At 39.1% G+C, this 72,089-nt stretch overlaps 1 protein-coding gene across 1 annotated transcript; it reads left to right on the top strand.

The window, feature by feature from the left end:
- The first annotated feature begins 13,257 nt into the window (after window positions 1-13,257).
- Window positions 13,258-50,307, top strand: HPGD (15-hydroxyprostaglandin dehydrogenase). The gene is made up of 7 exons (XM_027548970.1): window positions 13,258-13,567; window positions 13,837-13,960; window positions 16,517-16,623; window positions 28,473-28,569; window positions 43,163-43,239; window positions 46,394-46,557; window positions 48,547-50,307. Exons 1-7 carry the CDS (start codon window positions 13,475-13,477, stop codon window positions 48,683-48,685), a joined length of 801 nt encoding a protein of 266 aa, XP_027404771.1. The 5' UTR covers window positions 13,258-13,474; the 3' UTR covers window positions 48,686-50,307.
- Window positions 50,308-72,089: the final 21,782 nt, after the last annotated feature.

Here is a 72,089-nt window from a genome sequence, read left to right as displayed (position 1 = left end):
TTATTTTCAGGTTCAAAAACAGTATTTATGTGAATAGTTTCTTATTTCTGTTGTTGAGTAGTATTCTCCTGTTTGGATATACTACTACTTGTTCATCTACTTAGCTGTTGATGGACATTGGGTCTCCTTCCAGTTTGGGGCTATTACAGAGAAAGCTGCAGATTTTAAATGTATAATTTGATGTTTTGATACATGCTTAAATCTTTGACACCAAAAGTCTCTTTTGAGCCTTTTTAAATCCATCCTTTGTGACTTGTAAGATTGTTGGTGCAGGGACGCTCAGAGTGGATATTCACTTGCAGTGGATATTGATATGTCCATACAAACGGTGAGGACCCTATTATGAAGCCCTAGTCCTTCCCTGACTGTCATCTTACAGCCATTCTTGCATCATCAGTCTCTACCACCTTACAGGGTTATTTTACCTATAAGTCCAGACATCCTGTCACTTAATGCATAACCTCTTCAGAGTGTATTTTTAAAATGTAATTTCATAACCTGAGTAGCTATCACACAAAATACAAATATTTAAACTATGACCAAAAATGGATAATGTGAAGGAGTTTACAATTCACCAAAAATTAAATTTGACCAATAAACATACAAAAAATACCCAACTACACTAGCAATCAAGATATACACATTCAAATACAACCAACAACCAGCTATATAAATTTTTTTGCTCAAATTTAGCAAAGATTTAAAAGTGTGACAGCATTAGCTAGTAGGAAAATGGTCACTTTTATACCAGTTGGTGGGAGTATACATTGGTATCACATTTTTGGAAATTTAATCTGGTATATCCTAACTCAGAACTTTTACTTTTTGGAATTTAAATTAAGGAAATAATTAGAAAGGGTTTTTTTTAAGTAAAAATGCAAATAATTGAAATATCCAATAATAAGATATTTCCTTTCATGGAGTAATGTGTGTCATTAAAATAATGCTGTTAAATAAAAAGATGGGTACATATATACAATGAAATATTACTCAGCCATTTAAAAGAACGAGATAATGCCATTTGCAGCAAAACGGATGGATCTAGAGACTGTCATACTGGGTGAAGTAAGTCACAATGAAGGAGAAATAGTGTATGACACCCCTTGTAGGCAAAATCTAAAAAGAAATGATACAAATGAACTTATTTACAAAACGGAAACAGACTCTGAGTCTGCCACTGGACCACCAGGGAAGTCTCAAGACTGATTCTGATTCTAGCATTTCTTTCTTTGTCCAATGTGAACACAAGACGCCTAACTTATTACAAAATCTCAGTATACAAATCAGTTCTTCCTTTTAGATTAGAATGCAACATTGTTGCACTTTTCCTTTTTTTGCTTCATCTCTCTTGAGATTGAGAATGAGTAAAACCAAATATATTTCACATGCCTTGCTCTTTCAGTTGAAAAGAGACACAATCCACTACCCCATCATCCTGTCTTCCTGTCTTCCTTCTGGGCGAGTGTTGCCCACCTGCTCTACTCAGGGCTCCCAGGGAGTAAGTTATTTAAAGTCATGACTCATTTACTCATTTTTTCAAATCCTCACCACTAGGCAGCAGAGTCTGACTATAAATGGGAACAGTAGCTTTAGGTGAAATTGAATTGAATATTCTTGTTCCTTCTTTCTTGGACCAATTATTTCTTCTTTACCTTCTTGGAATTTAAATTATGTACATGCTGTCTACTCCCCTGTCCCTGTTCTTAGAGATCTAATACAAGGAAGCTTTTAGCCTGCCGTATTCCAGTCTTGACTGTCATCTCACTAGTTCCCAGTAATAAGGGAGATCTAGTTCACCTCTTTCTGGTTCATTTAAATGTCATTTTATTCATTACTCCAAATCACTCACATTTTCTTATTGTTTTCATTTAAGAGTTACCAGGACCATCCATGTTGCTGCAAATGGCATTATTTCATTCTTTTTAATGGCTGAGTAATATTCCAGTGTATATATGTACCACATCTTCTTTATCCATTCATCTGTTGATGGACATTTATGTTACTTCCATGTCTTGGCTATTGTAAACAGTGCTGCAGTGAGAAGTGGGGTGCATTTATCCTTTGGAACATGTGTTTCTTCAGATATATACCCCAGGAGTGGGATTTCTAGATCATATGGTAGCTTTATTTTTAGTTTTTTAAGAAACCTCCATACGGTTCTCCATAGCAGTTGAACAAATTTACATTTGTACCAACAGCGTAGGAGGGTTCCCATCTCTCCACACCCTCTCTAGCATTTGTTATTTGTGAATTTTTTTTTTTTTTTTTTGGTGATAGCCAGTCTGGATGGAAGTGGGGTTTGAGGGAGAATGGATCCATATATATGTATGGCTGGACTTTCCAGGCAGCACTAGTGGTAAAGAACCCGCCTGCCAATGCAATAGACATAAGAGATGCGGGTTCAAATCCCTGGGTTGGGAAGATTCCCTAGAGAAGGGTATAGCAACCCACTCCAGTATTCTTGTCTGGAGAATCCCATGGACAGAAGAACCTGGTGGTTACAGTCCACAGGGTTTCAAAGAGTCCAACACTGCTGAAGCAACTCAGGATGCACACAGAGCACATACGTATGGCTGAGTCCCCTTGTTGTTCACCTGAAATTACCGCAACATTGTTAATCAGCTATACCCCAAAACAAAATAAAAAGTTTAAAGTTTGGGAAAAAATTTTTTAAATAAATTTATCATTCTGTGAAAAAAAAAAAAGTTACTGGGAAACCCAGCCAAAGCATTTGGATTTTAATTTTATCTAATTACATCCCCCTTCTTTTGAAATTTTTTCCTTCCATCCATCTTTTCTCTCTCCTTTCCTCCCTTCCTTCCTTCTTTCCTTCCTTCTGTCTTCTTTCAGCTTCTGCCTCTGTCCTCTCTCTCACTTTCTAAGCCAGACTATTGACCTTAATTCCACAAGATACCCAGGTTACTTGCATAGTTACAGTTAAAACCCATAGTGCCTGTCAAAAGGAATTTTTCCATTATTAGCTTCCATTGTTATTTAGACAGCATAATATAAGGTCTCACCTTATCGGTTCCAAAATTTGACAGCAATTAAGAAAACTAAATTCCAAAGCAGAGGGAAAGCAAGCTAGCATATTTTCCCAAAGGTTAAAGTCTTGAAAAGACAACCTCAGTATCAGTTTTCAATTAAAGAGCCTGATTGTTTGAGTTATTTAGGTGTGTCCAGATATATTTTAAAACAAAATTAAACAAACTACAACATTTTAAGGGGTGTCTGGAAAAATACACTTGCCTAACTTCTCCAATTATTTATGGCCTTTTGTGAGTCAAAGAGCAAATGAGAATGTAGAAGGCTTCTTTGGTCAGATAGAGCTCCAGATTCCACTGTGTTCCCAGATCAATAAGAGAATGTTCCTGAAATGTAACCAACAAATTATACAGCACATAACTAGCCTTTATCTTTAGATCATCTTGAGGAAGTCAGTTCATAAATATTAATGGCTCCGGATCAAAGACTTTATTATGTTTTGTTTTTTTTTTCCAAAATAAAAGTTAACCTAGTTGTCCCTATTTGAAATAGATGTCTGATCGTAGGCCTCTGGTATGGAAATGGCTTGTCCTGATTCCATATCCTAATATATATTATGTGTTAGTGGTATTAGATCCAAGATAACTGAGACATACACTTCGAATTTTGTAGTACTTCCAAATGCTATATCTAGTTCAACCTATTTTTTTCATTCAAATGACTCTGTGTTGCTGTCATGTGTCACTGATCTTCACCAATATTTTAAGAGCAGAGAGCATGTGGTAGGTGGGATAGACATATGTGAACCCCTGAAACTTGTCTGCCCCACTCTCCACGATGGCTTCTCCCATCTTCCACCTTAGCCAGGACTCATGGGACAGTGAGGGACCTGTCCCGAACCTGCACATGCAAAGCCTCCAAACCAAGGAAGAAGTCCACTTGGTACCCTGTTCCCTGTCCTGCCTCCATTCTTTGTTCCCTATTTTCAAGGAATTCTAAGCCTGAATTGGAGTACAGGGCAAAGGCGAGGAAAGAGGCAGAGAAAGAGAGAAGGAAGAAGATGGGGGGATTAGGGAGGAACTCTCCCATCTCCCCAAGCCCTAATCTTCAGGACCAGAAAACTGAGGATTCACTTTGCAAATACCCACAAAGCCTACAGAGGGGCAAATTCTCCAGGCTTCCAAGTCATAGATTCTAGAAGTTTCTGAATTTGGTTTTCTGTTGTATATTCTAACTCTCAGAACCAAAAATAGCTTCACTGAGGAACATTTTTCAACCTTCATTTATAAAGGCCATTAAATCGATTGCCTTAACGCCCTGACCCCAAATTTACAAAACATGGGAAATCACGCATTTTAAAAGTCCCTTGCAAGTCTAGGCACTAGATATCTCTGAAAGTTGTCCTCTACCATTACTAGAAGGCTGACCATCGAAGAATTGATGCTTTTGAACTGTGGTGTCAGAGAAAACTCTTGAGAGTCCCTTGGACTGCAGGGAGATCAAACTAGTCAATCCTAAAGGAAGTCAGTCATGAATATTCATTGGAAGGACTGGTGCTGAAGCTAAAGCTCCAATACTGTGGCCACCTGATGCAAAGAACTGACTCATCGGAAAAGACCCACATGCTGGGAAGTCCTGAAGGCAGGAGGGGAAGGGGACAACAGAGGATGAGATGGTTGTATGGCATCACAGACTCGATGGACTTGAGTTTGAGCAAGCTCTGGGAGATGGTGAAGGACAGGGAAGCCTGACATGTTGCAGTCTATGGGGTCACAAAGAGTAGGACATGACTGAACGACTGAACAATAACACAAAAACCATTACTAGGTGCTAAAGAGCAGGGCCCTTTTTGACAACCAAAAAAAAAAAAAAAAATCTCAGATCACCAATGGAACATGAGCAACATATACACTTCTGAACTCTTAAATCTTTCCTCCAAAGAAGACTTTGCTTGTGTATTTGAGCATAGTGAGGCACAGGCCAGTTTTGCTAGAACCTTTCACAGTCTCCCTGTCTGGTAAGTCCTCCTACTGGAGAACCTAAAGAGTGGGGAAGTGTTTTCTCCACGATGCATGGGAGGGTCTAAAAATTGCATAGAAAACCCTCAGTGCAGGAAACTTGCCTCTCATTTTCCCCATCATACTATGGCACTAGAAAAGGCTAATCTGATTACCCTTCTGTGACTAGAATGGTTAAATTTCCAAATAAAAACATACAAACCACTAGGTATAAAATAAGCTACAGGGTATGTTGTACAATGCAGGGAGTATACAGCCAATATTTTATAACTAATAAATGGAGAACAATCCTGAAAGCTGTGAATCACTATATTGAACACCGTGGCTTACATAATATTATACAGCAAATACGCTTCAGTAAAAATAAATAAGAAATTTTAAGGAAAGGGCTAGTCTTAAATAATTTTCTAGGACACTACCTAAAAATTCAAAAAGAATAAATAATATTCCAAAGATAAAGCAGCTCAGCCAAGTACCAAGAAAATTTCCTTCCCCAAGATTAAAAACCAGATGTATAAGCCCTAACATCCAGCATTATACATACACAACATATTTTTTGTCATTTATCAAGAGTGCTACAAACTCAAAAACAGGAAACAATTCAATGGAAATGTGACTAGGTGGCTGTCCCAGGAGGTTTCACTGACACGCATCCTCCTGATTCTATCTTGCCAGGTGGATTCTTGTGGTCAGTGTCATGAAGGAATCTTCTCTTCTCTTGCTGTCTCCACCAGAACTGTTCCTCCCAAACCCCTAGACTCTGTCAGTGTAAAACAAGATAAATACAGTTGATCTTATTCCCTTGCCCTCAACTTCAACTCATTCTCCAAATGGAATCAAGATAAACTTTTTAAAAAATGCTTAATGAATCTTTCATTTGGACTATACTCCATTACATAAAATCATAAAGCAATGAAAAAGTATTTCAAATTGTTGTTACTATATATATATATTCTCTTTAGTAGACAGCATGGTAAAAAAGGAAATAGCAATTACCCCAAATCTCACCACTAAAAAACTGTCACCATTAAAGCATTGATAGATTTTCTAACAGTTCCATTTTCACAAGCAATATACATAATTTTTAATCAAGATTTGGGTGTTGGCTGTATTTAGAGTTTAGCACTCCATTCCATTAGGATTCCAGCTTACTGCTATATCAGAAGATTCTCTAATTTTTCAGCATTTGTTGTCTAATAATCTTTATTCATCATAGCATTAACTGAAAAGTGGAGACGAATTTAGCTTTCAACAGCTGAGGAATTGTTGGTACATCATTGTAGTACATCCCCTCCATCAAACATTTAATCAACATTAAAAATAATTTTCCTAAAGATAAACTTTTAAACACTTAAATCTGAGAGCAATCTCTGGTTTTTAAGGCCATTCAGTGACTTGTCAATGTCCGAGAGTGAAATCTGATGTTCATTTTATTACTTAAAAGGTTCCTGGGATCTGGCCTTACCTTCTGCCATTACTTCAACCCCCACCATCATCACCAAGTGAGGAATTTCCTTTTCTGCTCCCTATACCTCCATCACAGATCACCACCAAGTGAGCATTTAGCAGCTGTGACCTTGACCATTTAACTCTCCTTCTCCCATTTCCTTTGCCTTCCAGGTCTAAACGCCCACAGAAAAATGTGATGCCTTGTCAATTACAAGTCACAAGACTAACTCAGCCTCAAATGCCATGTAGATTACAAGGTTTCCCAGTTTGGTAGAGTCAATAAATGGAATTCCATTTTCAAACTGGAAAACCTGTTATGGGATGAACTCTCTCCTCCCACCAACCATAAATTCATCTGTTGGAACCCTAAACCCTAGGACCTCAAAATGTGATTGTATTTAGAGATAGGGTTTTTTAAAGGAGGGATTAAGTTAAAGTAAAGGCCATAATTATGGGGCCCTAATCTAATTATTATCTGTATAAGAACCAGAGATTGGGACACACAGGGTAACATCAGGTAACGCACAGAGAAAGACGATGTCAGGACACAGGGAGAAGGTGGCCGTTTGCAGGCCCAGGAGAGAGGCCTCAGAAGAAATCACTCCTGCAAAGGTTCGTCTAGTCAAGGCTATGGTTTTTCCTGTGGTCATGTATGGATGTGAGAGTTGGACTGTGAAGAAGGCTGAGTGCCGAAGAATTGATGCTTTTGAACTGTGGTGTTGGAAAAGACTCTTGAGAGTCCCTTGGACTGCAAGGAGATCCAGCCAGTCCATTCTGAAGGAGATCAGCCCTGGGATTTCTTTGGAAGGAATGATGCTAAAGCTGAAACTCCAGTACTTTGGCCACCTCATGCCAAAGAGTTGACTCATTGGAAAAGACTCTGATGCTGGGAGGGATTGGGGGCAGGAGGAGAAGGGGACGACAGAGGATGAGATGGCTGGATGGCATCACTGACTCGTTGGACGTGAGTCTGAGTGAACTCTGGGAGTTGGTGATGGACAGGGAGGCCTGGAGTGCTGCGATTCATGGGGTCGCAAAGAGTCGGACACGACTGAGCGACTGAACTGAACTGAACTGAACACCTTAATTGATCTTGGACTTCCAGCTTCCAGAGCTGTGAGAAATAAATATCTGTTGTTGAAGCCACAGAGTCTATGGTGTTTTATTACGGCAATCCGAGCAGACTGGTACACTATGAAAAGTTAGAAATATTTAACTTGCATTCTGGAGCTGAAAATCTACCCATATAATCATTATTTTTCCATTTTCAACTGTCTTTACCTCTAAATCTAGAAATAAATATGAACATCAAGGAAGAACCTAATAACAAGGATTCATTCATTGGTCAAAGTATACAGGGCAGGCCCTGTAATGGGTGCTTCATGAATGCCAATTTATTCTCCACATAACAGCCCAGGACACTTAGGACCACACAGATTGAGTAATCAGCCCAAGATCATACCATCAGCACAAAGATAGAGATGACATTTGAAAGTGCATCTCTGTGAGAGCTGAGTTTGGTAGAAGGAGCAAAGGCTTGAACCCAGAAGTGTTGCTAAATCTCCAAGTCTGATCTTAAGTCAGATTATTTGTCTTCCATGAGCTCAGTTTCTTCATCTGTAAAATGAGGATAGTGTGATATTTACTTTGCAAGATTGGAAAAAGGATTAAATGAGATAATATGCAGAAGAATAAGAATGCAGTAGATATTCAAAAGTGGTCAACCCCTCTACTGTAGCTTGTCTCAGAGACAAAGCCAAGAAAAGAATCCTTGATGCCAATATCAGCAGAAATTGGCTTGTTTCAGTAAGGCCCTTCAGTTTCAATAAAGAATAAGCCTATTTCTCTATTGATTTATATGTGATCATTTATAAATTAAATAGGCTTTTAAGTGACTGATCTGCCTCTGTCTAAGCTGGGGCCTGTGACTAGGTGCTTTTGGGATGTCTGTGCTCACCTCTAGAACAGGACAAAGGAAAATCAAGTGGAGACTGGCCCATCTCGACAAGTCAGAGCTGAGCAAACAAAGTCTCATGCCGTGTGAAAATATAAAGTGAACAAGGAACTCTGATTTGAACTAAAGTCTATTTGTGTTTCTTAAAGAAATCACTATTCAATCATGGTGACAAGTACTGCTCAGTTACAATACTTTCAAAAAAATAAAAAGTTTAATTGAAAAAAAAAAAAAGAAGAAGAAGCACCACTCAGGAGTCAGCCACACTTAGAGTCAAAGTCACCTCCTTCAATTTTCGAGATAAGTGACCTTGGCCAAATTCCCTAACCTCCCCAAACTGGTTTTCCTCATCTGTAAAATAACACAATAATAACTGCCTCATGGTTTGGTTGTAAATAATAAATGCAATTATATACGTACAGTGCTTCATGATAATAGCATTTACATAACACTTGCTATGTGTCAGTCACTGGCTTAAGCACTTGACTTATATATATTCAATTTGGTATAGTCTTCATAACAAGTTTTTGAAATAGGTACTATCATCAGCTTCATTTTACTGAGGAGGAAGCTGAGATTCAGAAAAGTTAAGTCACTTTCCCAGAGTCACACAGGAGTAGTTGGTGGAGCTGGATTCCAAAGGCTGTACATTTAGCCTTTATGGAATGCCTGCCTCTGAGTAAATACCTAATACTTCAGTTCAGTTCAGTCGCTCAGTCATGTCCAACTCTTTGTGACCCCATGGACTGCAGCATGCCAGGCCTCCCTGTCCATCACCAACTCCCAGAGTTTACTCAAATTCATGTGCATTGAATCGGTGATGCCATCCAACCATCTCAGCCTCTGTCGTCCCCTTCTCCTCCCGCCTTCAGTCTTTCCCAGCATCAGGGTCTTTTCCAATAAGTCAGTTCTTTGCATCAGGTGGCCAAAGTATTGGAGTTTCAGCTTCAGCATCAGTCCTTCCAATGAATATTCAGGACTGATTTCCTTTAGGATGGAGTTCTTGGATCTCCTTGCAGCCCAAGGGACTCTGAAGCGTCTTCTCCAACACCACAGTTCAAAAGCATCAATTCTTCGGCGCTCAGTTTTTTTTATAGTCCAACTCTCACATCCATACATGACTACTGGAAAAAACCATAGCTTTGACTAGATGGACCTTTGTTGGCAAAGTAATGTCTCTGTTTTTTAAGATGCTCTCTATGTTGGTCATAACCTAATACTTACAATTGCATTAAAGAAAAAATAATCCTCTTAATTTGACTCTTAATTTTTGTTTTTTATTTTAAGAGGACTTTGTACAACGAACTAAAGCATAACCTATCAATAGGAATGCTTTCAAAAATCATATGAATATGGTTTGTTTCAGATTTAGCCTAATTTTAACTAAGAATTATGTTTTTAATTACATAAATTACATTGATGATAGAATCACAGTAAGTTAATGTAAATGAAATTAAATAATGTTAGGAGCACAGAAGATGAGAAATGTTTATCAAAAAGTCATAGAGGAATGGAGGATTTGTTTACTGAATAAAGAGTACCTTTTTTGATTTTCAAATATACATAATATCCTATAGATAGTTTTAAGTGAAAATGTACCTTTCATATAAAATATAATAAGATTTCAAAACATTCTTCTCCAAAGATATAACACCCATGCATTTTTTTTTCCAATCTTATGTTTAAGTTGTGTAAAAAAGTAATCACAGTATATAGGAATTTTCACCATCTAATTCAAATTTTCTGTCTTTTCTCGAACACAGATCTCACATTTATCTCACATATCACACTTATTATTTTTCTTCATACAATCTTGGTGGTAAAGATGGTAAAGAGTCTGCCTGCAGTGCAAGAGATCTGGATTCGATCCCTGAGTATGGAAGATTCCCTTTGAGAAGGGAAAGGGAATGGCTATCTACTCCAATATACTTGCATGGAGAACTCCATGGACAGAGGAACCTGGCAGGCTTCAGTCCATGGGGTCCAAAGAGTCAGACATGACTAAGTGACTAACACTAAACTACTAACATTTACTCAGTACTCACTTTGGGTGGTCCTGCCCTGAATGCTCAGGACACAGCTGTCCTTGAAGACACTCAGAGACAGGAAGGTAATTATAATAATGTGAGCGGTGTTTCCACTGTAGTTCTTCAGCTCAGTAGGAAGACGAGTGAAGAAGGTAGGAAAGGACTATGCTTGGGTGAGCAGATACTGTACTGGTATGCCAAAGGCCTGAGCCTGGCCAGTGAGGTCAGTTTTTTAATGGATGCAGCTTCCCAGGCTGCAAAGAGGAGCTACAAGAAAGATAAGGGGTGTGGAATGCCTCCCATGCCATGCCAAGGATTGAGATATTTTAAGGGTTTTAAACATAAGAATGTCTAAACATAATCAGATTTGTGTTTTAGGATTTTTATTGGAAGGAGTGTGGAAACTAAATTGTTTTTTTTTTTTTTAATTGGAGGATAATTGCTTTACAGTGTTGTGTTAGTTTCTTCTGTACAACAATGTGAATCAGCTATATGTATACATATATCTCCTCCCTTTGAACCTCCCTCCCACCCTACTCGCCATCCCACCTCTCTAGGTCACTACAGAGCACTGAGTTGAGCTCCCTGTGCTATACAGCAGGTTCCCACTAGCTATCTGTTTCACACATGGTAGCATATATATGTCAATGCTATCTGGAGGCAAAGAAATAATTCAGGAGTCTAACTGCTATTTGTGTCAGAAGAGAAAGTATAAAGGGTCTGAACAAAGACAGTCACCATGGAAACCAAGGGGAAGGAAAGCCGTGGGGGTTACTAACTGTGCTCGAATTCACAGTCTTTCCTTTCTACTAATAAAACTGTTTCTCACATTTTTCTCCATCTCATATGAGCTAAAATTGTTATCAATTTATGCCTGACCTAATTTCATTGTCCCTAAAGTCTGATAGGAACTGCTACTTACCAATAAGGGCTCTGAAACACAGAGTTGAAGCAACTAGCTCAAGGTCACACAATTAGGCAGGAGCAGAGAGACAAGACCCAAACCAGCTTTGTCTGAATCTCCAGCTGATGTACCCACCCACCCATGCACCCACCCACCCCCTTTCTGCTTCTATTCTCCTGTTTTTCACTCTCACTGACTGGCTTTTAACCTGAATCCATCCCTGTCCTTTCTTAAAAGAATAACTCATCTGCTTACTAGTCTTTCCAACACCGTGCAATCTATTGCTTTCCATGTCATGTTGGTCTTAAACCTCTGCAATGTTCACCTTGTCATCATTTTTGTCCTTAAATTTCAGCATTTGGTTTCTGTGCCATCTAAATATACTGACGCTGGGACTTCCCTGGGGGTCCAGTGGTTAAGACTTTGTGTTCCCACTGCAGGGGCATGGGTTTGATCCGTGGTTGAGGAACTAAGATCCCACAAGCCACAGGATGTGGCCAAAATATAAGTAAACATAAACATTGATTTAAAAAATCCATGATGAACAAAAATCAAATTTAAAAGGCAAATATACTGACACCAATTATTATCTGGAAAATTTTAAAGTATTTCTTCATCCTTCTTTCCCTGTGCTTATCAGAGTACTTTGCGTTAGTAATAACTCCTTTATTCCCTGAAACTCTTTTTCCATATGCTTTTCCAACATGTCCCTGTGTCACTCCAGCGGCTCCTTCTCTGGCTCTTATGTTAGTTCTTTCCTGATAAAGAAAAACATTTCCTTTCTGCTATGTTCTGTACGTGCTTCTAGAGGTTTGGGTTTTCCTTTGCTTCCTTTTAATTTTTTTTTTAAATCCTCTGCTGTTCTCTTTCAATATAAAGTCTTCTGTTCCAGTGGTGTGCTGACAACATATATTTCACACAACCTCCCCATACATGCCTGCGTGCCAGTTACCTAATCTGCTGCCCCTTGGGAGCAACAAAGAAGTACGCAAAGGATTCATCCCTGTTGTGTAAGCTTTTTGCCTGACCTCTGTCTCCCCAAGTACTTAGATTTCTTTGATCATGAAAATAAATGCCGGGCAGGTATTCAGTTTACAGAACTAGAACCTGAAGCCTGCAGATGACAACAGGAAAGAGAGAAAGACAAAGTCAGCGGAATACTCCCAACTGAATGCATCTTAATGCAACAGCTCAAGCTCAGGAGGACCAGGAACCCCTGTCCCATACTTAACTGGAAGCCTCCAGAACGAGTATGACTCAACCAGCAAACATTCCATTGAACCTGCGCCTCACCAGGCTGACAGCGAGGCTGGAAGCCCAGTGCAGTCAGTGATGACAGTTCTTGCTGGGCACTCTCAGGGTGACCCAGAATTGACACTGATCTGAAACACGAGTGTCAACAAGACTCCTAAAAGTTCCATCCTTGAAAGACAGGATCCATGGGTTTCTGTTCAGAGCACAGTTCAGTAAGGAAAAAAATAAAAGAAGAAACCTAAAAACGGTGTTAGTCACCTTTGCTCCCTCCATCCCCACTTCGATGTCCATGAGATAAGAATTTAAAAACTTAGATTAAGACAAAAGCGCAGTCCCTAAAATTGTGCTTTACTGTTTTTGTTTTTTTGCTTTGTTCCTTCTTTTTCTATTTTTTGGAGGGTGGGGGTGTTGGGGGAGAGTGGGGTGGGTGAGGAAGATCTGGGCACAGAGGAGGAATCCAAGTTCTTCAGCTTCTCCTCTGCCCTCCTTTTATGGGGTGGTCTTCAGCGCACGGAAGGGATCTCTTCTTGGGGAGTAACCTTTCTGCTTGCTCTTTAACCAGCCAGCCTGCGTCCAAATCATCATCTCCCCAGCTAGTTAAGTTACAAGCTCCACAGAGGCAGAGCTGTTTATTTACCGTATGTCTCATGCCCTAGTGCAGGGGGAGGCTCCTAGGCTCGGCTACGAGTCAGGAAGGCAAAGATCGACGGGCCGAGTGCTTAGGGCCAGGTGACACAGTCCTGGGTGCCGGCGCGGCTTGACAGCTTCATCCCCGCCCACTGGCAGGCGAGCGCGGCCCGGCCACACATGCGCGCGCGCAGGGTCCTTAAAAGCCGCGGCCGCGCGGAGACGCTGAGCTTGCCCACCGAGCGCAGGCGGCGACATGCACGTGAACGGCAAAGTGGCGCTGGTGACTGGCGCGGCCCAGGGCATCGGGCGAGCCTTCGCCGAGGCGCTGCTGCTCAAGGGCGCCAAGGTAAGCGCGGCGAGGCGCACTGCCCACCCGAGACCCGCTCTCCAGTCGAGGTCCCGGAGAGTGAGCGACCCGGTGCTCTCCTTGCCGCCTCCAGAGCTGTCCAGGCTGGCGCACTCCAGCGGACTTCGAATGCGCTGGCAGAGAACCCGATCTGTAAACTGCCCGGTCTCAAGTCCAAACGAGGAGCTTCCTGTTGTCTCTGTATTGTCGGTCTGTCTGTCAGTTTTACCAGGAGCGAAGGATCTCGATTCCTCCCCTTTTGTCCGTAGGTAGCGCTGGTCGATTGGAATCTCGAAGCAGGTGTCAAGTGTAAAGCCGCCCTGGATGAGCAGTTTGAACCTCAGAAGACTCTCTTTATTCAGTGCGATGTGGCCGATCAGGAACAACTGAGAGGTAAGCGAGGGGAAAATCAATCCATCAGCGCGGAGCGCGCCTTGAGCAAGTAGCAACCTGAAGGCAGCCTGCGCCAGAGAGCCAGCTTGGGGTGGCGGCAGGCTACCTTCTGCAGAGGGGCTATCTCCTGCAGAGGGGCTACCTCCTGCAGAGCAGCTACCTCCGAGCTCCAAGAGATAGCCGACTGCTACCTGACATCACAATAGACATAAAAAAAACTAAGGAGGAAGGGATATCTGACATCCCAATAGACATAAAAAAACTAAGGAGGAAGAAAAGCCAAGCATGTTTGAGAAATCCTTTTCTTTTAGTCACTTGGCAGCACATAATGTAATCAAAATTCCTTGGTGTATTCCAAGATAGTGCTGCTTCAGTAGTTATTAAATGATTGAGCTTGCAAATGGAACTTAGAAAGATAAAGTAGGCTAGGGGATTACGGCGTACTACTTCTCCCAGAAAGCTGGAAGACGGCAGAATCCAATGGCAATCAAATGTGGCAGTGTTTCTCCTTGGAACATGCTAGAATGCAAGGTCAAGGGTTGTCATCACAGCTGTGCTGGATGCTTTTGACCAGATGTTCTCCCTGATTTTTCCCCTATGAAATACTTTAAAAACAGTAATAGTTGTATTGCAGAGTTAGAATTGCAGAAGAAAAGTTTCTATCAGACTTTCCTCAATGCTTTCCTGTTTCTGTCTACTTGATTAAGACAGATGGATCTACTTGACCAATCTAGAAATAGTATTGGTGTAGACAAAAAAAAAAAACAGATTTGATCATTTAGAAGTCCAACAGATCTGTATGAGAAAATACGTGTATTTCAAGGAAAAATGAGAAAATAGAACATTTGTATTTCACAAAGTTTTTTTTTTTTTGGAAGACTAAGTGAAAAAATTTGTTAGGCACATCTTTAATTAACGGATCAAAAAACTTTCATGAAAGTCACTTTAGTACTTCTCTTCTTAAAATGGATGAGTCTGTGTGTAATTTTTTTTTTTAAATGTTGGAGTGTTCTGTGAAAGAGTGAAAATGAAGTGGTATGTTCGAAGGAAACAAATTGTTCAGGGAAATTGTTTTAAAGGAAATTATGTAATTAAACTCTGAAAATTTTATAAAGACCCATAACATGGATTATAAGTGTGAGCAGAAGAGACCTGTAAACACAGTGCCAGAGGAATGTATTTTGCCAGAGGAAAGTTTTGCTGATTGCACAGGGTATTTTTCTTCAAGGGTAAAGTCATGTCAAATCCCAACAGCCATGCTGATAGAATAGGGAACAGTAGAGGTCATCTGAAAGCTATTTCTGTCTGAATTTATATAGTTTGGCACATGACATTTAACCTTAATTGTTTTGCTTCCCAGTATTTAAAATTAGTACCTTGGCTGTAAACATGTTCCTTAAGGATAACTGATTGTGGAGGAGGAAACCAGACACATAATGAGTGACCAGGAGAAGGCATGATGGTCAATGAGAAAGCCACATGTTTTCTGGATATCAATGTTTATTTGCATTTTAGGAAAACTTGGCATTGGCTCTTCCAGTTTCAGGATTTAGTGTGGCCTACAACTTTTAAAACTATGTAGACACATGGCCCAAGAGATGTCATTGAAATCATAAAAATACAGAGGTGAAAAAGTTCTTGGAGATGACCTACAGATGGAAAAAAAAAAAGCAACAGGAAGAGTTTAGACAAAGTATAAAGGGTGCCACAGCATTTAAATGTCAGCAAAACCTAGATTGTAAGTTGCTTGAGCCCAGAAGTGAGAAGCCATTAGTATTTGACAACCTAATTTCCTGTAAGGTGGTTGTGGAGTTCTGAAGAGTGTGTGCGTACCTGCTATGTCACTTAAGTCATGTCCAACTCTTTGTGTCCTGTGGACCGTAGCCCTCCAGGCTCCTCTGTCCATGGGATTCTCCAGGCAAGAATGCTGAAGTGGGCTGCCATGCCCTTCTCCCCATCGAACCCACATCTCTTGTGCCTCCTATATTTGCAGGCAGGTTCTTTACCACTAGCACCGCTTGGGAAGCCCACTAGGTACTAGATGCATGGAAATGGTCGTAATGGATCTGAATACACGAGTGCTTAATATGACACTTTCTGAAGATAATATGGCTTATTTTTAAAAGGATGTTTGTCATAGGCTAAGCCACAGGACTTCAGTAACTTCTCAGGGACAGAGATGCTGGCTGCCCAAACTGACTTCCAAGAGCACTTAGCACAGGGTCCTCAGCTCTCTAAAATTTACTCCATTGAGGTACTGCTTACAGAACTTTAATGTGCATACAAATTGTCTATGGATCTTACTAAGGTTAAGATTCTGATTCTGTAGGTCTGTGGTGACCACTGATTCTGCATTTTTGACAGGTTCCCAGGTAATTCTGATTGATGGTGCTGGCTCGCAAACCACACTGAGAAGCAAGGCAATAAGCCACAGTCTAAGAGTGTAATTTTCACCAGAAGACTGCATAAGTTAAAACATCATTTCAGGGCATACACTGTGATAAATGTGTCTGGGCAAAATAAGAACAGATCTATAATGTCTTCTTTTTTTATTAGATACTTTTAGGAAAGTTGTAGACCACTTTGGAAAGCTGGACATCTTGGTCAATAATGCTGGAGTGAATAATGAGAAAAACTGGGAAAAAACTCTGCAGATTAATTTGGTAAGCTGTCTAAACCATGTTCATTCTCTACAATTATTTCATAAAAGGATATCTTAAAAGGAAAAAAGAGTTTTTTTCCATGGAAACAATATAATGACCTACAATTTAGAAAAAGGGAATTTACAAAAAGCTAGGGGAAAAAAGCACTTCCTTTCACAAATAGGAAGACATTTGAGATTTCCAATTATGAAAATAAATCTGTCTTAAAATATTAAAGGAAATAGGAAAAAAACCATCATTTATCAAATAACTTAATAGTTGTCAAACTATGATCTCCAGCCAAACTAGCCTGCCACCTGTTTTTGTATGACCTGCAAGCTACAAATGGGCTTTACATGTTTTAATAGTTGAAAAAATAGTAAGAAAAGAAGAAAAAAATGAAATGTATAAATATATGAAATTCAAATTTCAGTGTCTGTAAAGCTTTATCGGCACACAGCCAAGGTTGTTTATGCACATGTTGTCTCTGGCTACTTTTCTGCTACAACAATAGAGCTGAATAATGGTGACAGTGGCCCTGTGATACACAATGCCTAAAATGTTTACCATTTGAGTTTTTTCAGAAAAAATCTTTCCAATTTCTGCTTCACATTATTTATTTAAAAACTAAATTTAATTCCAGGACTACAAAGGCTAAAGTGACCATTGTACTTTGTAATAATTAAGGTTTTTATTATTAATGTCAGTGTATGTGTGTGTGTGCATGTATGTGTATCATTTCTACAATGTTTGATGATAATTTAATTATTTCATGAACTGTGAAAATATAGAATTAGGAAATAAAATTTTTTTTCTGCATTGTATTACAAGCTTACAGATTATCCCATTTTATAAACACATGACATAAACCACTGGGGTTTAGAAATACTGAAACTTTAGCTAAAGCCAGATGTCAGAGCTGGGCTGGGCATGGGGTCACTATGCCCTTGGTAATTTCTTTTATTTGGTAATATTTTTTATTAGTTTTTTTTTTAATTAATTTAATTTTATTTTTAAACTTTACATAATTGTATTAGTTTTGCCAAATATCAAAATGAATCCACCACGGGTATACATGTGTTCCCCATCCTGAACCCTCCTCCCTCCTCCCTCCCCGTACCATCCCTCTGGGTCGTCCCAGTGCACTAGCCCCAAGCATCCAGTATCGTGCATTGAACCTGGACTGGCATCTCGTTTCATACATGATATTTTACATGTTTCAATGCCATTCTCCCAAATCTTCCCACCCTCTCCCTCTCCCACAAAGTCCATAAGACTGTTCTATACGTCAGTGTCTCTTTTGCTGTCTCGTATACAGGGTTATCATTACCATCTTTCTAAACTCCATATATATGCGTTAGTATACTGTATTGGTGTTTTTCCTTCTGGCTTACTTCACTCTGTATAATAGGCTCCAGTTTCATCCACCTCATTAGAACTGATTCAAATGTATTCTTTTTAATGGCTGAGTAATACTCCATTGTGTATATGTACCACAGCTTTCTTAACCATTCATCTGCTGATGGACATCTAGGTTGCTTCCATGTCCTGGCTATTATAAACAGTGCTACGATGAATATTGGGGTACACGTGTCTCAGGCATGTGTAAAGTGCAGAGGGGCCACGGTGTGTATATAAACACATAGGGAGTGCTCCCTACTTCACCATATCCAACTTCTTAAAAATAGGTACCATGTCATGTTTTTCTTTGTTCTTCCCTCACTAATCAACATGATATCCTGAAGATAGTGCTTAGTCCATAAATATTTGACTTGAATTGACATTCTCATGAGTAATGACTTAACTGTAATAACTTGATAGAATTGATGAAAATTACCCTAACTCGCGAAAAAAGGTAATCTGTGAGCACTACTTTTTTTAAGGTACAGAGTTGCACCCCAAGCTTGACAGATCCCTAAAATCCTTTGACCCAGATCAAAAGGTACTATTTTAAAATGCAAACACCCTCCTTCTCGTTCTATCTAAGATTTGTCTCAAGCATTCCTGGGTATCATATTTCAAAATAACTATTTTTAATTTTTTTTAATTTTATTTTATTTTTAAACTTTACAATATTGTATTAGTTTTGCCAAGTATCAAAATGAATCTGCCACAGGTATACCTGTGTTCCCCATCCTGAACCCTCCTCCCTCCTCCCTCCCCATACCCTCCCTCTGGGTCGTCCCAGTGCACCAGCCCCAAGCATCCAGTATCGTGCATCGAACCTGGACTGGCGACTCGTTTCATACATGATATTATACATGTTTCAATGCTATTCTCCCAAATCTCCCCACCCTCTCCTCCCACAGAGTCCATAAGACTGATCTATACATCAGTGTCTCTTTTGCTGTCTCGTACACAGGGTTATTGTTACCATCTTTCTAAATTCCATATATATGCGTTAGTGTACTGTATTGGTGTTTTTCTTTACGGCTTACTTCACTCTGTGTAATAGGTTCCAGTTTCATCCATCTCATTAGAACTGATTCAAATGTATTCTTTTTAATGGCTGAGTAATACTTCATTGTGTATATGTGCCACAGCTTTCTTATCCATTCATCTGCTGATGGGCATCTAGGTTGCTTCCATGTCCTGGCTATTATAAACAGTGCTGCAATGAACATTGGGATACACGTGTCTCTTTCCCTTCTGGTTTCCTCAGTGTGTATGCCCAGCAGTGGGATTGCTGGGTCATAAGGCAGTTCTATTTCCAGTTTTTTAAGGAATCTCCACACTGTTCTCCATAGTGGCTGTACTAGTTTGCATTCCCACCAACAGTGTAAGAGAGTTCCCTTTTCTCCACACCCTCTCCAGCATTTATTGCTTGTAGACTTATGGATTGCAACCATTCTAACTGGTGTGAAATGGTACCTCATAGTGGTTTTGATTTGCATTTCTCTGATAATGAGTGATGTTGAGCATCTTTTCATGTGTTTGTTAGCCATCTGTATGTCTTTTTTGGAGAAATGTCTATTTAGTTCTTTGGCCCGTTTTTTGATTGGGTCATTTATTTTTCTGGAGTTGAGCTGTAGGAGTTGCTTGTATATTTTTGAGATTAGTTGTTTGTCCGTTGCTTCATTTGCTGTTATTTTCTCCCATTCTGAAGGCTGCCTTTTCACCTTGCTAATAGTTTCCTTTGTTGTGCAGAAGCTTTTAAGTTTAATTAGGTCCCATTTGTTTATTTTTGCTTTTATTTCCAATATTCTGGGAGGTGGGTCATAGAGGATCCTGTGGTGATGTATGTCGGAGAGTGTTTTGCCTATGTTCTCCTCTAGGAGTTTTATAGTTTCTGGTCTTACGTTGAGATCTTTAATCCATTTTGAGTTTATTTTTGTGTATGGTGTTAGAAATAACTTTAAAAGGTGTTTGTTAAGTGTCTCTCAAAATGTTTCTGATGTGTGTACGTTTAGAGACCTCACAACTGCTGTTTCTAAGTTGAGACAACTCTTTGATTTTCTTCTACTTTACACAAATAGTATAGTTAAGTAAAATGAAATATTTTCATTCTGTGAACCATAGTTACATCTCTTGGCTAAATCTTACTTTATTACAGTGTATCAATGTCTAATACCATTGATTTTGCTTAGTTAACATCTAATTTAATTTTACATTTGTGTCTCTGTTGTGAATGATAAGATCTTATCATTTTCTGAAAATATTTCTATTTGATTTGGCTGTCAGTTATTCCTGTGCTTACTTTATCTCCTTCATTGGTCTGTTTCTGAATAGGATGTAGTTATATCTCAAATGACAATTGTCAATTCGCCTACCTCTTTCAGTCATCCTGTCAGTTTTAATTCTGCATAAATGGCTGGTGATCATAATTTATCGACTGTTGACTTTTTCAAGTTGTAACCCTATTGCAACCTGGGAATTTTTATGTGTTTTCTATTTCCAGATATAAAATTGGCATCCATGTTTTCTTTTGATTCTCATTTACCTAGGCATACTTTTTTCTGTTTCTTAATTTTGAAAATGAAAATAACCTTTTATGTTAATTTTGTCTCTTGCTAACAGTATAATGTAAAATCTTATTTTTCAAATCACATCCTAGAACTTTTTACTTTTTATATTTGTGAATTTAAGCCACTCATTTATTTTTACTCTTCTGTTAGGATTTATTCCTTTTGCTTTAGTTCATGCTTCATGTTCACTAAATTTTCTTTTTGTCTATGTTCTGTTTCCATTCTTACCTTAAATTCCACTGGATAGCCTTAATTTTCTTTGGCTGGTAAGAAAATAGTACATTTTATGTGTACTCTTTGGTGGTTATCCCTGACTGATTGTGAACCATACTTCAGTATATCCTTTGGTTGCCAGACTTAAAAAAAATTTTTTTGAACATGCAACCAATTGGAAACTTTAGGAATTTAAAGAAGATATATTTTTATGAACTTATGCCACTCTCTGAAACCACATAAAGTGACCAAATTTTTTAAATTGAGCTATACTAATAAAAAAAAAATCACACAACAGTTCTTTCCCTTGTGTATCACTATGATTTTTAGTTTCATCTGTAAAACTCCAGACATTTTATAGATAGAGGTCCCTAGGATGTAAATTTTCCATATTCAGTTCATTCATAATGGGTATCTACTGTGTCTTTTCTCTGAGAAATCAGCTGTCAGAAAACATATGCAATGATTAGAGTTAATATAAAGAAACATGAAAATAGTGAAGAGATATCACGGGGGGATAGGATTGGATTCTAATGATCTGTTTTCATCCAGCAGAGAGGGCATGTTTGCTTTATTATAATAAATACACAGGTGAATAAACATCTGCTCCAAGCTGGGAAGTTCTTGCATTGTCTGCAAATAGAGAATTCTGGAAGGCGGGAATTTTATTTGTTCCCTTTGGTTATAGCTCACTCTCCAGGATTCTTCCTCATTGAAACTCAGCTGGCCTTTACTTTTCTTTGAAGTCTGCTGACAGAGGCCACTCCTTAGCTTAACTCCAGAGACTGATGACATTTGTTTAATGTTATAGAAAGAGAACAAGCTATAACCTTTGTCACCCATATATAACTTAAAAACAAGTTCCTTCACTGCTACCTACAATACGCATTGCAAGAGTAGATTAGAGTCTGACTAATCATTGTCCTCCTAACTTGATTATCTCTGGTAGTAGAATGCAAATATTTGTGTGTGGTTAGTGTATAATACTTTTTTTTCAATTCTGCTCTGAATATAATTTGCTTCCTTGAATTTTACAATTCTGTGTGTGGTCTTTTCCATGTTTTTTCCATATTCTTGTCCATGTCAGAGAGTCACCAGTTAGTTAAAGAACCTCACCACATATCATTCCCTCTTCTGAAAGCTTATACAACATAACTTATCCTCATAGGGCGTATCAGTTTTTGAAATTTTATTAGAATTATTTTGATACATGTACAACGTATGATAATATGCTGTAAGTTCTTTCAAGGCAGAACATTTTTGTTTTGCATGCTTAGTAGATGTTCAATTAAAATGTATTAGAAAAATAAACCGCTATCCTGTGATATTTTGCAGACACAGATATTCATTTTTGTGTTCAGTACAATGTTTGTATGGTTTCCTATTACATCAGTGTTGCAAACAGTATTGTCTATCCTTCCACTTTTATTCCTTACCAAATTTATCCCTTCTTCATTCTTCAGACAGTGGTTCTCACCATGTGTCCCACACAAGAGCTCCAGTAAACCTCTTCCCAGTCTTTTTTTTCCCATTAGACTTCTCTGTCCTTCCTTTTCAGACTGAAATCAGCCACAGGAGCCTTATTTATAGCTGCTCAGACTCACAAGGAACATTCAGGAAAGAAATAATTTTTACATAACTATCTGTTGGTCTGGCCATTGAGCAGAGGTAGACTTAATACTGATAAAGTATTTGAATACTGATTAAGTCATTTGGTAATGTATTTATTTCACTATTTGAAACTTTAATAAACCTAAATAACTCATTCACACTTGGGTGGGACTTACGACTTAATTTGGGCATATGACTAACTTGTATTGACTCCATTAGTATATTCAAATAAAAATTAAATAAAATTGATGGCTATCACTGGGGATTCTTTAAAAGGATTTGTTCTATACCTGAATTTAAAACTCATGAACTTTTGGGACTTCCCTGATGGTCCAATAGGCAAGCATCCATGCTCCCAATGCAGGGGGCCCAGGTTTGATCTCTGGTCAGGGAACTAGAGCCCGCATGCCGTAACTAAGACCCAGAACAGCTGAAGAAATAAATAAAAGTAAAATAAATAAAATATTTTTTAAAGTTTATGAATTTTTATTTCATTTTTCTGATTTTTTATTTCCCAGATTGGGAAAAGATGAAAATAATCCTTTTACCTCTAAAGTTGGTTAAACTTCAGTAAAGCATAATTTGTATGAAGTCACATTTTCTTCATTCCCACCATCTCATTTCTAAATGAGGTAGACTTTTCTGCTCTACTCTGCCTCTAATGAAGAGTTGAGGAAACAGATTGAAACCCTGTTGTCAAGCATACTCCTTTTTCTTGGCTCCCAAGCATGCTGATTACAACTTAAATTAATAACTATTTTCTGTTATTGCATCTCTATCATATCTAAAGATCCTATAGAACTATTTTAGTTAGTTAGTCAAGGCTTCCTGAATTATAAGTAGCTTCTGCAAGGGGGAACAAAATCATATTTACCCCCTAAATAAGCAGAAATTTTGAAAGATTGAACATGGAAGAAAAAAAAGATGAAAATAGATTTCAGAAAAAATGATCATGTCTATTAGTATCCCTTGAAAACTGACTGGAGGAAAAACAAGAACCTAAAAGGTAGAGTTTTATGATTATATGACAGAATTTTTTATAATTGCTTTACTTACTATGTAGCACAAGAACCATAAATAAACTGAAAGCAACTCCAGAGTGGAGGGAAATGAGATAAAGGAAATAACAGATTAGAAAATTTCAGTAGTAAACACACACACACATACAAATATAAATGGAACATATATACATATATGTGTCTGTGCGTTGCTCTGTTGTGTCTGACTCTGTGACTCTGTGGTTCCTCTGTCCATGGAATTCTCCAGACAAGAATACTGGAGTGGGTAGCCATTTTCTTCTCCAGGGATCTTCCCGACCTGGCAATCAAACCCAGGTCTCCTGCATTGCAGACAGATTCTTCTTTACTGTCTGAGCCACCAGGGAAGCCCATGCTCCCCTCCACGGGATCTTCCCAAACCAGGGATTAAACACACATCTCCTGGGTCTTCTGCATTGCAGGTGGTTTTTTTTTCTGCTGAGCCCCCAGGGAAGCCTATCTATACATATATGTGTGTATAATAGAAGACATGATGCTTAATGAGAGGAGTTAAGTTCATTTATCCATTTATCTTTATTACTAGAGAATTATTTCCAGGATAGGGGGATTTATGAGAGTGATTTTTAAGTTACAGAATGCCTTAATTCATGAAAAAAAGTACTTTAAGATTTGGAATACTAAACAATTGTAATTTCAGTATACATATAAAAATTCTCTCTTCATAACCAAAAATGTTGAGTAAGCATGTGCTCATTAGATTATTTTGTCAATAGTCAAGTTTTTACTTATTCTCACTATGTAAAATTAGGGCTTCCCTGGTGGCTCAGTCGGTAAAGAATCCACCTGCAATGCTGGAGACTGGGTTAGATCCCTGGGTTGGAAAGATCCTGTGGAGGGCATGGCAACTCACTCCAGTATTCTTGCCTGGAGAATTCCCATGGACAGAAGAACCTGTCAGGCTGCAGTCCATGGGTTTGTAAAGAGTCGGACACAACTTACTGACTAACCACACGTAAAATTAGACATTGAATTTTCCTTAATATATGATCTGGGATGTGGAAAAGATTGTCATAGTAAAGGAAAAGAGGTGAAAATACCATATATGTTCAGCTAAAACATTAGGGTTTTTTTCTTGTAGATTTATTTGAAGAATACTTTCATTTGAAAAATTACTCAATTCTTAACCTGATAATAGATGGCACGACCATTATTTTTCCTCCTCCATCAAAAACCAGGAAATAAATCTGGCTTTTAAAAAAACATTCCCCAATCTTCTATCTGGCTGCCTCATGTAGATGTTGAAAACCCAAAACAGGTGTCAGCAAAGCTGTAAATACCTGAGAATAAAAGAGTAGTGTCAATACACATAAACAGAGGTTCTGTTCAGACATGCTAGAGACCTGGTCAGAAACACACAGAATCTGACTTCAGTAATTCCAGCCATGTACATTTGTTAATCCTTCTTATATAAACCACTGAAGGTTTTTTTTTTTCCTTTTAAAAGGGAATCACGTGCAAGTTTTATGCATTCTCCCTGAGTTTGCTTAATATCACACTGATGTATGGCTTGAGTGAATAGAATCTTCAGTTTACTTCTTTGTGCTAAAACTACTGTTAGGTATAGAGGCAACTCTGGATGCTTGTCAAGAAAACTCCAAAAGGAATTTTTAAAATAAAAAGAAGGTTACCATCAATATATGCCCTCAGGTTCAGACTCGTTATCCCATTCTCTGTTACATTGTTTTCTTTGCAGTATTGTGAAAAATGAAAGTCATAGGAATTAAGATGTCAAAAGGAAATTTTCTCTTAAAAGTCTAAGTTGGAAGGGAGAGGCGTTCTTAAATCTAAAAGGGAATGTAAGGTTTCAAATACGTTGCATGTCACAAGTTGCTTTTGATAGTGGTTAGTTCTTATTTATTTATTTATTTTTGGTTGTGCTGGGTTTTTGTTGCTGCACGCAGGCTTTCTCTAATTGTGGAGAGCAGGGGCTGTCTCTGGTTACAGTGCACAGGCTTTTCTTGTCATGGAGCACAGGCTCAGAAGTTGGGCACATGGGCTTAGTTGCTCTGTGGCGTGTGGGATCTTTCAGGACCAGGGGGAAAACCAGTGTCTTCTGCACTACAAGGCAGATTCTTAACCACTGGACCACCATGGAAGTGCCAATTAATTCTTAAATGTTAGAATAATACCGAAAAGGTGCCTATATGTGGGTGTCAGTAATAAGAATAAGCTATCAAAAAGGTAGCTGCAAGAGTGATGAACAAAATTAAGTGATTTCATTACTGAAGACCATGTGTCCAGGGAACAATAATCCCCCACTCAGTCTAGGTGAAACAGCTATGTGATCTCACAGGACACTGAGTCAGGGCTGCTTGATGCTGCAGCTCTGTGATATCATCAGGACAGTCCCTGTCATCTCTCCCATCTGCCATTGTTCATGGTGGTTCCCTCTTAAGGATGCTATCTCTATAACTTCATTCCAGCCATTGTTGTTGTTCAGTCACTCAGACATGTCCAACTCTTTGCCACCTCGTGGACTGCAGCATGGCAGGCTTCCCTGTCCGTCACCAACTCCCAGAGTTTGCTCAAACACATGTTCATTGAGTCAGTGATGCCATCCAATCATCTCATCCTCTGTCATCCCCTTCTCCTGCCTACAATCTTTCCCAGCATCAGGGTTTTTTCCAATTAGTTGGTTCTATGCATCAAGTGGCCAAAGTATTGGCACTTCATCATCAGCATCAGTCCTTCCAATGAATATTCAGAACTGATTTTCATTAGGACTAACTGGTTTGATCTCTTTTCAATCCAAGGGATTCTCAAGAGTCTTCTCCAACACCACAGTTCAAAAGCATCAATTCTTCAGTAGTCAGCCTTCTTTATGTTCCAATTCTCACATCCATACATGACTACTGGAAAAGGTCAGTTTTCATTCTGATCCCAAAGAAAGGCAATGCCAAAGAATGTTCAAACTACCACACAATTGCACTCATTTCACATGCTGGCAAAGTAATGCTCAAAATTCTCCAAGCCAGGCTTCAATAGTATGTAAACCGTGAACTTCCAGATGTTCAAGCTGGATTTAGAAAAGGCAGAGGAACCAGAGATCAAAGTGCCAACATCCGTTGGATCATAGAAAAAGCAAGAGAGTTCCAGAAAAACATCTACTTCTGCTTTATTGACTATGCCAAAGCCTTTGACTGTGTGGATCACAACAAACTGGAAAATTCTTAAAGAGATGGGAATATGAGACCACCTGACCTGCCTTCTGAGAAATCTGTATGCAGGTCAAGAAGCAACAGTTAGAACCGAACTTGGAACAATAGACTGGTTCAAAATTGAGATAGGAGCATGTCAAGGCTGTATATTGTTACCCTACTTATTTAACTAATATTCAGAGTACCTCATGAGAAATGCCAGGCTGGATGAAGCACAAGTTGGAATCAAGGTTGCTGGGAGAAATATCAATAACCTCAGATATGCAGATGACACCACCCTTAAGGCAGAAAGTGAAGAAGAACTAAAGAGCCTCTTGATGAAAGTGAAAGAGGAGAGTGAAAAAGTTGGCTTAAAGCTCAACATTCAGAATACTAAGATCATGGCATCTGGTCCCATTACTTCATGGCAAATAGATGGGGAAACAGTGGAAACTGTGAGAGACTTTCTTTTTTGGGGCTCCAAAACCACTGCAGATGGTGACAGCAACCATGAAATTTAAAGACACTTGCTCCTTGGAAGAAAAGCTATGACCATTCTAGATAACATATTGGAAAGCAGAGACGTTACTTTGCTGACAAAGGTTCATCTAGTCAAAGCTATGGTTTTTCCAGTAGTTATGTATGGATAGAGAGTTGGACTCTAAAGAAAGCTGAGCACTGAAGAATTGGTATTTTTGAACTGTGATTTTGGAGAAGACTCTTGAGAGTCCCTTGGACTGCAAGGAGATCCAACCAGTCCATCCTAAAGAAAATCAGTGCTGAATATTCATTGGAAGGACTGATGCTGAAGCTGAAACTTCATTACTTTGGCCACCTGATGCGAAGAACTGACTCATTGGAAAGACCCTGATGTTGGGAAAGGTGGAAGGAGAAGGGGATGACAGAGGTTGAGATGGTTGGATGGCATCACTTACTGGATGGACATGAGATTGAGCAAGCTCTGGGGTATTGGTAATGGACAGGGAAGCCTTCTGTACTGCAGTCCACAAGGTTGCAAAGAGTCGGACATGAGTGAGCAACTGAACTGAGCCTTTGTTGGCAAAATAATATCTCTGCTTTTCAAAGTAATGTCCCTGCCATTCCCTGCGTACAAAGCAATGAAAAAGGAGTAATGCAATCATTTGGTTTTCTTAAGAGCACTGAAAAATTTCTCTGTAGCATCCTCCTTCATCACCCTCCCCAATCTGGACCCCACTTGCGGCTGACTCCTTCTCTGGTCTTACTGGCTGGGAAATGGGTCACTTTTATCTCCTAAACCAGTCACAGGCAAGGTGAATGGGATTTCTGCGACTCAATTAGATTAACCACTGTCTGCACTAAAGCAAGGGAGATCGCCTTCCTTTGTATTACATGAAGAAGTAGATACAAATACAAAAAAGAAGGAAATGAGAACTGTACAGGCAATCAAGGGTATCCACTATGATATATTCCAAGAGGCAAGAGAATGAAACACAGCAGATGGATGTGCCACAGAATACCTGGGCAAGAGAACTATGGGCTAAACAGGGTGAATAAATTTTGTATCCACGATTTAGAAGAGAAAAAGAATATATAGAATTCTTGAAGATGCTATGAATTAATGAAAGTTAATAAGATACTGTTGCAATGTAACATTTATCATAAAATCTCAGAAATTGGGCAACTAAGTGAAGTTTTGCAGAAATGTGATGAGCTCTACAAGTTTAGGCAAACAAAAGAGTTAATTACTGGCTTAAAACCAAAACACAGCCATTTCATAACCTTTCATTGATAACTTTTGCAGGAATCTCCATCAGTGTCTGAGATAGCAATAGAAACGTTGGGGTGTGACTATATCATAAAATATAATGGTTCTGTTGCTTTTCCTATTTCTGCCCCTGGACTAGGTTTCTGTGATCAGTGGAACCTACCTGGGCTTGGATTACATGAGCAAGCAAAATGGAGGCGAAGGTGGCATCATTATTAATATGTCCTCGTTAGCAGGTAAGGACAATTATGATGTTAATAATGATTTCTTATTGGTCATTTGGACCACAGAAATATCTCTTCAAAGTGTATTTATTACCAACTCAGGTTTGAAATGGCAACTTGGTTTACTTTTCTTTTTACTGGTTCTATGGGATTTTCTGTTTCATAATATCAAAAGTTTGAACTCAAAATTTCTTTCTTTTGTTTTAAATTGTGACTTTAAAGTTACTTAATACAGTGCTGTTTTCAAGAAACATGTTGTTGTTTAGTCATTAAGTCGTATCTGACTCTTTCAAACCCAAGGACTGTAGCACACCAGACTCCTCTGACCTCCGCTGTCTTCCAGAGTTTGCTCTAATTCATGTCCATTGAGTCAATGATGCTATCTAGCCATTTCATTCTCTGCTGCCCCCTTCTCCTTTTGCCTTCAATCTTTTCCAGCATCAAGTTCTTTTCCAATGAGTTGTCTTTGTATCAGGTGGCCAAAGTATTAAAGTTTCAGCTTCAGCAGCAATCCTTGCAATGAAATTTCAGGGTTGATTTCCTTTAGGATCAACTGGATTGGTCTCCTTGCAGTTCAAGGGACTCTCAAAAGTCTCCAGCACAAGGTGGAGAAGATCTTTTTCTCCAGAAAAAGGTGAAGGCATGGGCAATACTTAAAAGACATATTTGATCCTAGAGAGGGCTTTAGTTTAGATTCTCAGAGACTGGAATCCTAATTCAATAGCATCAATTCTTTGGCATTCAGCCTTCTTTATGGTACAGTTCTCACATCCAAACATGACTACTGACAAAGCCATAGCTTTGACTATACATATATATTTTCCTAGCATTGCTATTTGTCAAAGGTTATTGTGAGATTCCTAAACAGTAAAGTTTGTAAAAACACCTTTGTTGAACTAAAAAGGACTAAAATGAAGTTAAGGTATCTCTACTCATGTGTGATGGTAGTAAGAGTGTATAATTATAAAATACGGCATATATAGTTAGTTGGGATATACTGTGGGGGAAACCAAACTTCATCTCTTTCTCAGTGTCTCTAGCCCAGTGCAAGAATTAAATTGACATAAGATAGATCAACAGAGGAGCAAAGCATACAGGTTCTCACATGTCCATGAGAGCCCCCAGGGGAAAAATGAAGATCCAAAGAAATGGTGAGACCTCAGTGTTTGTAAACTGGGTTGAGTGAAGCGAGGCATTTGCAGGAAAGTAACTAAAATATTGAGGAGACTCAAGAAAGATAAGAGTTATTTTAACAAGATCTGTATAGATGTCTCTTCTCCTTGACACCAGTCTCTGATGATAAAGTTTCCTTCCTCCTGGGACTGGGACAGCATCTTTTACATGGAAGTTCTGTGTCCTGTTTTCAGGAAGAAAAGAGAGATTAAAGTGTTCCCTTGCACCTGCTGTTTTACAAGTGCCTTTAGCTCAAAAGTCACCCTTATGCCCAGGTGACATATTTTGAGATGCCATACTCCACCTCCCTCCAGTGCTAAACTTCTTTCATAAATAGACCCAAATGGGTAGTGGCTTAAATATAGCACAAACTTATTCCTCACTCCTGGATCAACCTAGGGCAAGATGCTCGCTGCAGGAAACCTTTTCTGTACGCAGCCTTTTGGGAAACCAGGCTGGCTGAAGCTGGGAGTCTAGGAAATGCAGGCGAGTTGTGTGCCTAAGGGTGGACATCAGCAGAGAGCTGATCATTCTTTCCACAATATGCCATTCAAATTGTGTTTTATTCAGGGCTATGTGACTTGCGATCAGCTGATATCATTTTACTTGGTATAAGCCATAAACCATTAGGGTTTCCCAGGTGGCACAGTGGTAAAGAACCCACTGCCAATGCAGGAAACACTAGAGATGCAGGTTTGATCCCTGGGTTGGGAAGATACCCTGGAATAAGAAATGGCAACCCACTCCAATATTATTGCCTGGAGAATTCCATGGACAGAGGAGCCTGGGAGGCTACAGTCCATGGGATTACAAAGAGTCGAGCACAACTCAGCACAGCACAGCAGCAGCTATAATCCTTTTGGCAGGAACTTTTGGAGCAAAAGACTTCACTTTGAAAATTCTAGGAAAATCATCATGAATGGTTCTTGAATAGTTCAAGTGGAGTCATGAAATTTTAGAAACCTGACCAATATGGACACCAAGTCTAAACTATCTGTCCAAAAACGAGACTTTCTTCAGTCATCAGGTTGGATTCAGTTATTGTGGTAATGGCAGAACAGTGTGCCCACTTCCTGTTCTCCACCTCTCAGCTCTAGTACCATTGCAAGCATCAGCATTAGAGGTGCCTGTGATCACATACCTGTCTGAGGCTCTGCGTTTTTCTCATTCCATTGGGAATCATTGTCAGATAGTGTTTAAACCACTGTGAACTTCACCCAAGTAGAAATGTAGACATCTCCTTCTTTAGAGGTTCTCAAAAATAAACTAGCATTTCACTTTCTGTGTTGCTTCAAGACAAAAATGACATCTCTGGAGTTATTATAGATATAGTTATATAAACTGTTCAGGGTAATCTGGTTAGTTTTCCTAATGTGACATCTACTTACAAATTATAATATTTCAAGTCCAAGAAAAAGGTGAAAGCATGGGAAGTACTTAAAAGACATGTTTGATCCTAGAGAGGGCTGAAGTTTAGATTCTCAGATACTGGAATCCTAAAGGGAAATTGTCAAGGCTAAATCTATACACCTTTGAAATAAAATCCTAAGAAAAATATATAAATGATTGGAGAATTAAGAAAAATGTTTAATAGTTTATTAAAATATAAACGTGGAAAAGAACCTATGGTGGCAATCAAAAGGTAATTCCATGAATTCCTTCTTAAAGTTAAGAGGTCTAGTAACACTTGGAGAACCATGAATGCCATATAGTGGGAGACCCTTGACCTTGTATCATTGGAGGCACTGATTTCAGTCTCAAGAGGACTAGAAGCCCTCAGTGTTGAACAGTATAGGATTCTCTGGGAGAGATTCTGTAGCAGAAGAGGCTCAATTTCCCCCAAGAGCATGAGTAGAGAAATGCAATGTAGTACTGCCTCTTATCCAATGAAATTATTTAAACATATAACAGCAATTAACTTTAACTGAGCACTCACCATTTACAGGATACTCTTCTAAATACTATGGACACCTTGTGCTGTGCTTAGTCACTCAGTCGTGTCCGACTCTTTGTGACTCCATGGATGGTAGCCCACCAGGCTCCTCTGTCCATGGGGATTCTCCAGGCAAGCATACTGGAATGGGTTACCATGCCCTTCTCCAGGGGATCTTCCCAACCCAGGGATCGAACCTAGGTCTCCCACATTGCAGGTGGATTCTCTACTGACTAAGCCACTAGGGAAGTCCTTATCTCATTTAATTCTCTCAACAGCCCTGTGCAGTAGTTTCTATAATCTCCATTTTGAAGATAAGGGAGCCTAGTCTGGAGAGCATAATAAGTATCTTGCACAATCTTACATGCAAGGAAGCTTGGGAGTTGGAATTCTCATAATAGCAGCCTGATAGGAGATCCCCTATGCCTTAACCGCAAGATTTTCTATCTCTTCTGTCTATAAGTTTGTTAAATCTGTGTCTGTTTCCATGTCTCTCTTAGCCTAACTATAAAGAAAGAGAAACTTAAGTCCTGTAGCTTAATTAAGCCAGTGTGATGTCCCAGTATATTCAGGACTCCTGGGCACTATTTTAATCTCAGGACTACTTACTCAACCTTCAGTGAAAGCTTAAGCTTTTGCCCAGTTTGACACACACAGAGTAAAGCCCTGGAACCATGTGGGGAGATTACCAATGTCACAAGTCAAAACATGCCAAACAGAAGAGCAATTTAGATGTCCACTTGCCTTTCTTGGCTAAGAGCTTGGTTTGTCACACTTCTTATCCTGAGTGTTAATGAACTCTTATTCATTATCCCAGAGTTAATATTGGGAAGCATGTGTGAATCTTTTGCTAGTCATGTAGACAAAGCAATGAATGGATGGAAATTCAATGAGGATACCATTCTGCCTTTGAGTTACTTTCTGACACTCTTACAATCTAGTGAAAATCAGAGCAATCCAAAATGATTCTCCCTCTGTTATTCCTCCCGATAAGCAGGGTAATTCCACTGGTGATGGTTCATTAGTTCATCTCTGTCCATTACACTTGTCTGGGTACCTTCATAATGCCCATCTTCCATACCTGCAACATCTAACACCATTTCCTTGTTGCCTCTGACCCATCTGGGCAACCCCTGCTAGCCCTCCTCTGACCCTTGGCTTTGACACTGAGGTTCTCTCATCTCAGAAAGAATAAAAATGTACTGTTTTGTGTTTTATCCACTCATTATGAGCCTCTGATCTTCCCTTAATGAAATCAGTTTGATAAAAATACAAGATTTTGTAATAGTATAGCAGAGAATAAATTGTAGCTGTCTCACATCTTCACACTTTCCTCAGAATTAGTATCAAAAATTTTGTGCCCTTGAAGTCAGAGCATGTTGGCAGACGTCAGCTGACCAAAAAAATCTTTGAGAATTACCAGAGTCAAAGTTTTGTTTGTTTGTTTTTACTTCTCAGCTTATATGAGATATAACTGACAAATGAAATCATAGGAAAAGTAGTTCTAGTGCTTGCTTCCTGTGTTTTCCAGATGTTCCTTCCCTATAGACCTTTCCTCTTTCCCCTACTGCTCTCTCTGTTGAAGGAATAATGGGTACTATTCAGTCCAACCAGAGTCCATCCCATGATCTCGTGTCCAGATCCAGTGGAATCATTTAGTGTCATAGTAAAACCTCAAGTTGACACACTGGTTTGGGCAGAGGAGTTAATGAGTAATGACCACTGACGCAGACAGAATATCAGATGCAATTAATAAGTTTAACAAACAGAGGAGTAGTTACAGTAGAGAGTGATTCTTTGCTGTGTTGAGGGAAAGGTGTCTCCAGTCTGGAGCCAGGGAAGTTGTTCCAATCTCTGTTAACCACATAGACTCTTCTGTATGAGCTTTCATCTATAAATCTAATATATAAACCTGCACTCAGTTTGCCACATTCATCCTTAATTATTAAGCAAGAAAAGTTGAACATCAGAGAAGAGCAAAGTCTGGTTTAATGCAGATAATCAAACAGCTCTGCTCCCATAAGACATGCCATATATGTGTGCGTGAGTGCTCAGTTGTGTCTGACTCTTTGTGACCCTGTGGACTGTAGCCCGCCAGGCTTCTCTGTCCATGGGATTCTCCAGGCAAGAATACTGGAGTGGGTTGCCATTTCTTCCTCCAGAGGATCTTCCCAACCCAGGGATCAAACTCATGCCTCCTGCATTGGGAGGTGGGTCTTTACTAATAAGCTGTCTGGGAAGCCCAAGACATCCAATAGGAGTCAAGTATGCTTCTTTATACTTAGTTACTCAAATAGTGGGAAAAGAGAAGTCGTCATAGGAAAAGGAATCAGCCCACCAAACCTGCTCCCGGCTGCTCAGCTACCACAGTCTTGGTGTTTGCTGCAGGTGATCTATGTGCTTCAGAAATAAGGCACTCAGTGGCATTTTGTGAGTGACACTATGAAGGTCATATCACTGAATTGAAAACATTAAGAGTCCTGTGAAAATATTTGGATATCTTAGAATTTTTGTAGCTAAATACTAGCCCAGTGACATACCCATTTGAGTTATGTCATATCTCAGTTCAGTTCAGTCGCTCAGTCATGTCCGACTCTTTGCGACCCCATGAATCGCAGCACACCAGGCCTCCCGGTCCATCACCAACTCCCGGAGTTCACTCAGACTCATGTGAGACTCACATCCATCGAGTCAGTGATGTCATCCAGCCATCTCATCCTCTGTCGTCCCCTTCTCCTCCTGCCCCCAATCCCTCCCAGCATCAGAGTCTTTGCCAATGAGTCAACTCTTCGCGTGAGGTGCCCAAAGTACTGGAGTTTCAGCTTTAGCATCATTCCTTCCAAAGAATACCCAGGGCTGATCTCCTTCAGAATGGACTGATTGGATCTCCTTGCAGTCCAAGGGACTCTCAAGAGTCTTCTCCAACACCACAGTTCAAAAGCATCAATTCTTCGGTGTTCAGCCTTCTTCACAGTCCAACTCTCACATCCATACATGACCACAGGAAAAACCATAGCCTAGACTAGACGGACCTTTGTTGACAAAGTAATGTCTCTGCTTTTCAATATGCTATCTAGGTTGGTCATAACTTTTCTTCCATGTCATATCTAGAACAATATAATTTGTTGTGTTACACTAAAAGTGCTAAGGTTACCACTTTAAATAACACATTCAAGTTAACCAAACGTGTTGAACATCTACAGAAAGGTATTGGGGTATTAAAGCAAACTTTATACCCCAGGAGCTATATGTCAGTGTCTCTTGTAAGTATGTAGCACTAAATATTGGGCTGGCCAAAAAAGTTCATTTGGGTTTTTCTGTTACGTCTTATGGAAAAACCCAAATAAACTTTTTTGGCCAACCCATTAGTTATCATGGCATAGATGAAGCAGAAACATAATAAGCAGTGAAAGTCTTCAAGATTCACATGGCCTGAAGAGAAGCATTTGGGCTGCAATGTCACAACAGACCAGAAATTTCAGGTTATCACATGGTACAACCCTCTGTAACTCTTCTTGCTTTAAAGAAGGGGAACTAACATATTTAGCAAATGCCAAGTTCCTGTCATATCCACAAATGCCGGGCATTGTGATAAACCATTGGCTGTACAATGTCACATTTAACTTTCACAGTTCCCTACAATAGAAGCCTGTTTAATTATCTACAATTTATAGTTGAACAACTCATCTTGAACAAGTTGCATAACTTGGTTAAAGTGGTGAGAATTAGTAAAGAAAGCAATGGACATGAGTTTGAGCAAACTTAGGGAGACAGTGAAGGACAAAGAAGCTTGGCATGCTGCAGTCCTTGGAATTGCAGAATTGGACACGACTTAGAGACTGAACAACAACGATTTTAGTGTATCTTGTACAATGGATGACTCTGCATTATCTGGATCTTCATTGATCCAAAGAGCCACCTCCCTCCTTTAGTACCAAAGAACATCTTCATGGTGCCATTTTGCTGTCTTATGACTTAAAATTATTAAGAAGACACACACTAGAATGAGTCAGTAGGAAAGGTCAAATATTTATATATTGGCCTTTGAGAAATGGATAAAAAATTTAGCATTTCCTAGCCGTGTTGGGCGGAGAAGGCAATGGCACCCCACTCCAGTACTCTTGCCTGGAAAATCCCATGGACAGAGGAGCCTTGTAGGCTGCAGTCCATGAGGTCGCGAAGAGTTGGACATGACTGAGTGACTTCACTTTCACTTTTCACTTTCATGCATTGGAGAAGGAAATAGCAACCCACTCCAGCGTTCTTGCCTGGAGAATCTCAGGGACCGGGGAGCCTGGTGGGCTGCCGTCTATGGGGTCGCACAGAGTCAGACATGACTGAAGTGACTTAGCAGCAGCAGCAGCAGCTGTGTTGGGGGTGGGGAAGACTGTTAAGGAAATGAAGTCTTTCAGAATTCAATATGAAAGATATTACCTTTGTTTAGAGGTAAATTCTACTCTGGGGCGGGTCCTGCAATTATGATGCCAGTCCTTGGCCCCCAAGTTTGCACAGGGACATTCTTCGAGTGGCTTAAAAAGCTCATCTTGGTTTCCTCTAAACCCAGCATAGGCAATAACTGAACTTTTAGGAAGGGGCATTTTGATGGGATATTAGGGGCAACTTTCTGAGAATTAACAATCCCTGGAAAGTGCTACTGAAGTTACCTTTTGGAAAGATTTTTATTATGAAGATGTAGTCATTTTGTGAAAATTTATGCCACTTTTTATGTCATGGCACATTTCAAAGCATGATTTGTTAATGGCAGGCATGAGACTGAGGGGGAAATAGCAGCATCAGATAAGGTGTTCTACTGTGTGAAAGATCATATAATGAAGACATCCACCAGTTACTTCAGTTAGCTTTCTGCATAAACATAGATAAATGCATTCTCACTAGTTCTCGCTTCCCCTTCTATTAGAGAAGTGGTGGTCAAATGCAGAGAGATAGGTAGACACTGTGAGATGGGTAGAAAATGTGAAGAGTTAGCTGCTGAGCCCAAAGTTTATCATGCAAAGACATCAGTATGTTTAGACTCTGAATTTACTTTCCTAAGTCGAATTCCTTTAACACTTCTGTATAGTTTATTTTACATGGTTTCTATCCACTTAAAAGCAAGTATGTTCATGGATTCAGTACAATTGCCATCTGAGCATATTTCAGTTTTTTGCATCCGTGAAATGGTGCTTTTGAGCTTTTTACTCTCCGTGAAATGTAGATATTGAAGCTATCTTTTGTAAATATGGGTAGAAAGAATGTTAAAGGTAGAAGAACTAATGTGGAAATGGAAATGATATTTTATCTTTCTGAATGACTTTATTCTGTAACTGCGTGTTTAATTTCCAAGTATTTAAACATTTTTTGATCGTTATTCCATCAGTTTGTGTCATTTGGTGTTATTATCCTGAGTGGTTGTAGAAAATATTTCTCTGTTTCATGGATAGAATGTCTTGCTTTGTTGATGTTATTTTTCTTAATCTCAGTTATGACAGACATAAGCCTGCTACTAATTAGACGTGTTCTATTTTGGAGAGAGCCATTTTGCAGTTCTTTAAGTAAACTTGCACAGTGCTGGGCCTAGAATAAATAAGCATTAAAAGTTTCTTCCTAACTTTTTTATAATTTAAGACATCTATTTTTAAGCACAATTGAGGATTCCCCACAACGTCCAACAAAATGACATTTCTTTAGAGACTGTTCTCTCCTGGTCACAATCCTTGTTTTGTTATTCTTAAATCCTTTAACATGAAGACAAAAGAATCTCTCTGTGCATATGGGAATTAATTTGCAAGATTTTAAAATATCTAAATTCATTCCAGCAACTGCGCCTGCAGTCATTATACTGGCAGAACTCCCTGTGAAGTCAGATGGGGTCATCTGGCTGGTTGAATATCAAAGTTCTACCCTACCCCTGCACAAGGGGCCCTCCAGTTTGGTTTACGCATTTCAACAGAGCATATTTGAAATACTACTTCATTATCCTTTGTATTTAAAGTTACTGAATACATAGTTCTTAAATGAAGGCACTCTGTAAAGACTTTTGAATTAGGATTAGCAACAGTCCACAGTTGGCCAAGGGTCAGAAACCAAATCCAGTTAGGATCCTGTACCAGATTCGTGGCATTTTAGTGTAAAAGATACATTTTCATAAAAAGGTGCACTGTGGAGAAACAGGTAAACTAATTAATAAAACAAGACTTTGAGATGTTTCATCTTAAAATTTTATTTGCATTTATAGAAAAATAACAGCAAATGGTAGGTAGAACTTCTTATGTGGTACGCACAGTTTTAAGTATTTTGTGTAAATTAGCTCATTTAGGACTCACAATGGCTACTATTACTCCTCAAGTTCACACAAGGAAAACACCACAGTATCCAGAAGTAACCCCTCCAAAGGTAGAGCTCACTGTGGTGGATTCAGGATTTGAGATCAGCTACTCTGGCACCCCAGATCCAAACTCCTGTAATTCCTCTCAACAAATTCAATTAAAAGGACATTTTTAAATGGTTAAATAATATAAGAGATGACATTCTGGTCAAATGGTGATCCTTCCCTTGGTTTTATACATTTATAACTAACAATTTAAAACATGTTTTCATTCTATTTGGCACCTAATTGGTACCAAACACATATTTCTAAAATGAATTCACTCCTATAAAAGCTTTTGAATTAGCACACACTGTGTTTTAAGGGAAGAAAACTAATGGGAAGTCTCGAGACAGAGGAAGAGATCCTGGCTGGAAATGTGGAATTTAAATTTAAAAATCATGTGTGTTTGTGTGAGAGAGGGAGAATGAAAGAGACATTGAGAGAATGAATTTCATCCACAGGAGTGGATAAAGTCACATAGGGGAAAAGTGTGCATAGAAAGACAGGGACTTCCTTGGTAGCTCAGTGAGTGGTAAAGCATCTTCCTGCCAATGCAGGCACATGGGTTTGACCTCTGGTCTAGGAAGAATCCCACATGCCTTGGAGCAACTAAGCTGTGCACCACAACTTTTGAGCCATGCTCTAGAGCCCAGGAGCTGCAACCATAGAGCTCATGCACCTAGATCCAATTTCTGCAACAAGAGAAGATACTGCAGGGAGAAGCCTGTACACTAGACGGTGGCTCCCACTCTCTGAGTCTAGAGAAAGCCCACGCAGCAAGGAAGACCCAAGGCAGCCAAAAATAAATAAATAAAAAAAATTATTTTAAAAGGCAGAGAGGGCCAAGGTCAGCTCTTGGGTCCTCCAGCCTATTCCTGGGTCTGGTTGAGGAGGAGGAGGAACTGCTAGCAAGCGTGAGGCAGAAGGACACCAGCGAAAGGAGGGAAGTGTTTTGAGGAGAGCTTAATTCACTGTGTTGGTTGCTGCTGAGGAAAGTGTCCAGGAAGATGAAGGCTTAGCCTTAGCAGACATAGGTCACTGGCAACCTCCACAAGATCTGTTTGACTGGATTGGTCAGATGAAAGCCTGATTAGGGTGAACTATGGAGCTACGCAGAGGTAGCTGGAGAGAGGTGAAACCAAGAGGGCTACTATTTTTATTTATTTTTTTAAGTTTGATTTTTTGTTGTTGTTCATCATGGATTTTTTGGCACCAGTTTTTTATTTTTATTTACTTTTGGGTGACAGCTACAATTTTTAGATGAGAGATTTTGAGACTTGTTAATATCTCAAAGAAAAGTGATTCTCTTTCGATTCTGCACTTGATAAAAGTAATCAATATAGGCTTCTTAAAATATTTCCATCTTTAATTTCTATGACACGATGCTTAACTTGTTTTCTTCCTACCTCCACTGGTTCATCTTCCTCTACCACAGAGGGCTTCCATGCATGGTTGTGCAGGTTATAAACTGCAGGAACTCTGTGGGGCACAATTTCTACAAACTACCATGTGAGTGGTGATCCCAGAGTCATATTGGACACACCCTGAACAATTCTCTGTGCTGACCCTTATTTCTAGCCTCAGAACAGATTTTTATGTGAAGCATGTAGAAACCATATATGAGTATATGTTAGTGCTGTGAGTCTAAGGTCAGTAACAGAGTATGGTTAACCAACACTGAAGTTGACTGCAACAGAAATAATGTTTATACTTGGATCGTGAGATCCAAGAGAAAATATTGGATTTCTGAAACATTTCAACCTCAGTTAAAGTCATTGTCAAAAAAAAAAAAAACACAACACTTTTCTCTCTCCCTTTAGCCTTCCTTTCCAAAGCAGCAAACTGAGGGAGAAAGAGCAAATGTCAACATTGAAAGTCAGTTGGCAAGCTGGGGACAAAACCCTGTAGGATCTTTAGCTGTTCGAAACGTAAAAAGCAATAGTTAAAATCTGCATGTAGTGGGAGATAAAGAAAAACTATTTAACTAAGTTAACTACAACTTGCCTAAATAAAATAATTGAAAAATAGAATTTTCTTTCTTTTATCATCCTCCGAACTGAATATATCTATCAAAAGAGCAAGGTATACGCAATTGATAGGTATACCCTTACAGTGTAATACTATTCAGAAAAAGAAAGAAAGAGAAATGAGCTATTGATAGACATTACAACATGGGATGAATCCCATAAGAATTATCCTGAAAGAATCCAGATAGAAAAGTTTACATTGTGTGCTTATATTTATATAAACTTCTAATCTATAGTGACGCAGAACAGATCAGTGGTTGCTTAGAGGGGAGGGAAAGGCAGAAGGAAGGGATGACAGAGTACGCACAAGGAAACTTTTGGGGGATGTTTGTGTTCCTATCTTGATTGTGGTCATGGTTTCGTGGGTGTCGACATATGTCAAAACTTATCAAACCACACACTTTAAATATGTGCAGTTTATTTTATGCCAGTTATACCACCAAGCTGTAAAAATATCTTAAAAGGATGTTTGGTTTTTGAATGTCTGAAAAGGATTTATGCAGCCTTTGATCTAATACCAGAAAGTGAAAGCAGAGCAAGAGGAAACATTTCGCAGGATCACAGTGAAAATATCACTGGAATGCTAGGAGAGTTACAAGACCAAGCGCCACTTCAAAGATGCAGACAAATTCTGATTGCGTCTCCAATATACCTTTAAAGCAAAGTGCGTTTCGCAGCTTGCTCCTTAGAAGCAACACAACAATATTAGATCTCCTTCACTGCTGTGACACTTAGAACTAGTTTGGGTTCGGAAGTTCACTGCTCCCACATATGTAACAGAAATTCACTCCACCTTCATCTTTGACAACATCTGTGAACAGAGTCCTTCTGGGTTTTGTGGCTGTCAACTAGCTTATCTCTGATTCAGGTTCACTCTGCATTTCCTGCTGTCTGTGAACACCACCTTCAACCATTGCCTTGGCCTCATAAACATTGAGGGAGACGGTAGAACAGTAACTAACTTACAAGAACAAGAAGCAGAAGTGTCTGACTGTACCTGTTTATTTGCTTTATCTTGATCTCTTAATACACCTGTATGCCTAATACATCTGTGAAAGAATCATTAATTCTTTCTTGTTGACTGACACTGAAGACCTTAATTAACTTGCACATGTTACTGAACAAAAACAAAACGAAAAGGAGAACCACATGTTCCATGCTTTGAGATCACTGGGTGGATGCACTCTGTGTGATCTACCATCCCAGGGATTTAAACTGCTCTTGAGCAAACATACTTCATAAATTGAGACCTGGCAGGCACCCAGGAAGTGGTTAAGGTTCGCTGAACTTTGGCATAACCGGCTCATGATCCATCCGTCTTGTTCTGGGACTAGTTAGCTGGGTGGAGGTGAGCACGTCTCAGCAGAATCATTTAGTAGTATTAGCATGATATTTGATAGTAATAACATTATAGTAATCAGGGATTACTGCTTCCTGATTTGGAGAAGGCACAAATTTTAAAAATGATAGAGCACGTTAGCTCAGGAAGTTAAAAGCCAAGATAGAAAAATGGCTGTAATTAAGTTTCACTGTTGATTGAGATAGACAATTGACAATTGACAATTAGAAATAAAAGTGAACTTACTTGGAAAACAGATTCACAGACATAGAGCACGGACTTAAGGTTGCTCGGGGGAAGGATGGGAGAAGGGATAGTTCAGTTCAGTTCAGTTCAGTTCAGTCGCTCAGTCGTGTCCGACTCTTTGCGACCCCATGAATCACAGCATGCCAGGCCTCCCTGTGTTAGGGAATTTGTGATGGACATGTACATACTGCTATATTTGAAATTGATAACTAACAAGGACCTACTGTCTCCCTCCAAATCCTCTCCCATCCAGGGGAGTTTGGGGAAGAATGCTGCTGCTAAGTCACTTCAGTCGTGTCCAACTCTGTGTGACCCCATAGGCGGCAGCCCACCAGGCTCCCCCGTTCCTGGGATTCTCCAGGCAAGAACACTGGAGTGGGTTGCCATTTCCTTCTCCAAAGCATGAAAATGAAAAGTAAAAGTGAAGTCACTCAGTCGTGCCCAACTCTTAGCGACCCCATGGACTGCAGCCTACCAGGCTCCTCCGTCCATGGGATTTTCCAGGCAAGAGTACTGGAGTGGGGTGCCATTGCCTTCTCCTGGATACATGTATATGTATGGCTGAGACCCTTCACTGTTTTCCTGAAAGTATCACAACATTGTTAATTGGCTATACTCCCATAAAACAGAAAAAAAATTTTCAAAAAAAAATGTTTGATAGTACAAATATCTACAGTAAAGTTTGTTTTTCTTTTTTCGTTTCTTTGGGTGGGAGGTGCTGTTGGGCTGGGAGGTAGGCGAGAAAAGATACTATATATGCTACAATGCTATCTTTTCCTGGACTGTGAATTTAATCATATATTTGAACAGTTACTATTGCATGTCTATGGAAAATTAAGCCAATTGTAAAATTGCTTGAATTCTGTTGTTGAGCATGTAATTATGAAAGGAAATAAAATAGGATCAAACATTTTTGTTTCTGGTTTTCTTTTCCTAAGTCATGGAATGAGATCTAGGCATCTGCTACCTCCGAATCAAAAGAAGTTAATTTTTAATTTTCTTCAACACTTAGAGGCATCTTTCAGGGCAGTTCAGGGCAGAGAAACGCTGACCAACTTAAAATGAAGACAAATAAAACCCTCCAAATCCTGCTTAAGCTATCTAAATTCCTTCAGCCTTAAAAAATGTAGAATATACACTTTTTAAAATCCAGGCTTAAAAACTGAAAATTAGATAATAACTTACTGGATTTCAAGATGATTCTTTTGGTGTTTTAGATAAGGTCAACTTTTCTTGACTTTGTCAGGGAGGCAGATAAACTTTTATATCACCCTTGTCTGTATCTCTAGGCTGTAACTTACCAACTGTAAATTCAGAACAATAGAGCAGAGGTCATGCTAGAAGTATACGATGCTAGGACTAGTGAGTTTTACAAAGTTGTCCAATGATGACCTTAGAGTATTCTCTAAGATTAATCTTAAAATGGAACAGGCACAGATTATTTATTTTCACAGCAATTGTTGAGGTTTGTCTGCTTTTTTTTAATAAAATTGTTTTTGGTTTTTATTTGTCTGTTTCAGGGCTCATGCCTGTTGCACAGCAGCCTGTTTATTGTGCTTCAAAACATGGCATAGTTGGATTCACACGCTCGGCAGCGGTGAGAACACAGCCACAATCTCTCTTTCTCTTTCTGGGCAAATGTGACAGATGAGCTCTATAAAGTAGAGGGGAGCAGAGTTAAAATTCAGTACATTTAGGGACTTCCCTGGTGGTCCAGTTGTTGAGATTCCTCGCTTCCAATGCAGGGGGCATGGGTTCAATCTTTGGTCAAGGAACTAAGATCACACATGCTGCATGGTATGATCAAAAAAAAAAGGGGGCAGAAAAAGTGCAGGTAGAGTGTGTTGTATGTTTACATTTTTATGAAAAAAAAAAAAAAAACAACAAAATTTGCTTTAAAATTTTTTTTGATACATTTAAAGATAGAAAAGTAAATTATACTTCAGTGTTGTTGTTCAGTCACTAAGCCACATCTGACTCTCTGTGATCCCATGGACTGCAGCATGCCAGACTTCCTTGGCCTTTCACTATTTCCCAGAAATAGTGAAATTAATGTCCTTTGAGTTGGTGATACTAGTGAAATAGTGAAATTAATGTCCTTTGAGTTGGTGATACTAGCTAACCATCTCATCCTTATTTATTATTAAAAATAGTTTCCAGGTAACATAAAGGGCCAACTATAGAGTAGATTATTTTAACATGAAGTAGATTCTAAACACAGGTTACTGAAAAAATCCTTAAGGATTAAAAAAACAAAAAGATAGCCTTTATTTTTGAAATTGACTCCAAATTAAAAAACCATTAACTATAAGACTTCCTTAAATGCTCAAGGCATTACTTATCTTGACGATATGGTAAAAATGAGTCAGAGCCTGGAGGATGGAGAAAGGGGTGAGGCTAGCTTTTACCTGGTAGCATTGTCAAGGATTCTGTCCCCATAGAGATATAGGGTAAATGTGTGAGGAGCTTAGAAAAATATTTTAGCCGTAACTGACCACATGCATTGATAGTATGATGTACCTTTTTATAATAATTGAAAACAAATGTACAGCTTAAGTGGAGCCTGATGAACAAGGGTAAAGTAGAAGGATGATTGATCGGAGGTGTAAGCAAGAACCAGACCAAAGGCGACTTATGGATCAAAGTCATGAACTTGGACTTTATTCTAAGTATAGCCGTCATTGGGTCTTTTCTGCACAGGAGAGACAAGATTATATTTCCATGTGAAGAGGATCATTCTTGCTACTATTTAGAGAATGTATGGGAATTTCCTGGTGATCCAGTGGTTATGATTTTGCACTCTCACTGCCAGGGGTGAGGGTTCAGTCCCTGGTCAGGGAACTAAGATCCCTCAAGCCATGTGGTGCTGCCAAAAGACAAAACAAAGAAAATGTATGAGAGAGGACAAAAGTAGAAGACGAAAGAGCAGTTGAGAGACCTCTGCAGTGGTTAGTCTAGTTGAGACAGAGAGAGGGGCCTGATGACGAGGAAATCATTAATAGCAAGAAATGATAGGCATAGAGAAAGCAGATGGTGAATGGTAAATGTTCAGTAAAAAAGGAAGATGAGCAGCTGTCACACTGTTAATTGAAACTGATTGGAAATTTTACCTTGCAAAGTCTTAAATCTTTAAATCAACTTTTAATGAACACATTACAAAGCAAAGTACATTCATGCATGCATGCTAAGTTGCTTCACTGGTGTCAGACTCTTTGCGACCCCATGTACTGTAGCCCGCCAGGCTCCCCTGTCCATGGCATTCTCCAGACAAGAATAACTGGCATGGGTTGCCATGCCCTCCTGCAGGGGATCTTCCTGACACAGGGATCAAACCCATGTCTCCTGCAGCTCCTACATTGCAGGTGGATCCTTTACTGCTGAGCCACCAGGGAAGCAAAGTAAATCAAAGCAAAGACCAGAAATGTTGCATTTACAGTTACAAGACTGGAACTTGTACAGTTGATGCTCATGATTCATTAGTTATGTTCTGTAAAATCACTTGCAAACACTGAATTAGAGGATACTGAACTATTGCTTTTAAGGGAAATTTGGGGTTAAGTTCCTGCAAGGAACTTGTCACAATGTCTTGTTCAATAGCATTAAGTTTATTTCTATTTAAAGACACCTTATTTAATATGTATTGTGTGTAATATGTATTGTATTATTAACAGCATGGCCAATAGCATTTGTACCTCACACCTGAAGAAAGCTCCTCTAATGTATGTATTTTCTCCCATAAGGCACATTGCAGCCTTCTTGCACTTAGAAATACTAGACAGCACTTTAGCACTATGCCTTGAAAGCATTTCAAATAGTAAAATCACCAACAAAAAGCATAAAGATGAGAAAAACCTGGGCAAGTACCCTGAAAAGGATGCGTGTTTATGGTAGAGGAGCTGAAACAAGAAAGCAGAGCATTGTTTTGTTTGACCCTAGTCCACATCAGGCAACTCAGATTTCTTTCTACTCTGTGTTTGTCCACAGATAAACTTGAAAGTGCTGTGAGTATTGATTTGAGGTCTTAAGAGTAAATTTTAGCAAGGAAGAAAAAAGAATCTACAAACGACTTACATTTTGTTTTACAAATAGTTCAGATAAAATCTATAGGTTGAAAATTAAGCCAAAAGATGTTAGTCTGAAAATACTTAAAAATTGTCTTCCAGATAGTGTCAATTACTAAATGTCTTTAGAATAATCAAAGTCCTAAAATTTTCCACTAAATGTATTTTTAAGCAAGTAAGAATACTTTAATACAACCCATTTCAAAGAAAACTTGGGATATCAATTCTAAAGCCTTAGCTTCTTTTTTTATTTTATTTTAAGCTTTTTATGTGTGTGGTGGGGTATAGCTGATTAGCAGTGTTGTGGTAGTTTCAGGTGGACAGTGGAGGGGCTCAGTCATACAGATACATCTTTCCACCTGAGCCTTAGCTTCTTACCTTCAGCTTCCTGCAGTGTTCAGTAGGTAAGAGTACTTTAGATAATCAAGTATTTTCAGAAGTGCACAATACTGAATTTTTTAGAAAGTAATCAAGTGAGGCTTTTGGGAATTAGTTTACCACTTTAGTTTTGTATTCCTTTACTTTCTGCCATAAATCAGCCTTACCAGAGCCATCTTTATAGAGCTAGAAGGATAGCTGTTTAGCGGTTTTCACATCAGAGTCTTTTAACTAGCTTTAATTATCAGTTTATCCTACATGATACATTTACGAAACTCCTGAAACCTGCAACCTTCTACTTCCAATTAACAGATGGCTGCTAATCTCATGAACAGTGGTGTGAGACTGAACGCAATTTGCCCAGGCTTTGTTGATACGCCCATCCTCAAATCCATTGAAAAAGAAGAAAACATGGGGAAATATATAGAATACATGGGTCCTATCAAGGATATGATGAAATACTATGGAATTTTGGAGTAAGTAAAGCTATACCTGTCTTCCTTTAATATAACAAAGCAAAGGGCTATCTAAACATGAGCAATCAAAAGGGAAAAAAATTAGCTTTTACATCTGAGAAACTCATGCAAGCTTCAAAGTTTTGATTTGGCAAAATCTCTGCAAAAAAACTTTTTTCTGGGTTTCTGAATAGACTTTAGTTATATATCATGAATTTTGTTTTTAGATGTAGAGAATGCATTATTAATACCTTTAGCCATAAGGAAGTATTTTTTTTAAAGGTGATGTTTAATTGTCTTTCGAAGAAGTGATACCTTATCTGCCTGAATTCAAGCAATGTTTAAATATACCCTTCGTGACATTTCATGTGGCCCCCTAACTTCAACCACTTTCCTAACCATGTCTGAGTTAAAGCAGTTGACATTTCACAGGATGGAGTCATCGGTATCAAATCCTGACTCCACCACCGACCACAAACTTATCCGTCAACCTCTGGGTACTTCAGTTTTCCCACATGTAGAATAGGAGTGATCGTAAAACAAGCTTACAGGACTTTGAAAAGTCTACAAACAAGTTGATAAATGGAAGTTACTTAAAACAGCAGCAGATAAATAATAGACATTCAACAAATGTTGGCTACAATTCTTTCTCCTTCTAAAATTCTTTCTCCTTCTACAATTCTACCTCCTGAGAAATCAGTACGCAGGTCAAGAAGCAACAGTTAGAACTGGACATGGAACAACAGACTGGTTCCAAATCAGGAAAGGAGTATGCTAAGGCTGTATATTGTCACCCTGCTTATTTAAGTTACATGCAGAGTACGTCATGAAAAATGCCGGGCTGGATGAAGCACAAATTGGAATGAAGATTGCTGGTAGAAACATCAATAACCTCAGATATGTGATGACACTAACCTTATGGCAGAAAGTGAAGAAGAACTAAAAAGCCTCTTGATGAAAGTGAAAGAGGAGAGTGAAAAAGTTGGCTTAAAACTCAACATTCAGAAAACGAAGATCATGGCATCCAGTCTCATTACTTAATGGCAAATAGATGGAGAAACAATGGAAACAGTGAGTGACTTTATTTTCTTGGGCTCCAAAATCACTGCAGATGGTGACTTCAGCCATGAAATTAAAAGGCACTTGCTCTTTGGAAGAAGAACTCTGACCAACCTAGACAGCATATTAAAAAGCAGAGACATTACTTTGTCAACAAAGGTCCGTCTAGTCAAGGCTATGGTTTTTCCAGTAGTCATGTATGGATGTGAGACTTGGACTATAAAGAAAGCTGAGCACCAAAGAATTGATGCTTTTGAACTGTGATGTTGGAGAAGACTCTTGAGAGTCCCTTGGACTGCAAGGAGATCCAAGCAGTCCATCCTAAAGGAAATCAGTCCTGAATAGTCATTGGAAGGACTGATGCTGAAGCTGAAACTCCAATACTTTGGCCACCTGATGCGAAGAACTGACTTATTGGAAAAGACCCTGATGCTGGGGAAGATTGAAGGCAGGAGGAGAAGGGGACGACAGAGGATGAGATGGTTGGATGGCATCACCGACTCAATGAACATGAGTTTGAGTAGGCTCTGGGAGTTGGTGATGGACAGGGAGGCCTGGCATTCTGCAGTCCATGGGACGGCAAAGAGTCAGACACGACTGAGTAACTAAACTGACAATTCTTTAAATTTCTACTCTAAGAATATTTCTGATAGGCCTAAATTCTTCTGTAGGCTAAAGTTGGGAAAATAATCATTTACTCAATGTAAATAATAAGGATAAATTTATGAATCCTTCTTATCAAAATAACAGAAGTTTAGGTGTGGACATCTACAGAAATTTATAATTCAGTGAATATCTCATTGAATTAAAAACTCAGGTAACAGTGCTGCATTACATACATTTCCCAATTATTCGTTAAAGGTAATAGATACTTCAAAAATAACTCAAAGTGATGTGACAATTATGGCTTATTCTTTAATTTTAAAATATTGATTTTCCCTTTATATTTAGCCCTTCAATGATTGCCAATGGATTAATAACACTCATCGAGGATGATGCTTTGAATGGTGCTATTATGAAGATCACAACTTCTAAGGGAATTCATTTTCAAGATTACGACACAACCCCATTTCACATGAAAATGCAGTGAACATCTTATATGTCAGCTTTAACTGAAAATAAGCACAAATGACGTACTCCATCTTCTATTGAATATAGCTTTTTAAGTGAAATGTTACTGTTTTAAGCCTTCCTTTCACGCATGTGATGTTCATTTTCTCTAAATTATTAGTTAAGTATATAGACTTTAAAAAATGAGGAACTATCAAAAATATGACATGAACCAAAGCTAGGTTTTGATCTTTATAGTCTAAACAAGGGATATTCCAGGAATATTCTGCCTTTCAGAAGATATATTTAAATTTGTGATTCATAAATGTTAATTCTTCAGAACTTCATTTTAAAAGAGATACTTGAATTGTTATTTAAGTCAAAGCAGATGTAAAAAGCTCATTTTGTCTCTATGTTCACACTTTAAGAGAAGGAAGGTACCTACAATGGCACATATTTAGTAACAATAACTTTTACTTACGCACCATCTTTCAGCTGACTATTTCAGCTCTTTGAGAACATGGCATATGTAGGGCCCAGTAGGTAAGGAGTAAATTATTGTATGAATATATCCCAAATGAAAAAGCTAATGTATGGAAAAATGAAAAAAAAATAACTGGCTGGGGTGTTGATCTACAGTTCACCCTTCCATCTGGTGAAAACATCTTTTCCTCTGTGCTTGCTTTAAAAATTTTGACTCCAAAAATCTCAGGAATGAAACTTTTAATAGCTATAGCAAAAAAGCATAGTTAGTACTCCTAAAATGTTGTATTTAAGACACACTTGTTAAGAAAGAAATACAAATGTAATTTTTTTCAGATTCCTTCTTTATTTGTGCCAATTTCAAAAATGCCTGCTTTTAGTAAAACTTTTTTTTCTTCTAATCTTCATGAGTCACTCAGTGTTCTATGTAGAGATGTTGAGAAGAAACCAATTTTGTGACAGCCTCAACTGAAGATTGTTTTTGTGTTTTCAAAGCCATAATAACAAGAGGTAAAAATAGCTGTGGTATTTTGCCATTTTTCCTGTCAGGTATTTTAAGACAGGATCATTAAATGCACCTGCTTCGGGTAATGCTATTTGCAAGCAATAATTAATGCTAATAATAATGACATGCAAGATTTCCAAATCAATCATTTCCTTGTAGAAATATTGAAAAGTACCTCATTCTGCCTGCTAGCTCTTAAGCTCCCAGGTGGAGCAAAATCCATCCATGTGAGATTAGTATGGATTTCTTAGAGATATTGGTGAGTTGTCAGATTATGGCTCTGTTTTAATTCTGCCATAGAGATCTGTTACCTTCACTTTTAAGGAGTGGATTGAATATGAGGAACTGTTGTCTAGATGTCCACATACTTGAAAAACACCAAGAAGTGAACATCAGTGAAAATCTAAGAAAAGTTAAGTTGTACAATTAGGCACAATCGTGTTCATAACTTGTGGCGGTAACAAACCAGTTAGTGATATAGGTATGAGGAATATCATTTATCTTACTCTGTCTTCCACTGTAATGCTCAAAGCTGTAGCTTAAGCTTTTAATTTATGGAGAAGTCTTTGTACTGGTGGCCTTCACTATACATTGTGCTTTGAATTATTGTTTTTAAATCAATAAACTATGCAGACATTTAAACCCAAATACTGAGTAAAACTGAAAAGAATGTGTTCTATTTTTTAAGATTATTTTTACATTAAAATGTTTATTCTATAAACAACTTTAAATAAATCATAATGTTATATGGTGTTGTATATACTGGTTAAGAAAAATAAATATTAAATTTCCAGGGAAGGGAGTGGTGAAATCTTAAATGGAATTTTTCAGTGAAAACCCTAATGTAAATAAATTTTTTGAACAAATTTTTCTTAGTAAGTGAAGTAGGGCTCCCAAGGTAGCAAAACTAAAAATGTATGGGTACTGAAAAAAGATTAAGAGATTGGATAATGACTCTGAAATGTCTCACACACTTAGTTGTCCCATATAAACATAATTTTATATACTTGTAGAGAAGGCAATGGCACCCCACGCCAGACTCTTGCCTGGAAAATCCCACGGATGGGCAGCCTGGTAGACTGCAGTCCATGGGGTCGCTAAGAGTCAGACACAACTGAGCGACTTCACTTTCACTTTTCACTTTCATGCATTGGAGAAGGAAATGGCAATCCACACCAGTGTTCTTGCCTGGAGAATCCCAGGGACGGGGGAGCCTGGTGGGCTGCTGTCTATGGGGTCGCACAGAGTCGGACACGACTGAAGTGGCTTAGCAGCAGCAGCAGCAGTAACATTTAAAATAGAAGTGATTATGTGATAATTTTTAATTTTGCCCTGTGTATAAATTTAGGACACTGAAAAGGTCTGACAGTGTATGTATTTAATAAAAATTTAAGGCATTTCACAAATTAAGTATCATTTATGAATAGCTTTTTCTTGCACGTAGTTTGCAGGGTCAGCCCCTGGTGATACAGAACTGAGCAGTGTAGTGGAAAGGAATGGATTTGAGAATAAATAGACAAATGACAGGCATGAAATACATTTGATATTTTCCCTGATATTGTCCCTGCTATAGACTTGAGCTTGTCACTTAGCACCAACTAAAAGTTGTTTTTAAGAGCCATGAATAAAGTGAAAGTGTTAGTCGCTCAGTCGTGTCTGACTCTCTGCGACCCCATGTACTGTAGCCCACCAGGCTCCTCTGGGTGTGGAATTCTCCAGGCAAGAATACTGGAGCAGTTTGCCATGCCCTCCTCCAGGGGATCTTCGGAACCCAGGGATAGAACCTGGGTGTCCTGCATTTCAGGCAGATTCTTTATCATCTGAGCCACTAGGGAAGCCCAAAGATACCACTAACTCTATAAGACTATAATGATTCGATGTTCTGGGGCCTAGCTCCACAGTAGCTAGTGACCCTGCAGTCATCTTGCATGATGTATGGATTTACTACTAATTCCTATCACCAATCCATAAAAGCATTTGTCTTTATCTTATACTCAAAAAATACTGTCTTTCCATCACTGTATAGATGCTGTGAAGGATGTGCTATGCTGTGCTTAATTTCTCAGTCATGTCAGACTCTTTGTGACCCCATGGACTGCAGCCTGCCAGGCTCCTTTGTCTGTGGGGATTCTCCAGGAAAGAATATTGGAGTGGGTTGCCACGCCCTCTTCCAGGGGATCTTCCCAACCCAGGAATTGACCCCAGGTCTCCCGCATTGCAGGTGGATTCTTTACCATCTGAGCCACCAGGGAAGCCCCCAAGGATACAATGATATTAAAACACATTGCCTGCCTTATTAAATCCTATCACATTTTTTATGTTTAACCTCTTGAGTTTAAATTAAAAGGATAAACTGGTAAATTCTTAGATTTAGGTTGCCCTGAAGTAATTGCATGCTAGTCAGGCACCATTTTCTAAAATCTAAATGTATAAATTTAAGTAAAATTTTGTTTGTCCTTAAATTCATATGTGTATGAAATATACAGGGAGAGACATATAAATATATATTTGCTCCTATAGCCACAAAATAATTTTTAGAACTATGTGTCCATTATAATTATCTAGTATGAGTAGCAGCGGATTCAGATAAACCTCGAAGCTCATGATTTAACATAATAGAATTGTTTTCCTTTGGTCACACAAGAGTCCAGTGTTGATATTCAGTAAGCATGTTTCCATGAGGTGGATTAGACTGCTTCTGCCTTGTCGCCCCACCGTGTAGGACTCGAGTCATTCAAATCCAGCCAGTGGACTGGAAAAGAAAAAATGAAGAAGGTATCCCTGCTTCTTAAACATTTCAACCCAGAAATAAGAGTGATTATTTTTACTCATAGCCCATTGATGAGAACTAATGGAAAAGCCCTGCCTGAAAGCGAAAGATGCTGGGAGATGCAGACACACGCATGCCTCCCAGAAACAACTCTACACCATAGAAAGGGAGCATGAATTTTTAAGAGACAAATACATCTTTTGTCTTTGCCACATCTGCTATGTCTGTAAATCCCTTGTTCCTCACATTGAATACATTCACTCCCATTCCAGAGAAACATCCTAAAATTCTATGCAGTTACTGTATCCAACTCGAATTCAGATCTCCAGTACCTGCACTGATGTTTCCATTAAGATTCTATGGTTTCTCGTGATCCTGGGACAATTTATCTGGCCTGTGCACACACGCTATAGTCATGAGCAGAGAGAAAATCTACAGTCAAATCTCTCATTTAGAAAAGAGAAGAATGGGATCACTGGTCATTAGGCATGGTAAACCCTGCAAGCAGGCACTGTGAAATCTTTGCCCCAAAGTGGGGAACTTTCTTGACTTGACTGCAGTCTTCAATTTGAGAATAACGATTTTTTAAAAATTTTTTTATTTTTGTATTTGGGTAGAGCTGATTAACAATGTGATACGATCGAAGGGACTCAGCCGTACATATGCATGTATCCATTCTTTCCCAAACTCCCTTCCCATCCAGGCTTCCACATAATATTGAGTAGAGTTCCATGTGCTGTACAATAGGTCCTTGTTGGTTATCCATTTTTTATCCAGTGTGTACATGACCATCTCAAACTCCCTAATTATCCATTCCCCCATCCTCCCCGTACCCCAAAACCACAAGTCAATTCATAATTAAATGATTTTATCATTGTGCTGGAAAAGGGGGAGAGTGAGGTGGACTCTGGCTTTGCCCTAAGGGGAGTTCTTTTTCCTGTATTATCCTCCATGGTTTGTTTGTTTTTTGGCTTCTTGGTTTTTCTTTTTTGGTACCAGATCTTCTAGGAAGTGGTATAGTTTCCACGCATGCTATCCTGTCAATGCAAGTTTCAAAACCTGAGGGGTTTTTTTCAGTCTTAAATAGTTAAAGGTTGAAAAAGTCTGGCTTGTGATTTCTTTAGCTGAGCAATTTGAAAAACTGTGTAGGCTTCTGATTATTTGCTTCCAGTTGATTTCAGTTGTATGAAAAATGCCCAAATATATTGAATATTCATAATTAATAATCATAATTCTCCAGCCTGATAATTTTTTTTTCTCCCCATTCCTTCTCTTCTTTCAATATAAGTGCAGCTACATTGAGGTAAGCCACCTTGGAGGGAACTCAACACTTATGTTTTGTGGCAGAACTCCGCATTAATGGATCTTTAATGCAGAAAACATTTCTGAATCGGACCTTTTCATTTTCAGAGTCTAAAACTAGTTGAGTTTTCAACCCAAAAGGCTCCACATTTCTGGATTCTCTCTTCTCCCTTATTTTCGTTTTTACTATAAACTAACCAACTTAAACCAACCTGAACTTACCTCCTAGTTCTATTCCTTGCTAAGTGTAACCAGAATGCACCAAAAGATATCACTAGCATTCCATCTTCCGACCTCTTCATCTAGAAATCGGCCTGAGGAGTCAGGGAAGACAAAATACTTGTCAGATGCTTCATCTTTGCTTCACAGGATTTTTCAGTTTTGTAGTCTTAAGTATCCACCTACTAGGGGCTTCCCAGGTAGTACAGTGGTAATGAATCCGCTTGCCAGTGCAGGAGACACAGGAGGCACGGGTTCAGTCCCTGGGACGGAGGCGCCTGGCAGGCTACAGTCCATGGGGTCGCAAAGAGTGGGATACAGCTGAGCACAACTGAGCAGCAGCACCATCTACCTGCTAAGTCAATGACACACGTTTCGGGTTTGTTTGATTAGTGTTGTTGTGTTTGGCAGCTCTACTTCTGCTACCGAGTGAATTAGCTAAGGTAGTGTTCAGAGCTGGAGAAGGCAACAGCATCCCACTCCAGTACTCTTGCCTGGAAAATCCCATGGATGGAGGAGCCTGGTAGGCTGCAGTCCATGGGGTTGCTAAGAGTCGGACACGACTGAGCGACTTCACTTTCACTTTTCACTTTCATGCATTGGAGAAGGAAATGGCAACCCACTCCAGTGTCCTTGCTTGGAGAATCCCAGGGACGGCGGGGCCTGGCAGGCTGCCGTCTATGGGGTCGCACAGAGTTGGACACGACTGAAGCGACTTAGCAGCAGCAGCAGCAGCAGCAGTGTTCAGAGCTATAAGGGATAAATCCCCAAACTGGGGCGGGGGCGGGGCTTGATAAGATAGAGTTCCTCTCAGAAAGATTTAATACAACTGTGGAGTGGGCAGCCTTCCAAGGGGCTGAGTCAAGGATTCAGCTTCCTCCCATCCTCCATCTCCAGCATCTTTCGGAGCCTCAGAGTCTACTCATGGAGTAGCCAGATGCACCTGCTTCTTATGCACTCCAAGCCACAAACCATTTGAAGACTCGCTCAGACACCCCCTTCCAGATGCAAGAGGTGGGGGTGCAACTGAGAAGTGTAACCCTGGCCAGAGAACCCACTTTCCAGCAAAACACTACTCCCTGGAAAGAGGGGTATAAATCTTTGGTAAAGAGCTAGCCATCTCTGCCATATTGCTCTCAGTTTTAAGTTAAAATATATGATGTATGGCTTCCAGGTTGGTGAACACATGGAAATGTGAAGAGAGAAGGCTGGAGAGGTCACAACAGCTGTGCACCATTTTCTCTTTCCTTGTCCTGTGCATTGTTCCATCTGGCTGTTCCTGAGTTATATCTTTTTATAATAAACCAATTCTCTTATTGGTTTATTAAGTGAATTGGTTTATTCTCTTATTATTATTATTAAGTGAATAAATATACAAGTTTAAATCACTACAAAGTATGTACTTTTGCATATTTTAAATATTGGCATTTAAAAATATCCAATGGGAAAAATAAGCACCATGACCACTTTATGCATATCATCTGCTCTAAAATTCAAGAATAAATATTTTTGGAAATTTCATAATTTTTATGTTTTTTTTTAATTGTTTAGCTTATACTCATATCTTCTATAGCATTTTATCCTAAAGAATTCTTTCCTGGGGATTATTATATGATCATCACTCTTTGCAACAAGTGTAAATACACACACACACAAATTAAAAATTAATTTTTGTTTTGCATATAAGGCTCTAGATGGTAAAAAATTTCCTTTGGATTTGGTAACATTAAAATTATTAATAACAAGTATATTAAATTTTTATAAGTAATAATTATTCTTAAAAGCACAATGCATCATTATTAATATATATAATCTTTTAAAAATATTAAAAATCCAAGTCCACTTTCAAAAAATACATTAGAAATGTATATGGAAACTGAGATTTTCCCCGAAATTATTCATGTATGCAAGAATAGATATAAACAGTACTTGTAGATAAAATAAGCATCAGTATCAAATCTATTCCTATTATAATGTCAAGATTTAAGAAACTTTGTAAATAAATAGCTGGGAATAAAAGGACTTTTGTTGTCTTTGAATTCTCTCTGAATTTTATTCCAAAAGCATGCAATAATCTCTCCTCAAAAAAGTGTTGTTTTGAAATCTATTAACTGACAACTCAGTTATTTCCTCCTTCAGTTTGTATTGAAAGTAAAGAAAGGTCAGTTTTCCTGCCAAAGGATTTGTTATCCTTTGCTTGGAGTCTGTGAGTGTCCCAATTGCTGAGAAGTGTAACAGAATGGCTATCCAAAATGTGTTGAATGTCTTGTTTGCCATCCTAGGTTGCTGATATATATAAAGACTAACAACCCTTTGCCTGTCCTCACCTGATTTGGTCCAGTCAACAGGAGGCTCTCAAAACAGGTTGGAAGACCAAAGAAAGTGAAGTTAGGCTACTTTTCCTTGGCTTCATTCCTGAGCTGTTGGTGTCAGCATCTGTCAGAGAGTCCTTCCCCACCACCCCGCCACCCCCAGCTCCACACAATGCATCAGTCCTGGTGACCATTCTCTTCCTTCTCCTCCAGGTCTAAGGCTGGTAACAATCCACTGCAGTTCACACCCCTTGTGGTTTCCCTGAACACCACAGATAACTTTATAAATAATTGTTTTACTAAACTCACTTCAAATTGCCCAGTTTGAGAGAATGCCATTTCTTTCCTGCCAGGACTATTACTAATAAACTGAAACTTATCAAAAGACTGTTAGCTATAGCTGTTACTCTTTCACTCAATAGCACTCTGTCGATGAAGTTTAAATTAGGTGAAACGGGAGTAAAACACTTCACACTGATAAAAATAAAATGAAAATTCTTGAATAAAACTTTAGGAATAAAAACAGGTTCTTTAGAAAATGAAAAGATAGTACAAGGATATTATTAACAAATTACAATAGTAAATTGGAATATTTACATTAAATGGGAAAACACCTAGAAATATACAACTTATTCAAATGGACACAAGAAGGGAAAGAAAATTGGATTAGTCAGATAACTACTAAAGGGATCGCAAACTAGCCAATTTATTTATCTATAATTAAATATTTCCCATTAAAAAAGTCTTTACTCAGATGACTTCACTGGTTAATTCTCTCAAATATTTAAGGAGGAAGCAATTCCAACATTACACTGATTCTTCCAGAGGTCAATTCCAACTTATAACCTTGATTTCAAAATATTGATCTTAAAAATGAAATAGCTGATTATTTTACCAGCAAAATTGGGTTTATTCAGGAATATCAGAGAAACAGCAATTTGGGAAAAACAAGCTATGGCAAAAGCTGTTGGCAAGTCCAACACAACGAAAAGGAAAGTTGAAAAGGGAAGTTGAAAGGGATTGTTTTGAACAAAAGTCTATTGGAGAAAAGTGAATGTTTAGGGTGATGACGGTTTCTCACTGCCTGAGTTACTGGGGTTGTCAGTTTCCTATAGGAGACACACATCTTTCCCTGTTGGGGCCTGTGATTGAGGGTTCTTTCCTGTTGGTGATTCTTCTGTTGGGATGTGTGATTAACGATTCTTCCTGTAATTGACATGCGGTGGTACTGCCTGAGAGTTTCCACCCCCCCACCCCACCCCACCCCCAGCTTCCTGACTCTGACTTAGAGAGGTTTTTCTTTATGTTTTAATTTAATTTTTTTTAAATAGGAGGTTTTGTTATTGTTGTTTTATTTATTTATTGGTCGTACTACATAGCATGTGGGATCTTAGTTCCCCAACCAGGGATTGAACCCTTGCCCCCTGCATTCCTGCTTTGGAAGCATGGAGTCTTATCCACTGGACCACCAAGGAAAAGTCCCTGAGGTTTTTCTTTATTAATTTTCACCAAAACTTGCCAAAGATATTATCTTAAAAAGCATAGACCAATAACACTTTTTCTGTAATAAACATAAACACAAAAATTCTCAATGAGTTAGCAAAAAAATTCTTCTGCATCAAAACAATGGCAGAAATCAACAAGTTGGTTAGTATAATAATTAAATCTGGTCTAATATTTAAATTAAATCAGTGAAATTATCATATTAAAATTGTAATGAAAATATATGAAAGCACAAATGTTAAGGAGTACATAGATTTAAGGTATTTATATTTTCTAAAATTTGCTAAAACCACTAATATTAGATATCAAATCAAGCATGCCTAGGGTAAAATATGATAAATCATATATAACTGGTAATCTAACTGAGAAGAAATTTTAATAATAATTATTTGATAAGTCCAAACAAAAGAAGAAAAAAACAGTACATATAATGGTGAACCCAATAGAAAAATATTAGGTGTTTGTGCAAATCCTAATATGTCATCCTACACTTCTCTTTACAACCTCCATTGGTTCCCCTCTGAGGTTAAGACAAAATTCTCACTTGAGTTATTGTCAGGAAGATAGAATAGACAAAGTTTTCTCCAGGGAACAGAACTGTAAATAAGTAGAAGTCTAAGGGATGCGATTTAAGGTACCATCAGAATTAGGATACTGGAAAAAGTCAGTTTTCATTCCAATCCAAACAAAGGCAATGCCAAAGAATGTTCAAACTACCATATAATTGTGCTCATGTCACATGCTAGCAAGGTTATGCTCAAAATCCTTCAAGCTAGGCTTCAGCAGTATGTGAACCGAGAACTTCCAGAGGTACAAGCTGGGTTTAGAAAAGGCAGAGGAACCAGAGATCAAATTGCCAACGCTCATTGGATCATAGAGAAAGCAAGGAAATTCCAGGAAAACACCTACTTCTGCTTCATTGACTATGCTAAAGCCTTTGACTATGTGGATCACAACAAACTGGAAAATTCTTAAAGAGATGGGAATACCAGACCACCTCACCTGTCTCCTGAAAAACCTGTATGTGAGTCAAGAAGTAACAGAACCAGACATAGAACCAGTTTGAACCTGACTGGTTCAAAATTGGGAAAGATTGAAGGCAAAAGGAGAAAGGGATGGTAGAAGATAAGATGGTTAGATAGCATCACTGACTCAATGAACATGAATTTGAGCAAACTTTGAGCCATAGCAAAGGACAGAGGAGTCTGCCTTGCTGACGTCTTTTGGGTCGTAAAGAATCAGACACGACTTAGCGACTGAACAACAATAGCAAATCGAATGCATTTGCCCTGGAAGCAGACAGTTCATTCCTCAGTGAGATGGTTGAAGCTGATGCCCACTAGCCCCCCATTATAAATCTCGTGCACAGCATTTCTACCTAAGTGAGAAATTGAACCAAAAGAGTTTTATATCTCTTTTAAACTTTATTTCTATTCTGTGCACTATGCAATGGTCTTTGCAGTAAAGTGTATACAAAGTAAATATGATCCGTGGTAATACTTTTCTTAATCACAAAAGATTGTTATGAGTTTCCTGCACTAGTTTGCTTCCTTTCTAACTTTTTTTAAATGTCTGGTTTCCCCTATTTATTTCACATATGGAGGCTTTCCAAAACTCTGTAGCCCTACACACAGGCTGCTTCTGTGGCTCCTACCCCCATCATACAGCCAAGTGTCTACTTTCAGCTTCTGGCAGGATGTTCTTAAATGGACGTCATAATGGCCACCTGACTGGATAAATACAAAGATTATTTTATTCAGATTTTGTGGCAAAAGGCTCACAAAATGTTAGTTGATGAATGGCCTGCTCCCTTCTTCCTGCCCATGGGAATGGGAGGGTTCCTTGGAAAGAAGGATGTTTTGAGCATCGGTTTTCTTAAGGAAATTTTATCATCCTTATCTGATGGCTGCTCAAGTATTATGGCAAAATGATCTTTTTTGGTTGCTTCCTCTTCCTGTATCTTATCAATGAGGGGATGTTGTAAGTTTGTAGGAATAGCACAGACACCTAGGGTTTTATAGGGATGAATATGAAATTGAGTCAGAAAGTTGGATCTTTCTAGTCTATGATCTTTTGTTTCTCTCATCCCTCTGATTCACTTCAACTGCCCCAAATCAAGTTCTCATAATATCTTACATGTGCTAATTTACTTTTATTTTTCTCATTAACTGCTCTCAAGTCTCCAAAGTCCTATACTGAGTGTGTAACATAACACTTGCTCCATTTGGGTCACTTCCCAGCTCAGACTCTTCTGCCTCCTATTTCCAGAGGCACAAAATCCAGATCTCCAGCTGAACATTCCAGACTTTTCTCAATCAAACTGTTACTAATCAGTCCTGCCTTATCTGGGCTCATCCTTATCAAATTATAGGCTTCCTCAAATCCACCCCGACCCCACCCTGGCTTTTGCTTCTTCTCTTTCCTTTTTATCCTCATCTATAAATCTCCATCATATTGAAGAGAGTAAAAGAATATGCCAGGGGTATGCTTCAGATAGAATTCCTGCAAGTGAAAGAATTTTAAAATTGGGAAAAGAGGGAGGGAATAATGGAAGTCTTAAGGTAATTTGGGGAAAATTTTTGGATACATTTCAGAAAAATATGGTTTCCATATTTAGCCTAGTATAAAAACATAAGGAATAGATTTCTGAATCTAATTGTCTGCCTACAGATGTTTGCCATCATTGTGAATTCGGATTCAACTGAACAATGAATAAGATTTTCTTATAATCACAGCATTGAATACCTTTCTGTGGTTCCCAATACCTCACTGGTTAGATGATTATCACATAAAGTGCTTATTGTTAATACTTGCTGGTTTACCTGAACTGTTTAGTGACGAGGGCTTATCAGTCATAATCCAATATGTTCCATCCAAGATAGGACTTGATCCCTGACTATTCCTTCTTCTTGTGCCTAAAACATCTAAAACAAGTCAGGCGCCAGCGTTGCGGGGTTGCTCTGTCACTCAGCATCATTTCACACACAGACGACAGAGCCCTGTGTGATCTCTGCTTCCCATTACGTTTTTCTTCTTATTATAAGTTGTGGTGAGTGACTAACAACAATTACCAAATTCCAAACAGTCCTATTTTTTTTGTCATTGCTGTAAAATATTTAAAACTTAAATAAACTAAGAACAGTAACACTATTTGTCAAGCTCTTCATGCACAGACACGCAAACGTGCGGCTTGATTGGGCAGAAAGTCAGAACCAAGAGAAATGGCAGACTTCCAACCCTTTTCAAAAATAATTTTTATTGGAGTATAGTTGATTTACAATATTGTGTTAGTTTCAGATGTACAGCAAAGTGAATCAGTTTGCATATATTCACTCTTTTTAAAAAGAGTCTTTTCTAATATAGGTCCTTAGATTCTTGAATAGAGTTTCCTGTGCTATGCAATAGGTCTTCATTATTATCTATTTTACATGTGTTAGTGTATATATGTTCATCCCAATCTCTCAACTGTCACTCCCACCCCCTTGGGAACCATAAGTTTGTTCGCTACATCTGTAACTAGTTCTAAAATTTTCTCTTTTAAAAGGCTACTCATTTGTAGAGGTTTCTAAGGCAAATGCTAGTATCTTTGTTTCATTGACCTTCTCTTGGTTCCTGAAGCATTTTATAGAAGAGAAGAGGCTGAGTCAGCCCCAGAGGAATTCTTAAAGCTTCCCTAAGTCCATCCCTATTGATGGTCTCCCATTTTGTTGTTTTAGTCACTAAGTAGTGTCCGACTCTTTGTGACGCCATGAACTGTAGCCCGCTAGGCTCTTCTGTCCATGGGATTTTCCCGGAAGAATACTAGAGTGGGTTACCATTTCCTTCTCCAGGAGATCTTCCCAGTCCAAGAATCCAACCTGCATCTTATGCATTGGCAGGCAGATTCTTTACCGCTGAGCCACCAGGGAAGCCCTTTCTCCCCTTCTACAACAAAACCGAATATCAGTAAAGTGAAAAACTAATCTTTCTTTAACTCTCTCCTGTTTAACTTATAGTCAATCCACCCTGTTGTGTTTCAGCTTGTGACAAATCTTACTTTAAAGATGTTTCAACCTGCATGTTAAACATTAAAGCAGTAAAGGACTTTTCTATTCTTCCCTGTCCTTCTATCTCAAGAAAGAGACAAACTTCTTTTACTTTAATATAATGCTCTGTTAAAGAGAAATTTGTAAGGAAAACGAAATAATTTTCTCAGAGCTCTGAAATAGGATATCCACTGAGTGAATTTTAAAATTTAAATTACATTTAATATAGTAAATGCCAAGAATATGAATAGATCTACTCTCAGTTACATATATTTATTGGATAACTTCCTTGTTTCAAGCACAGCCCTAAAAAGCAAGCCAGCAAAGATGAATAAATTGCGTGTTTTCCTTCAAGGGGCTCACAATCATGTTTGGAAAACAAGCATGCAGAGGAAAAAAATTACAATTCCAGATTATAAAGGTTGTAACAGATTTATGTACCAGATAGATAAGGAAGTTATAATGGAAACTGTTTAAAGGAGAGACTTTGTAACAAAGAAGACTCTTGAGCCCAACTTTAACAGATTTTCAAGAATTTGGCAGAAGATGTTCCAAGGAGAGGGAAAGTGCATAGTTGGTTCAACAAACTGTAAGCAGTTCCTTATGAGTTCAGGATGAAACATAGGGTTGAAAGCTGGTGTGAAGCATCCTGTGTTTCATTCTAAGTGATCTGCAATTTATTTTGGCAGTGGGGGACCTTTCATGGATGTTTAGTCAGTCCTAATGAGGTGGATGAATCTAGAGCTTATTATACGGTGAAGTAAGTCAGAAAGAGAAAGACAAATATTATATATTAACACATGTGTATGGAATCTAGAAAGATGGTACTGATGATTCTATTTGCAGGCCAGCAATGGAGATGCAAACAGAGAACAGGTTTGGGGACACAGTGCCAAGAAGGAGAGGTTGGGACAGAGACAGTATCATTGAAACATAAGCATCAGTCAGTTCAGCCGCTCAGTCATGTCCGACTCCTTGCAACTCCATAACTGCATGAGGCTAGGCTTCCCTGTCCATCACCACCTCCTGGAGCTTGCTCAAACTCATGTTTATCCAGTCGGTAATGTCATCCAACCATCATACCCTCTGTTGTCCCTTTCTCCTCCTGCCTTCAATCTTTCCCAGCAACAGGGTCTTTTCCAATGAGTCAGTTCTTCACAGTAGGTGGCCAAAGCATTGAAGTTTCAGCTTCAGCATCAGTCCTTCCAAAGAATATTCAGGATTCATTTCCTTTAGATGGACTGGTTTGATCTCCTTGCAGTCCAAGGAACTCTCAAGAGTTTATCCAACACCACAGTTCAAAAGCATCAATTCTTCAGTGCTCAGCTTTCTTTATGGTCCAACTCTCACATCCATACATGACTACTAGAAAAACCACAGCATTGACCAGATGGACCTTTGTTGGAAAAATAATGTCTCTGCTTTTTAATAAGCTGTCTAGGTTTGTCAAGCTTTTCTTCCAAGGAGCAAGTGTCTTTTCATTTCATGGCTGCAGTCACCATCTGCAGTTGGAACCCAAGGAAATAAAGTTGTCACTGTTTCCACTGTTTCCCCATCTATTTGCCATGAAGTAAACTAACGCTGAAGAAGCTGAAGTTGAATGGTTCTATGAAGACCTACAAGACCTTTTAGAACTAACACTCAAAAAACATGTCCTTTTCATTATAGGGGACTGGAATGCAAAAGTAGGAAGTCAAGAAACACCTGGAGTAACAGGCAAATTTGGCCTTGGAATATGGAATGAAGCAGGGCAAAGACTAATAGAGTTTTGCCAAGGAAATGCACTAATCATAGCAAACACCCTCTTCCAACAACACAAGAGAAGACTCTACACATGGACATCACCAGATGGTCAACACCACGATCAGATTGATTATATTCTTTGCAGCCAAAGATGTAGAAGCTCTATACAGTCAGCAAAAACAAGACCAGGAGCTGACTGTGGCTCAGATCATGAACTCCTTATTACCAAATCAGACTTAAATTGAAGAAAGTAGGGAAAATCACTAGACCGTTCAGGTATGACCTAAATCAAATCCCTTATGATTATACAGTGGAAATGAGAAATAGATTTAAGGGCCTAGATCTGATAGAGTGCCTGATGAACTATGGATGGAGGTTTGTGACATTGTACAGGAGACAGGGATCAAGACCATCCCCATGGAAAAGAAATGCAAAAAAGCAAAATGGCTGTCTGGGGAGGCCTTACAAATAGCTGTGAAAAGAAGAGAAGCGAAAAGCAAAGGAGCAAAGGAAAGATATAAGCATCTGAATGCAGAGTTCCAAAGAATAGCAAGGAGAGATAAGAAAACCTTCCTCAGCAATCAATGCAAAGAAATAGAGGAAAACAGCAGAATGGGAAAGACTAGAGATCTCTTCAGGAAAATTAGAGATACCAAGGGAATATTTCATGCAAAGATGGGCTCGATAAAGGACAGAAATGATATGGACCTAACAGAAGCAGAAGATATCAAGAAGAGGTGGCAAGAATACACAGAAGAACTGTACAAAAAACATCTTCACAACCCAGATAATCACGATGGTGTGATCACTGACCTAGAGCCAGACATCCTGGAATGTGAAGTCAAGTGGGCCTTAGAAAGCATCACTATGAACAAAGCTAGTGGAGGTGATGGAATTCCAGTTGAGCTATTTCAAATCCTGAAAGATGATGCTGTGAAAGCGCTGCACTCAATATGCCAGCAAATTTGGAAAACTCAGCAGTGGCCACAGGACTGGAAAAGGTCAGTTTTCATTCCAATCCCAAAGAAAGGCAATGCCAAAGAATGCTCAAACTACCACACAATTGCACTCGTCTCACATGCTAGTAAAGTAATGCTCAAAATTCTCCAAGCCAGGCTTCAGCAATATGTGAACCGTGAACTTCCAGATGTTCAAGCTGGTTTTAGGAAAGGCAGAGGAACAAGAGATCAAATTGCCAACATCCACTGGATCATGGAAAAAGCAAGAGAGTTCCAGAAAAACATCTATTTCTGCTTTATTGACTATGCCAAAGCCTCTGACTGTGTGGATCACAATAAACTGTGGAAAAGTCTGAGAGAGATGGGAATACAAGACCACCTGACCTGTCTCTTGAGAAATCTGTATGCAGGTCAGGAAGCAACAGTTAGAACTGGATATGGAACAACAGATTGGTTCCAAATAGGGAAAGGAGTATGTCAAAGCTGTATATTGTCACCCTGCTTATTTAACTTATATGCAGAGAACATCATGAGAAACGCTGGACTGGAAGAAACACAAGCTGGAATCAAGATTGCTGGGAGAAATATCAATAACCTCAGATATGCAGATGACACCACCCTTATGGCAGAAAGTGAAGAGGAACTCAAAAGCTTCTTGATGAAAATGAAAGTGGAGAGTGAAAAAGTTGGCTTAAAGCTCAATATTCAGAAAACGAAGATCATGGCATCCGGTCCCACCACTTCATGGGAAATAGATGGGGAAACAGTGGAAACAGTGTCAGACTTTATTTTTCTGGGCTCCAAAATCACTGCAGATGGTGACTGTAGCCATGAAATTAGAGACACTTACTCCTTGGAAGGAAAGTTATGTCCAACCTGGATAGCATATTCAAAATCAGGGACATTACTTTGCCAACCAAGTTTCGTCTAGTCAAGGCTATGGTTTTTCCAGTGGTCATGTATGGATGTGAGAGTTGGACTGTGAAGAAGGCTGAGTGCCGAAGAATTGATGCTTTTGAACTGTGGTGTTGGAGAAGACTCTTAAGAGTCCCTTGGACTGCAAGGAGATCCAACCAGTCCATTCTGAAGGAGATCAGCCCTGGGGTTTCTTTGGAAGGATTGATGCTAAAGCTGAAACTCCAGTACTTTGGCTACCTCATGCAGAGCTGACTCATTGGAAAAGACTCTGATGCTGGGAGGGATTGGGGGCAGGAGGAGAAGGGGACGACAGAGGAGGAAATGGCTGGATGGCATCACTGACTGGATGGACATGAGTCTGAGTGAACTCCGGGAGTTGGTGATGGACAGGGAGGCCTGGCGTGCTGCAATTCATGGGGTCGCAAAGAGTTGGACACGACTGAGCGACTGAACTGAACTGAACTAAATGGGACCAAATGCTATGATTTTTGTTTTTTGAATGTTGAGTTTTAAGCCAGTTTTTTCACTCTCCTCTTTCACTTTCATCAAGAGCCTTTTCAGTTCCTCTTTGCTTTCGGCCATTAGGGTGGTGTCATCTGCGTATCTGAGGTTATTGCTATTTCTCCTTGCCGTCTTGATTGTGTTTGTGCTTGTGCTTCATCACCTGGCATTTTACATGATGTGCTCTGCATATAAATAAACAGGGTGACAATATACAGCCTCGACATAATCCTTTCCCAATTTCCCAACTATCAGTCTATTGTTCTGGTTCTAAGTGTCGCTTCTTGAGTCACATACAGGTTTCTCAGGAAGCAGGTAAGGTGGTCTGGTATTCCCATCTCTTTCAGAGTTTTCCACAGTTTATTGTGATCCACACAGTCAAAGGCTTTAGCTTAGTCAATGGAGCAGAAGTAGATGTTTTTCTGGAATTCTCTTGCTTTTTCTATGATCCGACAAATGCTGGCAATTTAATCTCTGGTTCCTCTGCCTTTCTAAATCTAGCTTGAACATCTGGAAGTTCTCAGTTCACATACTGTTGAAGCCTCGCTTGGAGAATTTTGAGCATTACTTTGCTAGCATGTGATAGGTGTGCAATGGTACAGAAGTTTGAAAATTCTTTGACATTCCATTTTTTGGGGATTGGAATGAAAGCTGACCTTTTCCAGTTCTATGGCCACTTCAGAGTTTTCCAAATTTGTTGGCATATTAAGTGCAGAACATCATCATCTTTTAAGATTTGAAATAGCTCAACCGGAGTTCCATCACCTCCACTAGCTTTGTTCGTAGTAATGCTTCCTAAGGCCCACTTGACTTTGCATTCCAGGATATCTGACAAGTGGCAACTTGCTGTGTGACACAGGGAGCTCAACCCAGTGCTCTGTGACAACGAAGACAGATGGGATGGCGTGGGAGATGGGAGAGGGCTTCAGGAGGGAGGGGAAGTATGTACCTGTGTGGCTGATTCATGTTGCTATATGGCAGAAAGCAACACAATATTGTAAAGCAACTATTCTTCAATAAAAAAAATTAAAAAGAAATAGTACAGGTGTTTTTGCATTTGAGAAGTTGATACTGAGATGACTTCAGGATGGAATAGATTAAAGTTGACCTGAAAGCCTGGGTAACTAAGTGGGAAAACTAAGTGGGAAAACGCCATAGGATAGATGATAGCAAACTCAGTGCATCCAGTAACCATGGAGATGAAGATATAAACACAGACAGGGCACAGTTAGGAATCAGAATAGTGGTGCCATGTGGGAAGTGAGCTGTGACAAGGAGGACAACTCAAAATTTTAAAAAACCACCAAGTTTAAGAAAGCATCAACAGCATCATTAAAATGCAACAGTATTATTAGCAACCTTGAACCAGAATCACCTTTTTTCAACACATTTTGAAGTTATTTCCTTCACAGCCATCTGAGGCAGGGCTCAAATATCAAATCTATTTGTTTTCAATAAACAGAGAAATTGACACATCTGTGATAAAAGCATGGCAGGTCAGGAATAAAACTCTCAATCTCAGCATTCCCATCCTGGAGAGTTTTTCTAGCTCTCCTGTGTGTGTGTGTGTGTGTGCATGTGCGTGCACCAGGGCATGCCCAGTTGTGTCCAACTCTTTTGCCATTCCATGGACTGTAGCCTGCCAGGCTTCTCTGTCCATGGGATTTTACAGGCAAGAAAACTGGAGTGAGTTGCCATTTCCTCCTGCAGGGGATCTCCCTGACTCAAAGATCAAAACCTCATCTCCAGTTTTGCAGCAGATTCTTTACTGCTGAGCCATTGGGGAAGTCCTTTGTCTCTCGTAGTTAGTATTGTTAGAGATGATAGTGTCTCTAGTCTGTATTTCACAAATTATATTTCTGCAGAAGAGCTTCTAGGGACAAACATGAGTTCAGCCTCTTGGTTTCAAGAGAAAAAAATTATAAGGACACTAAGATGTATTTCATAACTCATGGGCAGCTGATGGCAGGAGCACCTGGGATCGAGACCTCAAAGTATCAGCACTGCCTCTTTCTTCTCATCTATTTGAATCTTCTCTCTCTCTCTCTGAAGATTTGCTTTTATGAATGTCCGATTTCATTTTCTCTGAGAGCATTATTATTTTTTTTTTTAAAGAAAGAACAGATAGTAACTACTGGGATTCTCTTAAATTGATATTTAATTTATTAAAGTAAAAAATCCTAGGGAATTTCCCTGGCAGTCCAGTGGTTAAGACTCTGTGCTTCTAATGCAGATAGTGTGGGCTTGATCCCTGGTTGGGGAACTAAGATCCTACAAGCTTGTGGTGCTGCCAAAAAAAAGTAAATATTCTAAAATTTAGTTTCCCTTAGGTTCTTAATCTTATTGTTTATAGATAGGTATTAAATAGATAGCTAGACATAGATAAATAGATATACAGATATACATCATAAATCTGTATTTATACCTTCAGAAGTTAACAATGACTTTCAAACTGGCCTTTGATTGCTGTTTGGGTCACTCAAGTTACATAACTCACTAAACAACAAGGTTTCTTACAAATTCAGTTCAGTTCAGTTCATTCGCTCAGTCGTGTCTGACTCTTTGTGACCCCGTGGACTGCAGCACTCCAGGCCTCCCTGTCCATCACCAATTCCCAGAATTTGCTCAAACTCATGTCCATTGAGTCGGTGATGCCATCCAACCATCTCATCCTCTGTTATTCCCTTCTCCTCCTGCCTTCAATCTTTCCCAGCATCAGGATCTTTTCCAATGAGTCCATTCTTTGCATCAGGTGGCCAAAGTATTGGAGCTTCAGCTTCAGCATTGGTCCTTCCAATGAATATTCAGGAATGATTTCCTTTAGGATGGACTGGTTGGATCTCCTTTCCGTCCAAGGAACTCTCAAGAAACTTCTCCAATACCACAGTTCAAAAGCATCAATTCTTCAGTGCTCAGCTTTCCTTAGAGTCCAACTGTCACATCCATACATGACTACTGGGGAAGCCATAGCTTTGACTAGATGGACCTTTGTCAGCAAAGTAATGTCTCTGCTTTTCAATATGCTATCTTGGTTAGTCATAGCTTTTCTTCCAAGGAGCAAATGTCTTTTAATTTGACAGCTGAAGTCACCATCTGCAGTGATTTTGGAGCCCCCCAAAAGAAAGTTTCTCACAGTTTCCATTGCTTCCCCATCTATTTGCCATGAAGTGATGAGACTGGATGGCATGATCTTAGTTTTCTGAATGTTGAGTTTTAAGCCAACTTTTTGACTCTCCTCTTTCACTTTCATCTAGAGGCTCTTTAGTTCTTCTTCACTTTCTGCCATTAGGGTGGTGTCATCTGCATATCTGAGGTTATTGGTATTTCTCCCAGCAATCTTGATTCCAGCTTGTGCTTCATCCAGCCCAGCATTTCTCATGATGTACTCTGAATATAAGTTAAATAAGCAGGACGACAGTATATAGCCTTGATGTACTCCTTTCGTGATTTGCAACAAGTTGCCTTTATCATTTTAGACAACATTCATAAGATTGGTATATTTGTTGCCTAATCTTACCTGACTTGACAAGTAAAATTTCCTCCAGAAACTTTCTCAAGTATTTAAACTACTTTAGTAAACCTCTTGAGAAATTTGTATGCAGGTCAGGAAGCAACAGTTAGAACTGGACTAACATGGAACAACAGACTAACATGGAACTGACATGAACTAACATGGAACAACAGACTGGTTCCAGATAGGAAAAGGAGTTTGTCAAGGCTGTATATTGTCACCCTGTTTATTTAACTTATATGCAGAGTACATCATGAGAAATGCTGGACTGGAAGAAACACAAACTGGAATCAAGATTGCAGGGAGAAATATCAATAACCTCAGATATGCAGATGACACCACCCTTATGGCAGAAAGTGAAGAGGAACTCAAAAGCTTCTTGATGAAAGTGAAAGTGGAGAGTAAAAAAGTTGGCTTAAAGCTCAACATTCAGAAAACAAAGATCATGGCATCCGGTCCCACTACTTTATGGGAAATAGATGGGGAAACAGTGGAAACAGTGTCAGACTTTATTTTTCTGGGCTCCAAAATCACTGCAGATGGTGATTGCAGCCATGAAACTAAAAGACGCTTACTCCTTGGAAGGAAAGTTATGACCAACCTAGATAGCATGCTCAAAAGCAGAGACATTACTTTGCCAACAAAGGTTCGTCTAGTCAAGGCTATGGTTTTTCCGGTGGTCATGCATGGATGTGAGAGTTGGACTGTGAAGAAGACTGAGCACCGAAGAATTGATGCTTTTGAACTGTGGTGTTGGAGAAGACTCTTGAGAGTCCCCTGGACTGCAAGGAGATCCAACCAGTCCATTCTGAAGGAGATCAGCCCTGGGATTTCTTTGGAAGGAATGATGCTAAAGCTGAAACTCCAGTACTTTGGCCACCTCATGCGAAGAGTTGACTCATTGGAAAAGACTCTGATGCTGGGAGGGATTGGAGGCAGGAGGAGAAGGGGACGACAGAGGATGAAATGGCTGGATGGCATCACTGACTGGATGGACGTGAGTCTGAGTGAACTCCGGGAGTTGGTGATGGACAGGGAGGCCTGGCGTGCAGTGATTCATGGGGTCGCAAAGAGTCGGACATGACTGAGCGACTGATATGATCTGAGTACTATATCAAACTCATAAATATGACAAACCTCAAATTCCCTCAAGCATTTCAGAAGTCTTTAAAGTTTTAGAAAAAAGCCTTTCCTATTGAAAGGTTGCTGCTGAACCATGAAAGACACCGGGATTTTTGGCCTCCAGAGAAGAATTCAGTCCAGGGCCAGAGACGAGACTTGATCACTCCGAGCTTTTGTGTAATAAAGTTTTATTAAAATATAAAGGAGATAGAGAAAGCTTCTGACAGAGACATCAGAAGGGGGCAGAAAGAGTACCTCCTCACTAGTGTGGGCAATGGAGTTATATGCTTTTTAATTACTTATTACAGTGAATCAAAAGAATGTCTGGAGGTTGTAAAGACCTCACTAGACCCACTCCCATAATTTACATTTTAAGATAACAGGATTAACCAGAAAATTTTTTCCCAGAGACTGTCCTCAAGCAGGATACATTATTGTTATATAATCCTAAGGAATGTAGAGGGAAAAAAAAACATTTGTCCTTTCTTCCTCCTTGAGAATTCCAGGCCCGTCTCTCCTTGGGGACCCCTGGACTTCTTATCAACCTGCCTAGGAATTGACTCACTATTTGGCCACATACACCACAAGTTCAAATCAATTCTTTAGTTGTAATTTTAAAGTTGACACCAGGGGGACAGAAAGGGTGAGATAAACTGACAGAGTAGTATTGACATAATGTTCACTACCGTGTGTAAAATAGATAACTAGTGGGAAACTTGATCACAACAAACTGTAGAAAACTCTTAAAGAGATGGGAATACCAGACCACTTTATGTGCCTCCTAAGAAACCTGTATGTGAGTCAAGAAGCAACAGTTAGAACCAGACATGGAATGACAGATTGGTTCCAAATTGGGAAAGGAGTACATCAAGGCTGCATACCGCCATCCTGTTTATTTAACTTACATGCAGAATACATCATGCGAAATGCTGGGCTGGAAGAAGCACAAGATGGAATCAAGACTGCAAAGAGAAATATCAGTAACCTCAGATACGCAGATGACACCACCCTCCTGCCAATGCAGGAGACTCGGGTTTGATCCCTGGGTCAAGAAGATCCCCTGGAGAAGGGAATGGCTACCCACTCCAGTATTCTTGCTTGGAGAATTAAATGAACAGAGTAGCCTTGTGGGTTACAGTCTATGGGGTCTCAAAGAGTCAGACATGACTGAGGGACGAACACTAGAATTTTTTCCCCTTTGGCAAATTGCACTCAGATTCTCCTTGGAAAAGCCCCTCCCACAATGTGCCAACCACCATGAGCTCCAGATGGATTGACTCCATCCCAGCTCCAAGCTATATTATTTTTCTTCACTTAAAGATTGGTTCAATAGAACTTTTCACCCAAACCTCAGTCAGCATTTGGTTTCTTCCTGGCCACAGTGATTGGCCCAATCAGAGTAAATCACAAGACTTTTATTAAATGGTTATAGAAAGTGACACTCCCTCTCTCTTTGGCTATGAAACAAGTATACATATTACACTGGTTGCTATTGGCAGCCATTTTGAGAATGTGATGAGAACCCGAGTGAGAATGAGGTGAAGCCAGAATGCAGAACAGGGTACAGCCAA

The sequence above is a fragment of the Bos indicus x Bos taurus genome, chromosome 8, assembly GCF_003369695.1.
Source record: "Bos indicus x Bos taurus breed Angus x Brahman F1 hybrid chromosome 8, Bos_hybrid_MaternalHap_v2.0, whole genome shotgun sequence".
NCBI lineage: Eukaryota > Metazoa > Chordata > Mammalia > Artiodactyla > Bovidae > Bos > Bos indicus x Bos taurus.
This window is presented reverse-complemented; position numbering and strand designations above follow the sequence as displayed.

Coding starts and splice junctions, on each gene's coding strand:
- HPGD (XM_027548970.1), top strand. CDS start 13,475: ATGCACGTGAACGGCAAAGTGGCGCTGGTGACTGGCGCGGCCCAGGGC. Junction 28,570..43,162: donor TAATATGTCCTCGTTAGCAG/GTAAGGACAATT, acceptor TGTCTGTTTCAG/GGCTCATGCCTGTTGCACAG. Junction 46,558..48,546: donor AAATACTATGGAATTTTGGA/GTAAGTAAAGCT, acceptor CTTTATATTTAG/CCCTTCAATGATTGCCAATG.